This window comes from Mytilus edulis, chromosome 5, assembly GCF_963676685.1.
Source record: "Mytilus edulis chromosome 5, xbMytEdul2.2, whole genome shotgun sequence".
Taxonomy (NCBI): domain Eukaryota; kingdom Metazoa; phylum Mollusca; class Bivalvia; order Mytilida; family Mytilidae; genus Mytilus; species Mytilus edulis.
In genome coordinates, this window is record NC_092348.1 from 45,420,042 (window position 1) to 45,492,130 (window position 72,089).

Genomic DNA, 72,089 nt, shown 5'->3' on the forward strand with positions numbered 1-72,089 from the left:
GACTTTGGTGATGATTTAATTATTTGAAAACAAAATTGGACCTGCTTGCATTGTTAATTCCTGAAGAAAACGAAATATTAGTGAGCCGACCATAGACAGGATAGATATCAGTAACTTTACACCAATATTGATTTCATTTTTCATGATTATTTGAAACAATCTAAGTACTATTCGTAATTGGCATTGTTTACTAATTTTATCTGATAACCAAGTTTGTAAGGTTAATGCTTCATGTTAAAACCGATCAGAACTTATAACATTTTATATAACATATATGTATGTACGACTTAACGAATTTGATATAATTGAAATTTACATTTGTAAGGCAGCAACCATTTGATTTTCTGGGGAGGGGGGGGGGGCTATGGTTTTTTTTGGAAAAAAAAGTTTGTTTCCAGTTTTAGGGGGAAAAAATAATTTGTTTTTGACCCTGAGGAAAAAATAATTTGTTTTTGACCCTGAGGAAAAAAAAATGTTTGTTTCACCCTCAGCTGCCACTATATGTAATGCTAAAATTGAAAGAAAAAAATTGTTTTCGACGTGTCATGAAAAAAATAGATTGTTCTTCGCCGAAGGCGAAAAAAAAAGTTTGCACAGAAAAAAAACCATAGCCCCCCCAGAAAATCAAATGGTTGCTGCCTAAGTACAAAATGCATATTTATCCTGGAACTGTAAAACCTACAAGACTTTCAGTTTACATTCGTAAGAGGATAAGTATAAGAAGATCTAGCAAAACATTACTAACGTTAGAGATGAGTTGTTACGATCAGACAATGTTCAAGTTTCCAGGAAGAGTTTTAATGTATTTCTACGACGTTTCCGTCAGAGTGGAAATATTTTTGTGAGTCGATATTTGTACATGCACAACTTTTGAAGAGAAAATATAGAAAATCCGCTATTTATAGTTATTGCAACTGCTTTTTGCAATTAATAAAGTTAATTTTTCGACTTAAAAGTAATTTTGAATTGTTCATTGTTGTTACGGTTTTAAACACATAAACGGGTTTAAACACGTAAACGTAAAATATTAGGATAAAAGTCGTGTTAACAATTAAAAAAAGATGTACTAGAAGTTTATGTTATAATTTAATCAATTACCTTAAGCTTATGGTAAAAATTAAATTATTTGAACGCCCAAAAAGGCGCAAACCAGGGCCGACCGTGCAAGGGGTGTATAGCCTGTCAAGGTCGTTAAAGACTTCCATTGACGTCGTTATAATTTACACAATCAGTTAACGTGAAATGTTAACGCACCTTTACTTTCAAGTGCACGTAAAAATCCACTTGTGAAATCTGTAGTAAACGCTCGTTTCCTTCCAAGTGCACGTTATTTGAATTTGTGAAATCTGAAGTAAACGCCCGTTTACTACTGACTAAACGGACACTGAGTAAACTCCCGTACAACTGATTCACTGACAGAGTTATCATGAAATATAAATTTATTATACTTCACGATAAAATGCTAGATTTTGATTGGCTTATACGATGGAGATAATTTACTCTTTCCCATGGCTGAGCAGAAGATGTCACCCTCTCGTCCAGACCAATCAAAAATCGATAACTTAAAGGACAATGAACGAACGAACGAACGCACAAAACAGAAAAATTGAATGCCACTCTACTATCGTAGGTGGGGCATAAACAATGAACGAAAAACAAAATTGTATGTCCACCATGCACTTGCACTGCATTATTATTAATACTGTAGAAAAGAATGGTATACAAATGGATGAACATTAAAATACATGTTACTGTAATATATAATATTAATATAATATATAACAACAAACCAGAGCAGTTATTACGATGAGGTTGAATGTCCTGTCATGTATTTATCATCCATGCTCGAACTTGTTTCAGAAAAAAAATCTATTCTGTACTTAACCTCACTTTAAGGTCTGAGACAAGTGCTTCGGTGACCATCCAAGAAATTGCAGTCATCCGATGGTCAGTACTTCAGGACTATGATTTTCCAATATAATCGCATAATAATTAAGCAATAATTTTGCTTTGGTAATCAGAAAAGGATTTTCGTTAGTAATCAAATAATCATAAATTAAAAGTTTGGTAATTATTTCATAGTATAATACTTTATATTTAAAATATTAATAACAAAAAAAAAAGGTTGAACAGTCTGGGTCGTCTCTGACATGTCTTAAACATGTTAATTCGTTTGCTTCTTCTATCATTTTATTAGGAAGCTCTTCTTCATCCTCAGTCATCCATCTCATCAGGTGAAACCAGTATCACTTGCATCTTTTGCTGATGGAAAACTTTTGTGTGCAATTCTAATGTATAAATAATTGTATCTGATCTCAACAATCCATCTCTATTTTTCCTAAGGAAGCAACCATTGGATACTCTGGGGTGGGGCAGGGATATTTACCTGATATGCAATACTCAAAAAGACATCTCCAGAGCTTATCATATGGTTTTAAACTACCCGCCAACAGGCCGGTAGCTCTGGTTGGCTCTTGGCACAAATCCTAGGGCACAGCAAAATATCAAAATATTTGATTCAAACTGGGTGACCTAGGCGGAAACATTGGAACTTACCAAAGAAATATAAATTTTACTCCACCCAACCCTAAACTCTATAATAAGGAGATGTGGTATGATTGCAAATGAATCAACTATCTCCTAAAGTTCAAATGCAGTGAATGTAAACGTTTTATATATAGGAAACCATATAACCTTCCATAATAAATAAATGCCTGATTTAAAACACAATAAATTACTAAAATCAAATATGACAGACATAAAAAAAAAGTCAACTTCTGAACTACATGATCCTGACTTGGAACAGGCACCTGCAGTATGTGGCGGGATTAAACATATTTGTGCGTTCTCAACCCTCTCCTTTACATGGAACAGTTTTTCACAGCACAAATAAGAACAAACTATAACATTCTAGAATGTGTCCATAGTACACGGAATCCCCACTCTCACTATCATTTGCTATATTCAGTGAACAATGAAATTGGGTCAGAATTCTAATTTTGGCATTGTATTTGGCAAAACTTTTAGGAATTTTGGTCCTCAATGCTCTTCAACTTCGTACTTTATAGTTTATTTGGCCTTTTTAACTTTTTTGGATTCGAGCGTCACTGAGTCTTTTGTAGACGAAACGCGCGTCTTGTGTAAATACAAAATATAACCCTGGTATCTATGATGAGTTGATTGACAACCACTGGGTCGATGCCACTGCTGGTTGAGTTTTAATTCCCCGAAGGTATCACCAACCCCGTAGTCGGCACTTCTGTGCTGACATGAATTATCATTGATATTGTCATATTTATAAATTAACAGTTTACACAACTTTTGATTTTTTGAAATACTAAGGGTTTTTTACCTCAGGAATAGATTACCCTATTAGCTGTATTTGGCAAAACCTTTAGGAATTTTTTACTTCGTACTTTATAGTTTATTTGTCCTTTTTAATTTTTTTGGATTCGAACGTCACTGGTAAGTCTTTTGTAAACGAAACGCGCGTCTGGCGTAAATGCAAAATGTAATCCTGGTATCTATGATGAGTTTATGTACACCTAAGAAAACAATTTCATCAATGTTTTACGTGGTTTTATGTAAAGAGAAAGACAACTCTGTTCTCATGAACTGATTTAACACCAACTGAGTCCTAGGTGTGAGTGGAGGAGTATCACTCGATATATATTGGCTTGTTTCTAATTATGTTATTGTCGTCGGTAGCTGTATGTCATATATGTTTATCATTTCATAATTGTGTATGATATAAAGGGGCAACCATTGATAAAAAAAATATATTTTGCACGAGGAAAGGCGGGGGATAGACAGATTTTGAAAATGAAAAGTCTAAACACGTACAAGAAAATGAAAGAATAGTGCCGCTAAAGTACCAAAAGATGAAATGTACTGTTGTTTTCCCCGCTTGACCCTCCTTCCATCGTCTCTATTATTTGTATTTTTCTTCGCTATTCTCGATTCCTTAAAACTTCATCAACAACTTCTAGGCTCCGAAATAATGGCAAAATGATTGAATGCTAATCCCGGTTTGGTGAAATTTGAACTTTCAGAAATTATTTTTTTAATCAATTGATGTTAATAGGCAAAACACATTATCGTCCTGAATGTTTGTATAATACTGGCAGATGGACCATAGTCATCAATTCTTATGGGGTTGTTACTACATTGGGGTAAATGAGGCAAATGCTTGAACGATAGGGCTACATGTAGTATTCTTATCAGATAAGTAGTAACCTCCCTTGTTAATGTACTGTTGTAATCAATCGTATTTTTACAATCTTTATATAATATTACATTGTATTATTTAAATTTGTGATGCATTTTATATTTAGATACAATAATTTTATATTGTACTATACATAAAAACAAAGAAATTTGAAAGTCTTTGATTCATTAACTACTTTTGTTCAAATCAGAAGTCAGGCGGTCTATTCTGTCTACATTAAATGTAAGTCGTAAATACACTGGTGATCAATGGCTATCAAAAAGGAAAGGAAAACATTGTATAACGTAAAACGAGAATTAAATAGAGCAGAATGCAGAAATTGAATGTGTATGACGATTGTTTTCTTGTTTAGAGAAATTGAAAACGAAAAACAAAAACACTCTCGATATTCATTTTGGTTTTTAAGAAATCAAAACCGAAAAATGAAAACACTTTCTTTTTTTGTTTTTTGTTTTTGATATTTGAAAACGAAAAACGAATTGACGCAAATATACACGTACCTTACCTTTGATCTTCTAAAGAATTTCCATTTGAATGTTTAGAATTGAATTATTGCTTTTCTGTTGTAAGCTGTTATATTGACTCACTACATTATGCCTAGAGGCAATTCTTTACAAAGTAGTTTAACTGGACAAAGGGAAAGAAAACTATTAACACTAATACTGTTCAAACACTATTGTCAGCCAGAAGAGGTTTAGATTATACAAAAGCCAGAACACAACAGAAACTACCAAAGATAACTCATTCAGAGTTGTCTAGTGAGTCAATTTTTTTTTATATAATACTAGTATCAGTAAAGTAACTTTTCTAAATATCATTTCCATAGGTGTCCAATTATACAGTTTTTACTAGCTTTAACACATTTTCACAGTCATCTTGTTGTTTTAACCATAAAATATAGAATAAATCCTTCTGAAACACGAATTGCCTTTCTGACGCACTTTTCTTTTATATCGATGCTTCTGGGTCAAAGATTGGTCTATCTGGACTATTAAAATAAAACGTTCCTTGAAAATCTTGAAGGTAGACCGATATAAATAGATAAAAACTTGTTAAGATTAATTTAGACTTGAAGCTATTCATATTGTGTAGTCCAAAACATTTAAAATTATTTTCTGATATACAATGATGTGAAAATTCATGAAAACTACATTTAGTTTATTGCGACATGATCTACATGTATTTAGCATTAGAAGCATTATGTGATTTTAGGAGACAAGCCAAATGAAAACCTTGGCAAATGCTTATGAAATAAATAGTGGCAATGTCAAAATCAATTTGACAGAACATTTTATTTTATTTATCAAAAACCCGTCTTGGTTATAAAGTTATTGTATTGGAAAGTGACTGTAATAAATGTTTCTTTATGGGCAGATTTAACAATGCAATGAATGAAGTTTTTAAATTTGATATATGTCTTTTTGTGCTTCTTTGTTACATATACGTTTGTTTTTATAGTTATTAAGATTAAAACACAATGATGACTGCTCTATCCCTATTTTTGATAATTTTACCTATAATTATTATGTCTGTTTGTTTTGTTCACGCATCTTTTTCAATATAATGAAATTTGATGCGACTCTCATATAAGTGAGAGGTTTAGTTAGATATAAAACCAGGTTTAATCCCCTATTTCCTACATAAGAAAATGCCTGTACCAAGTCGTTTGATGTGTTTGAGCTTTTAATTTTGCCATTTGATTAGTGACTAATTTTTAAATTTTTATCGGAGTTCGATTTTTTTGGGATATTACTTTTTGTATAACTGTCATTTGTTCTTTCGTTGTATTAATTTTCACATGAAAAAAACATTGATTGATTTTTTTTCAGTTTTTGTACTACCATTTACCTGTAAGAATCAATTATGCTACCTTCATCTGTCCAGTTTTTATAAGATAAATGTAGAGGAGGGATATTCTTAAAAATATTGGACAATTAAAGGAAACCTAATATTTTCCGACATGAAAATGATAGTCCAATCACTGAAATAAATGACGGGTACAACAAAAGGATGACGTCACAATGTTTTAAGCACAATCCATATCATGTTGCAAGATTGAATGTATTGCCATATTTGCACGTTGCACAAATATATTATTGTCATTTGACTAAAAAACGTCTTTTGGTAGCCATAACAAATGAATGAATTGAAACTACGATTCCGTAATGAAAAAAAGTTAGCTGTGACGTTATTGAGTTCAATATACCATGACGGACCAATCTACACAATTCTCCGATATATCTGATTAGTTTAACATTAACATTACATAACAAGTTTGACTGAGTGATCACTTAAAATTGACGTGAGCATGACTGATCGGTGACTCTTGACTGATTAAACTTGATGTGATCATGACTGATCGGTGACTCTTTACTCATCCATGAAACCGTTGGTTTCAAGTTCTTAAGATAAAATGACACATTTTGAGGTAGGTGTGTTATATAGTAGTATTGATTTGTATTACGAGTTGTTGTCTACGCGTGTACGCTTACTCCAGTGTTTTTGACACATAATTTAGTGGCAAGATTGAAACATATTATCAGTAAAGTAAATGACGTCATTGCAAAATATAACAGAAAACTGTTCCTCTAACGATATGTTGAATTGTCTGTACCAAAAACGAGTCTTTCACTCTTTATTTCAGTTGACAGCACAGTCGCATTAAACTGGGGTACGTACTGTAATAAATACAGCTCCAAAAATGATTATAATGAATTTTACATGACAAGAAGAATTGGGTTTGTCTAGTCGAACTGCTTCGAAAGTGCTATTTCTTATCAAAAGAGTGTTTTATGCATAAAAATCTGGTTTTATGTTTTTGTACAAAGGCATGTACTGAACATATATTTTGTGACTGGTCTTTCACCTCTTCACATAGAGATAAATTCGGTGTGGTGTAAGTGTTCTCAACATTCAAACCTAACTCTTTTACGTTCCTATTAATAAGAATTATGTGTACATGTAGTTTTAATTAGGCTTTGACAACCTACAGTCGATTGTTAATGTAGACTTTGTATGTGGTAAGTATATATAAAACGAGATATCAATTCGTGGATTCTATTATAAATCTTCTAGGAGTGTACATATGTTGAATAAAACCATTAAAATAATATTATGAATTAAGTTATTTGCCTATTTAAACTATAAAAAAAATCTGAAATTGCAGAGTTTAAAATCATGATTAACATTGTTTGTTGTATTTATCCAAACACACCACGAAGGTAAATGTTCTACGCCTGGATAATTTGCAATTCAATTATATATTGAGAAAGTCGACACTAAAATTTTGAATAAATATTGTTATTTATCGCTATTTTACTAAATTTTCCTTTAATCTTATTGACTGATAATTTATTTTCTCAGCACAGTAGAGTGATATGTAAAATTAGCGCTAGAAACTAAGGGCGCACGTGCCGGTTGTCACTGAAATTAACAACGTCGTCATAGGTAAAATAGCGATACACAGATTATTTGTTGATCCTGTCTGTATTTCAACTATATTTCAGCTTTGATAAGTGTTTTGTTTTACTGTAAATGTTGTTCACTTCTTCGAACTATGCACAACAAAAGTATTTATATTGTAAATAATATTTCGATTCTCCATTTAAATAAAGGCAACAGTAGTATACCGCTGTTCAAAACTCATAAATCCATGGACAAAAAACAAAATCGGGATAACAAACTAAAACCGAGGGAAACGCATTAAATATAAGAGGAGAACAACGACATAACACTTAAATGTAACACACATAGACAAAATCCCACGAGAATAATATATATAACATCAAAACCAAATACATGAATTTGGGATAGACAAGTACCGTGACACGTCTTATCGCAATGTGAATTTACACTCAAAAATAAGAAACTGTATACCTTACAACACAATTATTTTCATTTATCTTAGTATATTATAGTTTATGGCGGCTTTTTGATCAAGTTTTTTTTTTTTTTTAATTGTTTAACATCTCTAAGCGGTATACTACTGTTGCCTTTATTTATTCACCCCTTATTTTATTGATTTTGTATTTCAATTGTATCATAGACCAAATTTAATAAGTGTTAAGGTAAGGGTGATGGTTGGTACCTATTAAAACTTTTAAACCCGCTGCATTTGTTTGCACCTGTTCTCGTTTTTTATATAGATTATGCCGTAGGTTTTTCCGTTTGAATGGTTTTATACTAGTCATCGTAAGGGCCCTTTATAGATTGCTGTTCGGTATGGGCTAAGGTCCCATGTTGGAGACAGTAGTTTGACCTATAATGGTTTACTTTTACAAGTTGTTACTTGGATGGAGAGAACTTTATCATACTTTATTTTTTTAATATCTCGTAGACAAAATCATTTTTATAATATTAACGGTGTCAATATTTTGCACCAAAAGCACATTTTGACATTAAATGTCTAATAAGCGAAGCTTGAGGACAAACTATTCGAAAATCTTATATACCAAAGTGAGTCGTTTGTTAAGTTGTGTGGGATGTATAAGAACTCAGCCATGTCCGGAAAGATTTAGGTAATTAAATCCAATGCCTCATATAGAGAGAGTGCAAGGCTCTCTTTTAGTTAAGAACAATTGCATAAACTCTTTGATGTTGCATAATGCAAGGTACAATGCCTGTCCCTATCTATTATACTTTAAATTTGCAATGTCAGTCCAAATTACCCCGATTTTCAACTCAGACCCTCTGTCATAAAACGTTCATTTTGAATTAATTGTGAATGTATTCTCGCCCTCAACATACATGTGATATGTTTGCTACTGGACATTTAGGAACCATCATTCAATCAATCATTTTCAAAATCCCTTTCGTCATCTATTGTTATGCTGTTTAGCCTATGTAATCGTGAAATCGTTAGAACTATAATAGTTATCCAAATCAATAGAACGATTATCTTAAGGTACATACTATTCGTCTTCGTGTGACTAGCCATTTTGTTTTTATTACGTTAATAATGTAAACAGCAAATTTATTTTTCAATCACATACATGAACATTTTTAAACTCTATGTTGAAAACCCCTGCCTATCGTTTTCAAAGAAATCAATAAATTTGTTTGACTCCCATTTTGAAACAAATTTATTTTCCTAACCCTAAACAAGAAAAAAAAATGGTCTACGCCTAACAAATTAACAGATAATTCTTTTATTCAATTCTATATAATGATTACGAAAATAACGTGACTACATTTTGTTCATTAATGTGAACAATTTACATGTAACCGATGTACAGATGAGAACAAATTTAATGCAAAACCAGTGTGCATTACATGAAACTAATTGTAAGCAGGTTTACAAGTAGGCGACGTATGGTGTGAACATGGCTTTTCTTGTGTACACTATAAGAAACGTTTTTCGTCAAATGTAGTGAATATTCATTGTATATTAATGACAGTCGTGGACCAACAATCTGAAAAAAATAGACAAAAAATAAGTGTCGGTCATAATGGGGTCATTTCCCTTTCCCTGTTGTTAACAAGAATCGAAAAGATGTTGTTCTCCCTTTTTTGTTAAAATGATATTAGGGACAATAACTAAACATCTTTTATTCCTCAAAATAAAAAAGAATAATTTGCAAGTCAAGAAAACACTAATTTAAAGTTTTCTAAAAGGAAAATGGAGGACAAAACTTCATATTTCGATCTCGTTTTGCTGTATCTAACACAAATAAAGAAAACACTTTAGTTTTCGTTTTTGATATATCAAAACGAGAACGAATACAAATATTCAAAGACCAATAAACCCAAATATCTAGCATATATAGATAATGAATTTTTGGTATACACTGAAATATCATGAACAATGCAATGGATAACATGTATTGATCATTATTGCTTAATTCGGTGGGGTGATTATTACCTATATATGATATCCTTGACAAAACGTTTCTATTTTTATTTACAGGTTTAACGACATTTTTCGTTTGCAATGGTAGGTTTTTTTTTTAAAAGTCCAACTACATAGTAAGGATACCTTTTAGCGTTAGTAAGTTACTATAGAAAGTCATAGTTGTCTTATTTGCATGAATAATGTATATTTAGATTAATAGATATTGCCATCAATTTAGATGACTTTAAGTCTAGAGGGTATCAATAGACCAGATGACAGTAATTCGATGCTTACATGATTTATGATATACAATGGTTTAATTGTCTGATGTATAGATCTAGAAATTAATCAGAAATGAAGGTTCCAACTTCCTCAAACAAAGGTAAATATGCTAGATACACTTACTGGAGGTGTTATGAGATGACTGAGGCTAAGCTAAAAAGTGGTGTCATTTTTAATCTGTCCTCCTCATAATTCTGTTGGAGCATTTTCTGCGTAAGAAGCAGGATCATGTATATGAAGTCCGTACAATGTGAACAGGCACGAGCATAACGACTCAACAGGTATATATAAAAACCATAAGATTGGACAGAGGGTATGTTACTGATGAAAAACGGGAAATTGGTAATTGGGAAGTTGAAATCGTCCCGCTTATAAGAGATTTTAGTATTAAGTCGTCCACCTGAGTCAATAAAATTTAGAATTGAAATGGGGAATGTGCCAAAGAGAAAACCCGACCAAAGAGCAGACAACAGCAGAAGGTCACCAACAGGTCTTCAATGCAACGAGAAAGTCCCACACCCGGAGGCATCCTTCAGCTGGCCCCTAAACAAATATATACAAGTTCAGTGATAATGAACGCCATACTAAACTCCAAATCGTACACAAACAACTAAAAGTTAAAATAATACAAGACTAACAAAGACCTGAGGCTCCTGACTTGGGACAGGCGCAAAACTGCGGCGGTGGTTAAACATGTTTGTGAGATCTCACCCCTCCCCCTATACCTCTAGCCAATGCAAAAAAAGTAAACGCATAACAAAACGCACATTAAAATTCAGTTCAAGAGAAGTCCGAGTCTGATGTCAGAAGATGTAACCAAAGAAAATAAACAAAATGACCATTATACATAAATACCATCAGACTACTAGCAGTTAACTGACATGCCAACTCCAGACTTCAATTTAACTGATTGAAAAATTATGTCGTCATCATATGAATATCAGGCACAATCCTCCCCGTGATGGGTTTAGTATCATACCATCATAACATATATGAAAAGAACATAACCCGTGTCATGCCGACAACTGGTTTTTAAATAAATGTGTTTAGTTCCGATGCAAAGACCCTATAAGTGAATCAATATCAACGCCAAAATATGCAATCTTTAATGACCTGACAACAGTATCGTAACTATATCCCTTCTTAATAAGTCTATTTAAAGGTTTTGTTAGCTTTTGAGGTGAATACTGACATTTGTGTGCTTTATAAAAAATATTTCCATAAAATATTGGATGTGAAATACCTGAACGTATAAGAAGTCTGCATGTTGAGCTATATTTACGAATGATGTTCTTATACCGATGAGAAAATTTAGTAAATTTTTTGACTAGTTTGTGATATCGAAAACCCTGGTGTAATAATTTTTCAGTAATACATAAATTTCTCTCGTTAAAATCTAAAACATTGTTACGTACAAGAGCGAATCGTACAAGTTGAGATATAATGGTGAGATAAAGATCAAGGTATTAAGCAGTCCTTCTAGTATCAGTAGTATCCTTAATTTCAAGTTCACTGGGATATCTGAAATATACGTTCTGACTGAACTATTGGTTTTTCAGTGATAGGACATCGTCAATATATCTGACAACAAAATTTTCACAAGGTGCTTTTTCTTTAGTCTTTTAGAAGGTTCTGAATGAATTCTGCTCCGTAATCGTGTCCAATAAAACAGACAACTACGTCTGCCTGCAAACCACGATACAAGTTATATATATATTTACATATATATTTACATAGAACAAGCTACACAATCGAACATTTGATATATTTATTTAAAACAAATACATTAGATACTTTTCAAATTTACAGGTAAAGTGGTTTATGGTTTACAGATCGTGTTTGTTTCATTAGGTCTTCAGACATTTAGCATTGCAGGATGTATATATGTATCGTATTTCGAGAATAATGAAATGTTTAAAGCACTTCAACTAGTGATAATAGCAATACTATGGTTGTGTAGTCTTGTAACATATCTTGCTATTGTGATATGTTGTGGTAAAAGTGAGTATACACTACGTTTTTTATGTCTTTTAAGATACAATAATTGCTTATGTTGTACAGTCATACAAATAAGTATGCATCCCATCCACAATACGTTAATCTATATAAGCCATGCTTTATAAATTGTACCTAATGTTTTAGTTTGTATTAAATTGCTGAAAACAAAATTTAAAATGATTAAATTTCGCTAACATAAAGCCATAGTCATATTATAGGATTTCTAAAAAAACAGAAATAACGTGTGCAGAAAATTCAGTCCCATTCAAGAAGCCGTGAAGTTTCAACGTTATTTAAAATGTTATTGATATTTCATAGAATTGAAAGCAGTGTTATGTCAAAATAACTGAGAAAAGATCATTATTCTCTGTTCTTTTTTTTATTATTTCTGTGACTAAAACGATACTTTATTTTACATTACACATCAAATAGTTTTTTGTTTTTCAACTGGCCTAACACCCAAGTTATAATTTTTTCTTTTTCATTAAAATTGGCACAAATAATCTTCATACATAAACAAACCTAATGTCATTTTAAAAACAAGGGGTCAATGTACTCGTTGTCAAGTTGGATCAGTTTAACAAATTTAAAAAACAGTCGAAAAATGAATCTTTTCTTGATATGTCACCATTTGACTTCGCTTAAAAACCATTTACGTTAGCAACGTCATTACCTCCCCTGTAACTGTATCGTATGCCCTTAAACATATTATAGAATAAATCTAACATAAAAACACATGTTGCAGTAAAGTAATTTGCATCATCTGCATGTAAGGTAAAGAAGAATAATCTGTAACTTACTACTCGCATTTATAGTTCGTATATACTAGAAAAACAAAAGGTGCCCTAGATACACAAAACTGCTTTGAAAATTGAAGTTTCTACAGGGTTTTTAATGAGTTTTTGGGGGTAAAAAGGGTGATATCATATTAGATATTGAAGTTTACTTTATTGATATGATTGATGATCAGTTTTATATCTGTTTTCATTTAATCAAGTTTAGTTGGCTTATGATCCCAGACAAGCTGGATTAGACGGGTGTTGCTAATAGGTGGAAACGGAAAATGGAACGGAATACGAAACGGAAACGGAAAACGGAAACAAAAATAGTTTAATTTTTTTCTTTTGGGTTATTTGTGTTCATAGGCATAATGTATATATTATATCACATGTTAATAAGATGGACAAACAGAAGGATATATTAAAGAAAAAATTCGAAGGCATAAAGAATTGAAATATAAATGACAGGATATGATGAGCCTATTTATTTTACAAGGACATGCATATTGTACGTAATTTAATTGCGCAAACTTTTAGCAATTGTTCCATTATTTAATTCATTTTATATTCTACATTTGCACTTAAGACCATGAATGAACGTCGTCCATGCCCTTCACTAGTCCTTTTGACTTTTATTTTTCTCCAAAAAAGAAAAATAAATATAAGCATCAACAAGATAGTGCCACAGCCACACAACATTTATTTACATAATGCCTGAAAAGATGTACACTCGCCTCGATTCAAACAAGGCTAAAGCCATAGTCATATAATAGGATTTCTAAAAAAAAAAAACCAGAAATAACGTGTGCAGAAAATTCAGTCCCATTCAAGAAGCCGTGAAGTTTCAACATTATTTAAAATAGTGCAGTCGAAAATAGTGTCACTCCTTAAGTATAGTGTTTTAATCATTGCTTCAATTGAAATACTATCATAGCCATGTATTTATATATTTAATCGTTGGACATATATTAATATTTAAAAATTACTCTTATTGATATTTCATAGAATTTAAAGCAGTGTTATGTCAAAATAACTGAGAAAAGATCATTATTCTCTGTTCTTTTTTTTATTATTTCTGTGACGAAAACGATACTTTATTTTACATTACACATCAAATAGTTTTTTGTTTTTCAACTGGCCTTACACCCAAGTAACCGTTATCATTGATATGTAGACTACATAACACAGGAACCAGGACAGTATCTTGATGTACTCTAGAGTCAGTTGAATTTGTTGAATATAGCATAACACTGTAATTGCGGTAGCATAGGAATGAGTCAATCCTACATAGTGCTTTACTTCTTTTATCCACTAAACGTTAAAAGTTGATTTAAGTAGTACATATTGGGCTGTTTCAGAAGCTTTTTCAAAATCTAATATGAATATATCTGTTTGGTGTACTTTATCGATGTATTTTTTGTCCAATCATTGATGACTGTACATAATGTGATATTAACGGAAAGCATGTTGTTTTTTCTATTGGGTCAAACTATATGTTCGAGCATCTTGCAGATAATACAAGTTAGGGGTACATAGTTTAAGGCGACCTGTAGTTGTTAATTTCTGTGTCATTTTGTCTCTTGTTGAGAGTTGTCTCATTGGCAATCATACCAATCTTCTTATTTTTTTTATGTTAGCAGTAGTTTACCAGTATCGAAATGGTGTTAATTCATTTGATATTTGATTTAGTATTGTAAGGCTTATTTGGTCTGGCCCACATACTTCTGATGTATTGTGTCCATATAAAACCTTTAGATAACAAAATTGGTCGGATAGATAAGATCTACAAACAAGTAGGGGTTATAATGGCTTAAAATGGCCCCCGATTCGCAAAAAAATAAAAATGTAAACAGAGGAGATGTTTCTCAATATATTAGTAGATTTCGAGTCATTGTTAATAAAAAGCTGTTTTTGTCGAACAGAACAAGGTTAAATGACATCACAATGGTAGGTGCAAATGACGTCATAATCGGGAAAATAAGCAAAAATACAGAGATTGTGATGTTGTTTGTTTACAAGTTGACCACCGCATCATGCTCACAACAATTTGAAATTTTAACATTATGACAAGTTCAAACTTCAGATAGAACATCTTTTTGGTGCAAGGTCGGTGCAGTGGTTTATTTTATATTTTTCATAGCCAAGAAGAGCAATAAAAAACTGATTGTCTGTAAAATGAGACCTATTCTTCTATAAAAGTTTAATTAATACGTTCTCATGCCAAGATGCATTTTATGTTTTCGCTTATGAATCAGTAACATGCATTTCTATAATTATTTTCGTAAGTATAGAAAAAAAAACCCAAAAGCAATGAACATACATGTATGTTTGACCAATTCATTTCATAGCTGAAGCAAATGTTTCTTCCCATTGTTGAATAAAGGTTAAATAAATGTGAACAATAAAAAGATGCATGGAGCTAGGCAATTTTTGATAGCATTTTTGTTCTTATCTATGTATGCTGGTATATTTGTAACTCTAGGTGTTTTCCTAAAATGAATTGTATATTGTAAAAGTTTTAGATTTTTTTTAATATTTGCCCCAAAAATATTATCCAAAAACCATATAATAGCGTGTTGTCCTTTATTTCTGTTTTTGACCTTCTTACCTACCTTATAATTGATACGTTAATCCAAACAATCGGCATGTAATTTTCAAACATACACAAATCGGCGGTGGTGTATCATGTTAAAAAAAAAATACCAATAAATTATGAAAATTTTAAATGATTTTAGATTAGGTTTTGCAAGGAAATGTGTTTTTGTTTCTATTTATATAGCAAAATTGGATATTTTTTTTACATAAATAAATAGATAAATTGGATACCCTGCACTGCAGACCATGCATTTCAATAGTGTAATTGTCAAGAATCCGTTTGTATTGAAACTCCCTGTCCTAGATTATTGAATTTGTCATTCTGCATTGACAATAATCAATTTATCTTGGTGTAAGTAATACACACTAATTCTCGCTAATGTCCTTGAGTGTATCTGATACATACTATTTTCTCCATCGTACTACTCCCCCGATAATCACTATTTTTTATTAGTAAGTTGTAATCCTTAAACAGGGAGTGAAATGGTGGTCTGACACCTTATAAAGTTATTAAAACAATATGTATTAAATTAGGTTTGAACTTGGAAGGATGAATAGATGTGATTTTGTTTTAAAACAAAATCAAATAGGCAAAACACACTGCATGAAATGATACGTTTACAAAATTTTTTCATGTATTAAATTTTTAGTTTTGAATTTAAGATCTGATTTATGAAGAATTATTTAGTAGTTTATTAAAGTTTCATATTTTGTTAAATTTCTTATTTTCTTAAGTTTAATTTCGATTTATGGATTATTAAATTAGTTATTTATTTGAAAAATAATACCAGTTTAAATTTGTTATTTAAAAGGTTTAAATCTATTTTATCACCGTTAAATTTTTCGTTTAAATATGTAAGACTCAAATCTATGGTGGGTTCCAAATCTATGGCGGATTCCTAATCTATGATAAATATGACGTAATGTCATCCCAAATCTATGGCGAAAATTTTACACTCCTAATCTATGGCAAGTTGTTTTTTAAATTTTCTAATCATGACGTCATGCCATCCCAAATCTATTGCAGATTTTTTACATTCCAAATCTGGTGTCTTCCTCCTATTCCCACTTTTTAAAAATACTATTCCTTCTATTCCCACTTGCAAATAACAATAGATGTTTTGATAAATAATTTGTTTTTATAACAATCAGGGTTAATTAGAATTTCACTTGAGATTTACCTGTATTTTTTTTTTAAAGCATAACATATTTGGTACACTGTTTAGGTATAATACCTTGTTTATTTGTAATATGTTTCTTTTTTCATCAAATAAATACTTAAAAATAGAGAAAAATTATGATAAATAGAATAGAGTTAGATTTGTTTTTAAACTTTTGAATTTGTACTAATTAAAATAAAGAAAAATTATGATAAATAGATTGGAGTCAGATTTATTTTTAAATTTTTGAATTTGTAACTTTAGAAAATTGTCTGCTTTACTAATAAATCATGATATATATAATATTGTAACCAAGTATAATCTTATAGGATCCTTTACTATAGATAATTTAGCTGATCTGTAACAATAACATCTTCATGCCTTATATATCATGTACTGTAGTACGCCGCTAGATTAAAACTGACGTGGAAAGGTAACACATGCCCACCGAAAGCTCTTTTTTTGAGAGCCCAGGTGGTCGTGTGGTCTAGCGGGACGGCTGCAGTGCAGGCGATTTGGTGTCACGATATCACAGTACAATGGGTTCGAATCCCGGCGAGGGAAGAACCAAAAATTTGCGAAAGCAAATTTACAGATCTAACATTGTTGGGTTGATGTTTAGACGAGTTGTATATACATTATGTACACAGCCATGTATCACCATCATTGATGGCGATCCGATGGATACATCTGTTGTAGGGTTGTCACTGACTCAGACGTACTTATGAATATAATTATTTTCTGTGACTGTATCTTACATTAATTTGTAGGATCCTTTACTATAGATAATTTAGCTGATCTGTAACAATAACATCTTCATGCCTTATATATCATGTACTGTAGTACGCCGCTAGATTAAAACTGACGTGGAAAGGTAACACATGCCCACCGAAAGCTCTTTTTTTGAGAGCCCAGGTGGTCGTGTGGTCTAGCGGGACGGCTGCAGTGCAGGCGATTTGGTGTCACGATATCACAGTAGCATGGGTTCGAATCCCGGCGAGGGAAGAACCAAAAATTTGCAAAAGCAAATTTACAGATCTAACATTGTTGGGTTGATGTTTAGACGAGTTGTATATATATATATATATATATATATATATCTTTATTCTCACAAACCAAAGGTATAGAGATAATTATACATATTTCCATACAATTACATAAATAAATAATGTACGAAAGTAGATACATGTAGAGACATTCACAATTGTTTACCCAGAAAAGTTCAATTTGTTATTGATCTCCTTAATAAGTTTACAAAGTTAGTTCAGTTCTGTACATTTTGGGGAATTCGTTAAGTCATAAAACTTCAATGTGTTTGTTCTATTTCTATTGTAAAATGCAATACATTGTTTTCTACAATTATCGAAAGCTGAACAATTAAAAATGTAATGGTATTCATCACCAATGGCATCTGAATTACACAATACACATTTTCTGTTTTCTCTTTCTATGTTTTGCCATCTTCCAGTTTCTATTGGAGATTTCATGTTCAAAGTTCCAAATTTAAGAAATAAGGATATCTGCCGGTCTTTCAAAATAAATATTTCTCAAACTCCAAAGTAACTTTAAATAAACGATAATTTAATGCTTTTGGTGATTCCTGTTGGCTTAAGATGTGGAATAAAAGTATACTTTAAAATATAATTACTTGGACCAATAATCAAAGATATAAAATAATGTGTGAAAACTGTTAACTTTACTTCTTCATTATTTATTTTGTTTTAAAAAAAAATCATACTGATGCAAAAATAACTTATTGCCTGTTCTAATAAAAAAAAAACACTGGTCAATTAACAGTTGATTAAAACATGTTTGTACAGTATAATCCTTTGTTTGCACAAGTTTTCCTTCTATTCCCACATGAAATTTTACCTTTTCTTACCAGATTTATAAAAAGTGGGAATAGAGGGAATGAACCCCAAATCTATGGTAAATTTTGTAAATTCCAAACCTATGGCGGATTTTGTTAATTAAGAGATAACTGTTATAAGATCTATTGCAAATGTTGTGCAAACGGAAAATAATGCAGTACCTTTACACGACCAATGACTTGTAAATAGATTACACAAAAGAGAGTGTATAAACTAGTGAAATGAACGTACTTGTATTTTTGTCCATCTGATAAGTTAAGCCTGTATTTTCATAGTTAGTTTTTATATCGTACTGTAGTGTAAGGTTGGGATCTCGCTAACATGTTCCGCCACATTATGTATGTACGTGACTGTCCCAAGTTAGGAGCCTGTAGTTCTGTGTTTGTCGTTTGTTTATGTGTTACATATTTCTTTGTCTTTTTTTTTTATATAAACAAGGCCGTGAGTTTTTTTGTTTAAATTGTTTTACATTGTTATTTCGGGGCCTTTAATAGCGGACTATGCGGTATTGGCTTTGCTCATTGTTTAAGGCCGTACAGTTACCTATAGCAACTAATTTCTGTGTAATGTTGGTCTCTGGTGGAGAGTTGTCGCATTGGCAATCATACCACTTCTTCCTTTTTTGTATGTTTAGTCTAACTTTTCAGTATGGGCATTGTTCTTTGTTGAAGGCGAAACGGTGATCACCTATAGTTGTTTTAAAAAACAATATTGGTTTTTTTCGTGATTTTTCTGCGTGACCTATAGTTGTTAATGTGGTCTCTTTTGGACAATCATACCACATCTTTTTTTTTATAGTAACCAAATTTTATTACCGGTACAATTGAAAAAGCTTAAGAAAGACTTCATGATCTTGAAATGATGTGTCAAGTAAACATAAGCATTTTATACTCTTTGGATTTTCATGTTTAACCAATACATTTAACCAAATAGTAAGTCATTAAACAACAAGAAAGCAGCTTCTGTTTGTACAAAAAAATAAACACTTTGACTCTTTACGTGCTATTTATTTTCAGCTGATCACATCTTTTTAATTTGATTGCGATTTAAATCAAATTTGTATCCTGTAATTTGATCTGTTACTTTATACACTTTTCCAGCAGTAGAAGCTGAAATTGAGTCTATGACCCCTTTCCTAAAATATCCTGTACTAAAAACTGCGGTGCCTTTATTCATCGCAGGATTTGGCCTGTACATCACATGGTGTCCCTCTTCCGGATAGTAGGCAATGTCTTCCCTCAAACCATCTGAAAACTGCTCTTGATGAAAAGCTGGCAGTGTTTCCCGGTGAATTTGTCTATAGAAATCGGTGAGTCCTGTGTTAAATACCGGTAACTGTTTTTGATTCACATTCTAAAAGAAAATATAGTCCACAAGTATAAACAAAAAGTATATGTTGACTGAGTCACATCAAAATTTAAATAAATAAAAGTACATCTACTAGTAAATATATATAAGAAGATGTGGTATGAGTGACAAGGAGGCAACTCTCCATCAATGTCACAATTTGTAAAATTTAACTTTTATAAATTTACAGGTTTTCACCTAACAGCAATCTATAAATGGCCACAACAAATTACTAGTGTAAAACCATAATTCAAAGATGAAAAACAATGCCGTTTAATGATTTATAGGTTTAAAAAATCCATGCAAAGTGAAGCAGTTTAAAAAAAAGTTAACATACTAGTAATAACCCTACAAAACAAGCTAAAATTCATATTTCACATCTTCATTGCATTGGTTTAGCATTATTAAAAGTTTAATACATGTAAATGTAAACGTGCAGTCGCAACATTTTTAAAGATTTCTATCAAATGCATAAATTTTAATGATATAAGAATAACATTTTAAAAAGCACATCATACAGTTACAAGCCTATTCTATACATCAGCATAATAAGCAACACTCTACTAAGGAACAAAGTGAAAGATATATATAGGACATTTAAAAAAAAATCAAACAAAATCACATACCTGTTGATGAACTTGTACATTTTCTTTATTTTGCTCATTATAAAACTTTCTCTGATACATTTGTTTGTAGTATCATGGACTAACATTTTCTTATAAAAAAGACATATTATTTCGTGTTATTTTGTTCACAATTTATTACTTCATATTTCACTTAACAAATAATACATTAATACACATGTAAAAATATTTGTCTAATCCGTACAGCAACTCATACCACAATATGTGTTTTTCTTTTAAAAAAAAACCCAACATACAATTTAAATCTAATGTGTTATTTTTGTCCTACTTTTTTTGGGCGTGTGTTGAAAATTATAAACAAAGTAATGCACCAGGCTTAACATACATACTTGCAAAATAGCAGTTTGTGAAAATGATGGTTCGGGCACTACAAAATCATCTTCCTGTGTACAATCTGGTGGTAAATTGCCATTTTCTTCATTTACGCCATCGTCTAGAATGTTCATCGCCTCTGCCAAATAAAAACAAAAAATAATTAAAAAATATAAAATTCTAACTTAAATATAGCTAGGCATGTGTTAAATTTGCATTGATTTTTATCACATGTAAAACAAGTAATTGTATTTAATTTTGACAAATAAATTTATAAATTAAATTTTATATGTTAAACTTTATAAGTTTTTTAATTAATGATTGATTGTTTGTTGTCGCTAAACGTCCAGTGGCAAATACTTCATGCATGTACAGGACGATAGTTTTAAGTAAAAAGTTATTCGTATGTTTTAAAACTGACCATGTAAAGTGAGTTCTTCTTCATTATGATGTGTACTGGCGATTTTGTTTCCATCTGAAGCCTCAGTTAAGGATGAGTGTCGTACATCAACAATTACTTCTGGAAGTTCTTCCTCTGACTCATTTTCATCAACATCTAACTCGGCATGCTCTAAAAAGTCTCGTTCTTCTTTAGTAAGAGAAGCATAAGGTACCTGTAAATACAAAGGTGAGTTCAAAAGTAAAGGCTGTTTTTATAATAAGTAAGAATTTTCAATTTCTTTAGTATGAACAAAAACCCGCTGTTTTATTGGTTTGTTTTTATTTCATGGCATTCGACAAGTTATGAATTTTTAAAGAAATCTATATGAATATAATGTAAAAAAACTACCTCAATTGCAAGTTAAAAAAAACCAAAAACTGATTTTCCGTAAAACACGTCTCAGGATAGTTTATTTACACAAACTAGAATGCATATTTTTACAACTTTTAAACGGCACATGACACAGTAACATTAACAAAGCCTACGGCTAAAAATAGTACATTTGCAAACTAAGGCGCTAAAGTGCACATAACACAATCTATAATACTTGAATGCGCATTAACACAGCCAACAGCCAAAGACGGTAAATTGACAGCCTACGGTCTCAGACGGTACATTGATTAGACAGCTAATTGATACAGCCTACTGCAGTAGCCAGTTTATTGACACATACTACGGTCTTATACAATTTATTGACACAGAATAGCCGTAAAATAATAATAAAAAAATACTTCTATTAATGACATAATTACTAAAAGAATTCGGTATAACACAAAGACAAAAACGTTGTGCACGATGTTCCTACAACACGACGTTACACTAAAAATGCGGCGTCAAAGAGGGTTTTTGACTGATTAATTTTTGCAAGTTTTATTCGTTTTTTTTATATGTTGTTGATTGATTCTGGTTCTGTTCTTTTTGTGATATCATTTTATCATAAATTACCTCAGGTTGTGGAAATCGATTTAATAATGTTTACCTTTTAAGTTATTTCACCTAAAAATGCAGTGCATACTGTCGTAAGTAATGTAGGAAGGAAAAATTGGACGGAAGTACATGTATACGGTTTTCCATAAATAATGTGCAAAACATAAGAAGTTTAACTTTCATGGTGCATATCATCTGTTATTGTAAAATTTCTATATCTTAATTCAACCCCAATACAAATATATCTGACACTCTGCAAGTAAATCGAAACATTTTTAACCTTGATTAATTTGAATAGAATTGTATTTTCCTTGGCACATAATTTGTAGAAATACACCCCTTCAATTTCTTGAATCTTGGCTTGAGAATTGTTTTCCAAGTCATCCAACGTTGCTTGCTTAAATTGTTTAACTTCTGATATACATTTTAAAATATAGTAATCTACTCCTGAATTGTCCGTAAAAACGGCTAATATAATCCCGGGTTTTATTAATTCAATGAAACGGTTTTCGTCGCTGTTTTGGATTTGTCTTTCAATTACCTCAATTGCAGGCACAAGTTAATATTGACGAAAATTTCCGGCTTCGCTAGTACATGTAGTACAAAAATTACTTTCAGTTATAACATGAATAGCAGGACAAATTGCAAAGTAAAACATTCCGTGGACTTGTATTAAATCTTTTAATATAATTGGTGAATGCACCTTACTGAAGTGACGACTTTAAATGATCTATTTCGTAGTCCTTCCGCAACATAAATTAAAATTCGTATTTTACATTTAGAGGATTGTCTTGCTGTTTCCAATTTGTCTTTGCAAAAGTTGAATGAAGTTCATGTAATGAGATTTAATTTCCCTTTTCACGATTCTTTTAAATAAATCGATAAAAGCTATAAACTATCAATAAAAATTGGAAAATTTAATTAATAACCTTTGTCGAATCTATGTCCCGGTCGGAGTCTATACATGTAGCAACATACACTATTCTTTTTTATCGGCAGCCATCAACATCTTTTTCCAAATTTCACCAAACGATTTGTTTTAATTATCATAAACATTTAATTGAAACTTTAGCATATGTAACGTCGGAAATTAGCGTTTTTCGGATTTTTCGACGTTTGGACAAAATAGCTACCGTTTTGTAATGTGTTAAAAAAAATTATTTCTTTAAGACCCAAATATGTAGTTAATAAGAAAAGAATTTTGGCATTTTGTACTCTTCGTGTATCTAACTTTTGTTTTGATCAATTATAAATAACTTATTGAAATATCAGTTAAAAAATACACGTTAACTGCTTTGAAAAAATGAAATATCAACTTGGACAAAATGACTACCGCTTGAAAAACGACTGTGTAGAGAAGATTTTATAAAATCTGCAATATTTGAACTCACGAACAATGAGGCAAATATTTGTACTTTTGGTAGATGTTATTATTGGCTTACTCTTTTTATTCATTTTCCGCTATATCTACTTATAAAATTCACTTTCAGTCGTTAAGTTACCGAAAAACGTCGTTGGACATTTTTCTCATTCTTGTTTAATATGCAGCCACCGACTCAAATGAAATTTGGCAAAATAACGGCTTTAACGGAACAAAGAACCGACACATGTCGTTGTCCCTACCAAGTTTCCGGAAGATCAGAGAATAAGAAATAGGATCACTATACATAAGAGTTAAACCAGTTTTTCATAAATGTAACGTTGGACATCCGTTTTTTTCACATAGCTTTGTTATTTTTGTCCTCAAATATACTGGATATTACTTAGTATATGATCAAGAGCTATTAAAACATAATTTAAAACATATATTGATTTTTTTTAATAGTGGTTCGTGTTTGCTAACATTTTCATTTTGTTTTGCGGAGGAAATTTCGAAGATTCTGTTTTAAATCCTAGGGGTTGTAGGAACAGCGTGCGTAACGTTAAACTATTTTATCATATTTTTTTTTAATTTCCAAAATAGTAATTTCAATACATTTAACAAAGTAAAGTAAATACCTGATCATCAAGCGGCACAGCAAAATTTGGTCGAGTAAAAAACAGCTGGTATGGAGTCTGTGGACGTGTGGCCTTGTTTAGCCTGTTATTATATGCATAATAAAACTCAGGAAGTTGATCAGACCAGTTTGAACGTTCTGACATTTTGATTCTGAAATACTCAGTCAGTGTACGATTAAAACGCTCCACTCTGCCCTGACTTTGAGGATGGTATGGTCTACCATGCATTTGGACTGTGTCAAATTGGTCTACAACTTCTTTCAGTTTCGAATTTCGTAATTCTTTTCCATTGTCTGACTGTAAAATGCGTGGAGCTCCATATAAATAAATGTAACTAAGTACCACTTTGCTTATATCAGTAGCACTTTTAGTTTTACATGCTTGACCAAATGCAAATCTTGAAAAACAATCAACAATGTTACATATGTATTGAAATCCTTTATGAGGTGGCATCTTCTTTAGATCGATTTGCCATCTTGAATTTGGATAAGTTGCTGGTATAGGGCGTCTTGTTCTTTCTGTTTTGGGTAAAGATATAGCACTTTTACATTGATCACAATCCACGTAAAGATCGAATAAAAGCTTCACGTTTTCCCTTACAACTGGGAAAATAAATCTTCTTATAGATTCATAAATGCTGTGAGATTTTCTGTGATCTAATGCATGATTCTTTTTAACTAAGTTAATTAAATCCTCCTTTAAAAGACATTTCCTATGAGGAGTAGCCAGGTCAACACTTTTTTATACAAATGATTTGAAGTCAAATCATAGAAATAATTTTCCAAATATTTTCTAACCATTCTAGCGTTCAACTGTTCCTTGCAAAACTTAATTATTTTGCTGACCCCCATTTCGGATTTTCTGCTTTTAATTTGCAGATTGACACTACCTTGCCATAGGCCCTCCAAAACGCTTCTGGATTAGGGTCCTTTGAAACCGGCTTCTTCTTTTCCTTTGCTAATTGAAAACGTTCATCTGGAATGGTATTCATGGGTTCCGACATTTTCAAAATCGGCGGCGGTAGCGACGTCATATGGCGTTATTTGATTGTGACGTTATAAAAAACTCTTTTTCGCGGAAAAATAGGCGATTTTAAAATCTGCCATAGATTTGGAGAAAACAAAACCTGCCATAAATTTGAGACGGCATTACGTCATATTTACCATAGATTAGGAATCCGCCATAGATTTGGAACCCGCCATAGATTTGAGTCCTACAAATATACGTTTATTTTTTTTAACAAACTACTAATATAAGACAATTTAACTGAAATTTAGTTTATACTAATTAACTTTTGTTCCGTTAATTTGAAATTTAATGCAAGTTTTCGTAGCGTGTTTATGTATCTTGTTTTATTTCAATGATCACTTCTTCTTCTAAAGGGTCAACAATACTTCAATACTGTCAGATGAATACATGTTGTACAAAATAAAATGGAGAGTTAATAAGAAGAAAAGACATCTTAACGATCGGGCTTATTATAATTGTCCAAAAAGAAAAGAAGAAAAACTTTCGTTGCAAAAATATTAACAACTTACGTAAAAAAATATTCAAATCTTGAAAATCCCCAAACCTTTAGAGATTGTCAACCAAGTAAAGGTCTTCGTCAGATTGTCATGGACATTCTGGTTATCTTTTTATCTTTCTCAATAACAGAAAATACAAAACACAACAAATAACAAGAGCTTTATAAATAATGGCTAAATTTCATCGTTTGTTTTTATAGTTTTTATAAGAAGTAATTCAGTAGTGATCAGTAATGAAAAGTTTAAACAACATGTATTTATCGAAGTGCATAAACACAAATAGAAGATATTTTTAGAAACAAGCAGTTTTGATTATCCCCCTTATTATAGACTAAATATATTTTGCATTTTGACATATTTCTTCCATTTGATAATATTTATTATAATCATTTATATATATACCAATAGTTATCAAAAGTACCAGGATTATAATTTTATACGCCAGACGCGCGTTTCGTCTACATAAGACTCATCAGTGACGCTCAGATCCAAATAGTTAAAAAGCCAAACAAATACAAAGTTGAAGAGCATTGAGGACCCAAAATTCCAAAAAGTTGTGCCAAATACGGCTAAGTTAATCTACTCCTGGGGTAAGAAAATCCTTAGTTTTTCGAAAAATTCAAAGTTTTGTAAACAGAAAATTTATAAAAATGACAATATAATTGATATTCATGTCAACACCGAAGTGCTGACTACTGGGCTGGTGATACCCTCGGGGACGAAACGTCCACCAGCATTGGCATCGACCCAGTGGTGTAAATAGTTATCAAAAGTACCAAACTATACAGTGCACTTTGCCAGATATTTTTTAAAATATCGTATTACTTTTTGTTAAAATCAATCGGGTCCAGGACCAATCCAGTATATCTTATCATAATCCTTCGTTTTTTAAATCAAATTCCTTTGTGCATACATTTAGAGTAATTAAGAGCTGGTAAACTCAGTGTATGATAAATATTTCCGCTTATGGAATACATTCTTCTGTTGTGTTAATTGTTGTGTATGGTTATGCTTTGTCTAAAAAAAATTGTTATCTCCTGTATTATATATTGCTGCAATTGCCAAAATCCAAATCGCACATATAGATAGCCTTGTCCTGTAGTTTATTTCTGGTGTTTGTGTTTTGTATTTCTTAGATTCTAACACTTCAAGTTCTTATACAAATTCAGATGCAGTGCCATTCTTAAACTTTACATATAGGTAAAGGCATACTTACAAAATGGTATTGAGCTTTGCAAATGAATGATGTGTATTCTTTGGCTTATAGTTTAAGTTTCATCTTAAACATACAGTCTTCAATGTTATTGACAAATTATACATTTTGCACATTTCAATTTGAAATCACAATTATCATTCTACTGTAAATAAACAGAGCAGCAATACATGGCTTTCAAATCTTATACTTTGTAAATATGGATCAGAAAAGTAGGAGGATCAATTTTATTTGTTCAGTAGCTACCAAGTTATTATCATTGAAACTTCCTATTTTTCCTAATGTTATTTATTTAATTAGATATTTCCAAACCAGATATTTAGGTTAAAGTAAAAATAAATCCCCTACATCCCTTTTCCAAAAATAAAAAAAGCAAAGGGAAAAATTCTGCCTTTTCATTATTATTCATTTGCACTATTGTTTTGTAAGTAGATCAGTCATACAGGATTTGTATTGACTTTAAATTGCATTAAATTTGACATAAACAAGAAATTTATTTAAAAATTACATGTAATTAAATTACATAATTATTAAGATTTAATTTATATTTAAAATTCTTTAAATTTAAAATTTATTAGAATTTAATTTATATTGAAAAGATCTTTACATCTGAAATCTATTCAAATTTAAATTATTTTAAAACTTCTATAAATTTGAAATTTATTGAAATTTAATTTACATTAAAAAAAAATCTTTAAATCAGAAATGTATTCAAATTTAATTTGTATAAAAAGTTCTTTAAATTAGAAATATATTCAAATTTAGTCTATATTTAAATTCTTTAAATTTGAAATTTATTTAGATTTAAAAATACCTTTAAACTAGGTTGAAATTTGGGAATTTATTTAGCTTAGTTTAAATCTATATCAAATTAGAAATTTTCCCGCGAAGTAAATGCATAATATTTTTTTGTAATTTGAAATTTAATATGCATAACATATGCATTTAATTTTATATTAAATGCATCATTTCATGCAGTGACAACAAAATGAAATTGAAAAGAATGGGTAGGTTAGAAATAATTTCAAAATTGTTATAAACATGACTTTTTCTTCGAAAAAACACAATATTATTTTTTTAAATTGTTTAATTATACTTAATCTGTTATACAATGTTATACGCCTAAAATCAATACATTTGAATAAAAGACGAGGAAGTAAAACGCTATTAATATACTATGAAACACAGGTGGTACATTTTTATTTTAAAAATATATCTCGACTTTAATTCAATTTTTACAAAAATTGCACCGTACGATCTTTTTACAACCGGGCAAAGAATGAAGTTCAGAGTATTCATCTTTTACGTGTAAAACAATCAACTGAGTGTGAGTTTGGTGGGTGCATTTGAGTAAAAAACTAAGCGTCTTTTCCGAAAATGTCACTCGCATGCTAGTACTAACTTCGACAATGTTTCTATATTGTTTCAATCTGATTAAACTATATTAACTCGCGCAATCGCCCTATATTTGAGAATGAGAATAACGAAACAGAGATATATATCTTAATGAGATTGATGTTGTTTACAAATGTTAGCTGTACAAACCCCTTTATGAAGATAGTCTTTAACTTCATGTCAATTGTCATACTGATAACGGATATCTGTTATCCGAAATATGCATTATTTTGATACTTGTATTTACCGTTTTCTTTTTTATTAGTATTGTTGTTGTTTTCTTCATTCTTTTAGCATGTTTAGGCGTATACACAATTGTATGTGTGTGTATACAGATCTGTAATATCATTTTTCATAACGATCTAACGCCATCGTAAGAAAGACCGTTGACTAAAATCTCGACGTTTTATATATAAATATATGTTACGCAGCACAATTAGAACTTATTAACCAATTTGTCCAATGAGCTGCAATATTTTGTTTTATCTGCATCTGATTTCAACAAGATAGAGGCAAGCCATATGAAGTAAATTTGTCTAGGTGTAATACCATAAATTCGGTTATTTTGGTTGTAGCTTTATTTTGGTTTATTTGGTGCCTCCAATGAAAGTGCCATAATTAAACGCACGAAAATAAAGCAAACACTACAAATTGTAACGCCAAAAGCACTTAATTAGTTGTACATGCAGTACAAAAGCACTTCATTAACATATACTGCAATAGAGATGATTAAAATGTATTTCATATGATATTTGTAAAAATAAATAATTCATTTAAAAAGTGATTTTAATGTTTACGATTTTATTTCATAATTCCTTTCAGCTTGGAATCACGATATACGGAGTTATTTCCAATTGCATCTGTATTCGATCCCTCAATTAAGTTAACTGTGTGATGTTTCTAGTTGAGATATTCAATGATATTTTGTCAATAAACGGGAATAAGATAAATTTGCCGCGGTTGCTCACTGACTGTTGTTCCAAAATAAAACGTATCATTTGGACGAAGCACAAAAATTATACACACCAAAATAAAACATATGTCTTTTGAGTGAAAACCGCCAAAATATCCTGACGCCAAAATTTCCGAATTTATGGTACCACCAAATCATAGTACGTTACACCCACTTTCATTCGTAAAAGGGTAGAAAATAAAATTTCTCTTCATGTTGACAGTTGTGGGAAATTAGCCCAGTATTTAATTGTAGAAAAAAAAAAATATTTGTTTGAATGCACCAATCTTTTTTTTAGCTCACCTGGCCCAAACGGGCCAGGTGAGCTGTTCTAATCACTTGGCGTCCGTTGTCCGTCGTCACCGTCGTCTTCGTCCTTCGTCGCCCGTTAACTTCTCCTCTGAAACTACTGGGCCGCATAAAACCAAACTTTGTCTAAATCATCCTTATGGTGTATAGATTACAAAATGTATCCGATGACCTATGATTAAAATAGAACATGGGGTAAAATGCAGTTTTTGTCAAGCCTGCGACTTTTGTCGCAGAAAGCTCGACATAGGGATTGTCATCCGAAGGCGGTGGCGGCGAACGCTGCGGCGGCGTTAACTAACTTCTTAAAAGCTTTAAAATTTAGAAGGTGGAAGACCTGGATGCATCATACTTTGTATAAAGATGCCTTATATTACGAGGTCTCCGTCTGTCACATGTCCATTGTCTTTGATTTCATTTTTATGGTTCTGTGACTACTTGAAAACTACTTGAGATTTTTTGTAATGTTAATTTCTCTCTTATGAATAATAGGATAACTATTTTTGGTATGTGCGTCCATATCTCAGATACAATAAGCAATAGGTCTAGTATATTTGGTGTATATTGAAGGATTGTAAGATGCACATGTCCAACTGGCAGGTGTCATCTGACCTTGACCTAATGTCCATGGTTCAGTGATTATAGTTTAGTTTTTGTGATTTGGCATTTTTTTCTTATACTGCATGTAATAGGTCTGCTATATTTGGTGTATGGACTGATTGTAAAATGCACATGAACAACTGGCAGGTGTCATCTGACCTTGACCTCATTTTCATGGTTCAGTAGTCAAAGTTAAGTTTTTGAATGTTTTTTCTTTCTTACACTATATGCAATAGGTCAAATATATTAAGTATTTAGAAATATTTTATGAAGTACATGTCAGTCTCGCAGGTTTATTTGACCTTGATCTTATTTTCACGGTTCATTGCTCAGTTTTTTTGTCTGTTTTTCTTAAACTATAAGCAATAGGTCAACTATATTTGTTGTATGGAAGGATTGTAAGCTGTATGTGTCTGTTTGGCAGGTATCATCTGCCCCTGACCTCTAGTAGTGGTTTATTGGTCAATGTTAAGTTTTCATGGTTAAGTTTGTATCTTATATACTATAAGCAATAGGTCAATTATATTTAATGCATATATTGATTGTAAGGTGTACATGTCTGCCTGACATGAGTCATCTGACCTTGACCTCGTTTTCATGGTTCATTTGTCAATGTTTAGTTTTCTTTGTTAAATCTGTTTCGTAGAAACTGTAAGCAATAGGTCTAGTATATTTAGTGTATTGAATGATTTTAAGGTGTACATGTAAATCTCGTTTGGTTTATCTGACCCTGACCTTATTTTCTTAGAGTATGTAAAGTTTATGTGATAGTTTAAGTAAAGCTTTATATTTAGGACTATCAACATACTATCAATGGTGAGTAAAGAAGGCGAGACTTTTCAGCGTGTGCACCACTCTTGTTGGCTTTTATCCCTGAAACTAAAACATTTAGAGCAAATCTTACTTGGAGTTAAACTGTTTATCAGGTTAAGATATATCTGGCCTACAATATTTAAATGAATCTGACAACCCGTAGGTAGTTCCTAAGTTGGTAATTTTAAGGAAATTTTGTAGTTTTTGGTAATTATATTGAATATCATAATAGATAGAGATAAACTGTAAACAACAAAATTGTTTAGTAAAGTGAGCTATACAAATAAGTCAAACATAACCAAATTTGTCGATTGACCTCTTAAAGAGTAATTGACCTTTAAAGTCAATTTTTCACAATTTTTCGTAATTTTTTGTAATGTTTTAAAAAAATCCTCTTAAACTACAAATTAATCACAGTTTGCCTAAATCATTCTTATGATATTTAGTTTTAAACTGTATCCGATGACCCCGACCATTAACCAAGATGGCCACCATGGCTAAAAATAGAACATAGGGGAGATGTAAAATGCAGTTTTTGGCTTATATCTCTGGAACTAAAGAATGTAGTGCAAATATGAAAAGGAGTAAAATTGTTCATCATGTTAAGATCTATGTGCCCTGAAATTTTGAGACGCATCAAAAATCCCCTGGTTGGGTTTCTGCTCCTGAATTGGTAAATTTAGGAAATTTTGCAGTTTTTGTTTGATATCTTAAATATTATAATAGATGGAGATGAACTGTAAACAGCAAAATTTTTCTGTAAAGTAAGCTCTACAAATAAGGCAACATGTCAAAATTGTAAATTGACCCCTTCCAGATTTATTGCCCTTAAAGTCAAATAAAACAAATGTTTTCACTAAAATTACAGGCTAAGTTCATCATAGATAAAGATAATTGTAATCAGCAAGAATGTTCAGTAAAGTAAGAGATAATTGTAAACAGCAAATATATTCAGTAAAGTAAGATCTACAAAAAAGTTACCATCAACAAAATAGAGAATTTTTTCATGAATTCTATTCTCGTCTTATCATAGTGTGTGTCCTTTGTTTAATATGCATTTAGACCAATGTGAGCGACACAGGCTCTTTAGAACCTCCAGTTTTATTTGCTGTTCTATAAAAGATTTCGAAAACTTCATGTGACATGGTTACTAAAACTTGTAAACAGAATAAAAGGGTTAACATTTGATTGGTTTTCTTCAATTTACGGTTATTATCTTATATGCAATGAAATGTTATGTAAAATTTTCACTATAGTACTGAATAGAATAAAACATTACTCATGTCAATAATTTATTTATCTGAAACAAAAATAAAGTTTGCACATTGTTTTTGAAAAATGCCGATTTAACAAAGGGGACCCGGAAATCATTTTTGGTATTACTCATGTTACTCCTCTAGCGACATATGTCGTTTTATTTCCTAGCACATTGTAAATATTTCTAATATTATAAACGTATTTCTAAGCAAAACGGAAGTAGGGCATTCTTGAAGGTTTGTTGGCATGATACGGATTATTCTTTTCTGATATATTTATATGATGATATGATTCTTAATCCCTAAAGGGAGAGGTTATGCTTGATTTTCATATAATGAACACATAATGTTTCAATCGGTTTAAATGAGGTCTGGAGCTGGCATGTCAGTAACTGCTGGTAGTCCTTTGTTAATCTATGTATAATTGTAATTTTGCTTTCCAGTTTTTTTTTTGTTACCTATTCTGACCTCGAACTCGGGCTTCTTTTAAACTGAGTTTTACTGTGCTTATACTGTGTGTTTGTTTATTCTACATTGGCTAGAGGTATAGAGCGAGGGTTGAGATTTCACAAAACATGTTTAACCCCGCCACATTTTTGAGCTTATTCCAAGTCAGGAGCTTCTGGCCTTTGTAAATCTTGTATATTTTCTAATTTTAGTTCATTTATGTTTTAGAGTTTAGTATGACGTCTATTTTCACTGAACTAGTACACATTTTTTTAAGGGGCAAGCTGAGGCCAACCTCCGGGATTGTCTCGCTGCATTGAAGACCTGTTGGTGGCCTTCAGTTGTTATCTGCTTTATGTTCGGGTTGTTGTCTCTCTGACATATTCCCCATTTCCATGCATTCTCAATATTAAATATTATGATAAGATACATTTTCAACTAAAAGGTAGTTACAGGGTTTGATAAGTTACATGTGGTGTGATTATCAATTAAATATCACTGAACCCACGTACATCTTTTTTTTTTACAGAAGAGTATATACATAAAGAATTTGGTGAGGATGTTACAAGTTTTAAACTATCGGATTATAAGATATCGTTTTCAAATAATGTCAAAAAAAATACGGTCACCATCCAACTAAAGGCAGACGCAGGTGCTTATATGACTCTTTTAAACAGAACATTTGACATAAAATCATTATTCGATAGGGATGAACGTGATAACTTCAATAGATTTAAGCTGGTGACTGACGAAAACGGTATCGTGATAATTTACAACAGAAGGAAGGTAACAATAATTCCGACAGATACAAGACATATACATGGCTTAATGGAATGTTTCAACATTAATATACATAATGTGGCGAATGGTGAGTTTTGTTATTCCAAATATGAATGCTTAAGGTAAAACACGGCCATCGAAAGCTTTATTATTCTGAAGCCCAGGTGGTCGAGTGGTCTAGCGGGACGGCTACAGTGCTACATTTATGTCAATAACAAGAAAGTGATAATATTTTTTATGAATGTTTTTGTTATTGTCTAAAAATTTAGTACTTGTCATATCCCAGGATATAGATTCTTAGACAAAAAAGTGAAGAAATTTCAATTTGAAATTGCTAAATTTGTTGTCACATCAAAATATTTGTCAATATTTTCCATTTTGCTAGATTATTATACGCAATCAAAATTCTGTTTTCTTTTTTCTAAGAATAAATAGTTTTACAGATATTTAGAGCTTTATAAGTTTACAGTTACTGATATTTGTGTCGATATTTAACTTGTTTTCTTTTTTTTTTGTATAACTGTTCTTGTACTTGCCTGATAATGGAGTACTGTTTATACCTCAGGATGGATTGTTGGACACAAAAGCGAAGACATTTAAGTTTGAAATTGTAAAAAAAAGTCATATGAAAAAGAGAGCTTATATTTTTCATTTTGTTAAAATATTAAACAAAGGCGTTTCAATTTTGTTCTTTGTGTCCCTTAGGGACGACATCAAAGCTTAATGTAGGATAAAAAGACTTAATTCATATAGCGTTTTCACTGCCCCCCTCTTAACTTAATTTGGGAAAAAAAATGATTGGCCAATAAGGGCATATGCTTTTATCAGAGTATATTTTTTGTATCATGGGTCCTATTTTTCTCCAACAATGTATGTTTGTTCTGTATATTCACTTGGACATCACTTTTAACAAATATTGGAAAAAAGTTATAAGTTTTCTTACCGAACTAGTACACATTTTGTTTAGGGGCCATCTGAGGATCACCTCCGGGTGTGGGGTTTTCTCGCTACGTTGACGACCCATTGGTGGCCTTCGGCTGTTGTCTGCTCTTTGGTCGGGTTGTTGTCTCTTATTCCACTCTCAATTTTATGTATTCTACTATGCATTACTGTTAAGTTATAACTTTATAAACACTGCAGTCAGCCTCGATTCTGTATTTTTCATCTGCACACTATTGGCATGGATAATTATTGTGGGTTTATGGTTTTGATCGTTTTTGTTTCTTTCCTCAATTTAATGTATACATGTAACAGTTCATTGTTTCATATACAAATAGCTTTCAAACTAAATAATGGTCCTAAATAATTTTCTACCATCTCAAAAAATTCTATATAACTTTTAAATTTTTATTTAGATTTATATTTTAGTTACCATTTTAATAAATAAATAATTAACACAGTTCAAAGACAGTTGTATAGTTTGTTTCAGAATGCCACCATGCCGTGTGGACCAAAACAATCTCTGTTGATCTGTATATGGGTTTCATATCATTTAAAATTCACGATCAATAAAGCGTCAGAACGATGTCAATACTATGATTAATTTCACCCCAATACGTTGGGCCAGACATTATCTTTCCAGTGCGATTTGATGACTTTTTTTTTTGGTTAAAAAGTCCGAACATATGTTAGGGTCGAACTTAAATTCATATTTTTTTCAATCAGAAAATCAATGTCAGATACACAATCCTTGCAGTGATTTGTAGCCACCCACCACCCTCCGCCTTCCCCCAAACTATTTGAATTAAGTTTTGTTTATCCTACATTGATCTTCTGGTATTTTCCCTTAGGATGAATAGTTTTACACAAATTGAGAACTATATAAGTCTATGGTTACTTATATTTATGTCGATAACACTAAAACGTGACAATATTTCTGTTTTTTATTAATGTTCATGCGCTATCTGATATTTGGGTACTTGTGTTACCTGATGATGAATTGTTAGATATAAAAGTGAAGAAATTTAAGTTCAAAATTAAAAAACGTGTTTTTTCTTCATAAAAAGTGACAACATTTTGCATTTTGTTAGAATATAATACAATGCATTAATATATTGTTATTTGTGTTCCTAAGGAAATAGATAGATTTGCACAAATTCAGAGCTCTATAAGTCTACAGTTACTTATATTCATGTCGCTAACAATAACAAGTGACTTTTATTGCTAGGTCTTTCCACTTTTTCGTGAAGGACCTTTTGCTTTTGTTCTGATTGTTAGGTCTTTATACCTTTTGATTTTGTTCTGATTATTTTTGTTTCTTCCGCCTAATTTTTGTTCTTGCACAGTATTATTTTTTAACAAGATGCCGCTTACACATTTAGTATATGATATCGAACAGTTAATGCGCTTTTGAAACTGACCTATTAAACAGAACACTTACTCTTGTAAGACTTTTCTCCCCAAACACTGTTTTTATTGTATCCACTACTCCTTCGCAACAATAAAAGATAAGACAAATCTATTTTACCAAATTGTTTGCTTTTATCTTCAGGATGTTGAGTTTGGTTTTCACCGACGCGTTCCGGAGACTCCATATTTCCCCTTATGCATTCCATATATGTGAATTGCATGTGTAACTGGTGAATAATTAGTAATTAAGACCTTTTACTATTGGATTTGAAGTCTTTGCCCCCCCCCCCCCCCCCACCCCCATCCTTAAAGAAATAAGGGCAAGATCAAACGACAAGGTCATATTCAAATTTTAATTGTGCTTATTCTCCCTTCTTTTCATTAGCCTAACTAGATATTGACATCATAATTTAATTAAATTGACATTTGCGACATGTCGTCACTCATAAATTTTGGTTGGAAGGTTGTGTAGACATTAAATGGGAGTTTTCTCCCCTCTTATGTGTAGAATTACGCATAAAGTAATATAACTCACTTACCAAACACATTAAAGGCCTAGGTTTTTTTATTTGAGGTCCTTGGTTTCTGATCTTGAAAAGGATGTCAAGGTCATAGGTATGTTTGACGTACTAGATTTTGACCTTTGCTTAAATTCATATTCAAACATCATATAGCCATAGGACTTCGTGCATTATATATAATTAGGAAACAAGCCATATTTCTATGAAAAAGCAAACTGGCAGAGAACATGTAAAAACCGAAAGTTCCTAACTTTGTCCTTAATTCATGTAAAGTATATAAAACAATATATTTTTGGAATCAGTGTCAATTAAACTGTCAGATACATGTAAAAAGTAAAATCACACAAATACTGAACTCCGAACAAAATTCAAAACGGAAAGTCCTCAATCAAATAGCAAAATTTAAAAAAAACACATCAAACGAATGGACCACAACTGTCATATACCGCTATGTACCGAAAACGCGGTCATTTAGAGCGTGGTTGAATTTATGTAAACTGTTGTAGGATGAATTTTTGTAAAAGATTTTATGACTGGAGAATTAAGGAAAGGTATCAAAAGTCATAGGTACTTGGGGACAGGACAATATTTTTTAGCCCTTCATCTTAAAGTCCGTTATTTTTTTGTTTTCTGTTAAGTTCAATTATCTTTGCGGTTTTCTGTATATACCATAAATAAAAGAGGGACGAAAGATACCAAAGGGACAGTCAAACTCATAAATCTAAAATAATCTGACAACGCCATGGCTAAAAATGAAAAAAGACAAACAGACAAACAATAGTACACATGACACAATATAGAAAACTAAAGAATAAACAACACGAACCCCACCAAAAACTAGGGGTGATCTCAGGTGCTCCGGAAGGGTAGGCAGATCTTGCTCCACATGTGGCACCCGTCGTGTTGGTTATGTGTATTTGCTTTTTTTTATTTTATTAAGTTTAATCCACTGCGTAGTCCAATTACTAATGACGTCTTGAAAGGCTTTTTAAATTTTTTTTCTTTGATGCTTAAACAAATTTATTAAAACAGCCTTTCAAGTCGTCTTTATTATTTGGACTATCCACGGCGGTAAAAAATAATAGTAAATATAGACTGTCTATATAATATTTCAGAATCGGCCGTGTATAGTAAACTTAAAATTGATAGTAAATAGCAAATACACTTTATTAATAGTATATGAATGATCAAAATATATAGAAAAACACGAAAATAATTGTCCTTTCCCCTAGTATTTTAAAAACAGTTTTCAACGGAAGTCTATGACTTAAAAGTTCGTCCGATGACGGAAACAATATCAGGGCGTCTTTTTTTTCGATTTCTCCAAAAAAACAAAACTGAATAATCATAAGCGAGGATGACAAGGGCGACTATACATGGTACATATAGGACACAGAGGCATGATGATTAATTTATTGTGAAAGGAAGAGAAGTGACACACGAAATGGTGTCTTCTCATTTAATATTATAGATTGGAAAGCGAGCAGCAATAGTATTATCGAGTGAATAAGTACAATAGTTTCTTAATCATTTCTAAGTTTGGCGACGTTCGATTAGGAGAGATATGTCAAAAATCATATATCTATACTTAAGCACTGATTACTGAACTGATGATTCCCTCTGATATTTAGATCAATAGTAGAGTAATTGACCATAGCTTGTGCTAGAAAAAAGTTACATTGATGTAAATTAAGTGCGACGTGCTTTAATGAATTTACCTTCATCAGGAACGCCCCACTACAATCAATCGAAAACCTAAGAATGCATAACTACTTGCAAAATCATTAAGTTAGACGAACCTGACAGAAATACAATTCAATATAAACTCGTTTCCTTGTACACCCAAATATATAGTAAAAAGTACAAAACGTGTATTTCATTAGTTGTTCTTTGTGTGTAATAACTCGGCATAAACAAAATATATGTGCATGTTGCATCCAAATTCAGCTTCAGAACAAATAAATGTCAAGGTTAACGAAGATAACAACATTTGAGAACAAGCTGAAAAGATTACAACCTTTTGGGTGTATCTAAATTATCATGAAGCGTATATTTTATTACATATATTTATAAAAATATTGAATCAAGCTTTTATTTAAGTTTCAGGATCATTTCCTCAAATAGGATGTCCTGCAAAATGGATTTTTTGGTTCCGCCAAGGTATTTCGATTCTTACTACTTTATATGACTTTACTAATAACGATTAATAATACTATATGGGGACATTAAGTGCAATAATAGAAAATGTCTTTTTAAATTCCACTAAACATCACATGGGTTTCAAGGTTTATATTCTCTGTCTGTCAATCAACATGCTTGTTAAAAGTATAAACATGGGTCAAAGTGTGTATTTTGAATGAATTCCTAGCTGTTATTACTAGACAAAACAGTATCCTAGTCATAGGAACAGGTGCAGGAAACATTTTGATGGACCTGGTTTTAATGGTTTCGTATTCAGATTTCATTATTACACTGGGCAATATTCCATGGGCGGAGATCAACAGTGGATGAATTTAATGATTTTCATCATTTCTTTCCTTTCCAGTTTAAAAAAAAAAAAACAGAAGCTTATTTTATACAAAACTACAGAGCTTTGAACTTATGGTTTTCATATTTTAGATTTTTTATCCATTAGTATTTTAATTCGAGTCTAAATCAACTTTTTTTTTCAAACATAGGATTTTGCTATTTTTTTCTATGATTAAACTTTATCTATAACCTAATTATATAGAAATATAAAAAACATATGGATTCACCGTTCAGTTAAGCTTACAATCTGCCTCCGAAAGAAGCATGCATTTTTGTTAATGTCCTTTTTTCAGTTGAACTAATAGGAGAAATATTGGTAATATCAAAATAACAAAAGAACTAAATTACAGAAATCGCTTACATTTTACAATTATTTACTTTACTAGAACACACATGTGATATCACGGGTCCGTGACTGAATTAAAGTATATAACTACGCGCAAGCCTTATTTTAGTATTAGTATTGACATCTGATAAAGTCATGCCGATTATAAGATACACAGTTTTCTCTGCTTTCAAATCTTTCTGTTTGAACCCGTCGAACTGGAACTTATCAATTATTGGTAATATTAATTATTTGGAAAACATAAGGTCCGAGAATGGAGTATTTTTTAATCAACAGCATTGTCATATATTAGTTATAAATAAAGTTGAATTCTTTGATTCGCTGTTTTACGTCATGCCCGCTAACAAATTGAAAACTGTACCTATACGCATTATTTTTAGTCCAGATTATTAGTATTCGTTTTGTTATCCTAGAAAGTCTTACTGATTAAAATACTACAATAGGTAACAATTTGAAAATTAAGTAGTGTCAACCCTGTGATTATGACCCGTGTGTATAGCATATTAATCATGAATACACCGTTTGGTGGTGCGCCTGTCAGAAGCGGAACGTACAGATAAGGTAACAGGTGAATATACTATTGGTATCGGTATCGGACTCGACCCGAAACTTCCTAATTATTGGCAATATTAATAACGTGGAAAACAAAAGGGCCAGGAGTGGTGTATTTTTTAATCTACACCTGTGTACTATATTAGTTATATATAAAGTTGAATTCTTTGATTCGTCGCTTTTACGTGATGACGGCTGACAAATTGGACCACGTAATTTAAGTATTATAGATGTACAGCTTGTTGAAAAACAATAATAAACATATAGGTCACCGATGAGATTAAAAAGATAATTCAACTTTAACGTAAAAAAATTACATTTTTGCACCAAAGGGTGATAATTTGGAGCTTTTCTATGGAACGCCACAGCTGTCTTGTGTGGAACTCTGATATTACTTTATGTTGTTTTGTCTTTACTTTATATGGTTTTGACATTACGTAATGATGTTTTAATATAACGCAATATGGAATAGTCATTACTTAATGATATATCGATATTACACGATATGGTTTCTTATTGACTTGATATAGGTTTGTCATTACTCAATATGGTTTTGTCATTACTCGATGTGGTTTCAACATTATTTAGTATGGTTGTGTCATTTGTCAATGTGGTTTTAACATTAGTTGATGTGTATGTGACTTAACGTAATGTAGTTGTTTCATTACATGATGTGGTTTTGTTAATTCCTAATGATGATTTGTCTATTCTTTATATGATTTTAACATTACATAATGATGTTTCAAAATTTGACGATTTTACACTACTTGATGTGTTTGTTTCATTATTTGATGTGGTCTTGTCATTCTTTGATTTGGTCCTGTCATTCTTTGATGTGGTTATCCTATTACTTGATGAGGTAAAACCACGTGACCAATGTTAAATGTGCCTTGAATGCGAGACCTTGAATGCGTGTGGCTATCCACTTTCTAATAAGTGTTCAAATTAAAGTTCGGGTTACTGTTTGAGTTAGTTTTCAAATTCAAGTCATGCTTAGAATTAAAGTTTTGTTAACATTGAGTTTCGAGTTGGACTTCGAGTTTCAGTCACATCTAAAGGCAGAGTTCTAGTTACAACTTTGAATTTGTGTCACTACTTGAGGTAGAGTTTGAGTAACATTCGAATTTAAGTCTCATTTATATTAATTAAGATTTCGAGATGAAATTCGAGCTATTGTATCAGTCTTTTTGAGTTCGTAATAAAATTTTCTTTATCGGAACAAGGGCTTTTGGTCAAACTTCCGAAAAGATGGCTCCGGGATATGCGTACTAAATAAACAATGTTGCAGTATAGGAGTTGAAATAAAGTTAGATGTGGTGTGATTGCCAATTAAGAATAAGAAATCATATATAGGCAATCGTACAGCCTTCAACACTCCGTAAAGTCAGCTACAATAGGCCACCATGCACTATGTGAAAAAAAATCAAACGAAAAATAAATCGGTCTAAAAATAAGAAAATATGACACATATGTATACAACGACAACAATTGAACTTCATGCTCCTGACTTTGAGCAGGTACATATAGAAAGTGCAAGCGGCGGAATTTAACATGTAAGTGTGCGAACATCGGACTGTAACAGTAGTGTAACAGCACGACACGAGAAAAAAAATGTAAACTGGACAAAGTGATACCTCCGCACTCCACTCATTAAACCGCTTATACCCCAAAAAAGACGAAGTTCAATTTTTCTCCCAAAAGAGGAAAAATAATAAAAAGAAAAATCCCTGACCACATGGACACCTTCAATACATGTACAAACAGCTAGCAGAGTGATAAATTCCTAGAATTCGAACTGTAGGAGGAGTTATCTAGAAACGCCCTAAGTTTAACTTTCTCAGAAAAGATCACATATTAATAAAAATTAAACCCTGACCACATGCAGCACACCTTCAATATATGTACAGATAAAACTTCATAGGATTCAAACTGTTGGAGGAAGTTATGCGGAATAACTATATACCCATAATGGGACAGAAAGACGGACGGACGGATAGAGGTTAAACACTATGCCCCCAACTTTCAGTTGCGGTAAAGTTGCGGTGGCTTAAAAAACAGTTTCAATTGGCTGACTCAATAGATCGGTATGACTGGGTAATTTAAATCAACGGGGTGTTCTCTGCTCAACGTGTGGCACCCGTCGTGTTATTTGCGAAATTACAAACCGAGTGATTTGGTTTTATTTGGAAGTTTACATTCGATTAAAAGATGAAGGTATTTTGGTTACGACAACTGGAACATGTTCGTTGTCACATGTGAAACAGATACCCCAAAAAGTTTTGAATTAGTGCGATGTAGATCAGCGAATTCAATTGATTAAAAGTTAAAGATAGATATTCTTATATATGTTCAAATGCATTAACGCTAAAAAAATAATCGGAGAATTCTTATTTTATAGAACTGATGCTTTGTCGCTTAGTCCGAGCCCCCTCCGGGCCCTCCCCCTGCCCCGGTGTTGCTGTGACTTAAGTGTGAGTTGCATGATTTGAAGTGTCTCATTTCTTTCCAAAAAAATATGAGTCTCTTGATTTGTGTCGAGCCTGCAACATCAATGTAGCGACAGTGAGACACAACAACGTCATCGAAAGTGGCGTCATTTCGGGACTGTTTATAGCTTACTATGGGGTATGGGATTTGCTCATTAATAGTTGAAAATCCAAACAGTTTTGTTTTAGTTAAATAAAACCGAATAAAACTGTTTTGACATGATAAATTTATTACCTCCATGTTTGAAACTTTGTATAGGAGTTTTCCTCAATATCATGAAAAAGCATCTACAGAAAAACTTGTTTTTGATTTTTTTTGACCGATGAATGTACAACTTATCAACATTACACTTTTACACTGAAAGCAGCAATATTAAGCGAGACACAGCGTTCCATGGGCTATTTTACAAATGTATTATAATACTGCTTCTATTTGAGAACTTCAGATCAAATAACAGGACCAAGTGGTTTTGGGATATCCCAAATTCCCAATTGTGTCCTAAATACTGTAAAATATTTTGGATTTGTTTTTGTTTTATTGCCTACCGTTTCTCTTTTTCATACCAAATAACTCTAAACAACCACTCGAACTTTAATTTGATCTTTAACTTTGGTGATTATCATCCAAAGCACATTAAACAAACGACATATTGAAATCTGTTAAAAAATAGATTTTTTTTTCACATAGTACAGTGTGGCCTTTTGTAGCTGACTATACGGAGTGTTGAAGGCTGAACAGCTGCCCATATATGATTTCTTACACCCACTGCCTTTAAACTCTGGTGGATAGTTTTCTCATTGGCAATCACACCACATCTAACTTTATTTCAACTCCTTTGTTGCGTTTTGTATACTGCAACATTGTTTATTTAGTACGCATATCCCGCAGCCCTCTTTTCCAAAATATAGAAAATTTAATTACGAACTCAAAAAGACATATATAATAGCTCGAATTCCATCTCGAAATCTTAATCAATCTAAATGAGACTTAAATTCGAATCTTCCTCAAACTCTACCTCAAGAAGTAACTCAAATTCAAAGTTGTAACTAGAACTCTGCCTTTAAATGTGGCTCAAACTCGAAGTCCAACTCGAAACTCAATGTTAACAGAACTTTAATTCTAAGCATGACTTGAATTCGAAAACTAACTCAAAGTCTAATTCCAACAGTAACCCGATCTTTAATTTGAACATTAATTAGATGGATGGCCAAACGCATTCAAGGGCTCGCATTGAAAGTACGTTTAACATAAAAATCTATCTAAAAAAAGAATAGGTTTTTCCGAATTGGTCACGTGGTTTTACCTCATCAAATAATGGGATAACTATATCAAAGAATGACAGGACCACATCAAAGAATGACAAGACCACATCAAATAATGAAACAAACATATCAAGTAGTGTAAAATTTTGAAACATCATTATGTAATGTTAAAATCATATAAAGAATAGACAAATCATCATTACGAAATAACAAAACCACATCATGAAATGAAACAACTACATTACGTTAATTCACATACACATCAACTAATGTTAAAACCACATTGACAAATGAAACAACCATATTAAATAATGTTGAAACCACATCGAGTAATGACAAAACCATATTGAGTAATGACAAACCTATATCAAGTCAATACGAAACCATATCGTGTAATATCAAAATATCATTAAGTAATGACTATTCCATATTGAGTTATATTAAAACATCATTACGTAATGTCCAAACCATATTAAGGAAAGACAAAACAACATAAAGTAATATCAGAGTTACACATACGACAGTTGTGGCGTTTCATACTTTTTCATTGATATAAACAATTTTAAAGTCATCTATGGCCAAACAAAATCGATTTTTCTGGGTGATTTTTGTACAATATTATAAAGTCATAACTAGAAGTGTAATAAATAAAATTTGTAATGAAAAAAAAATGTTTAATATTTTGCTGAATTTTTTGTACCTTCGAGCCTCCTTAAGTGATAAAGATGGTGTTTGATGCCATCCGGTTTGATAGAATTCCTTTTTTGAATTTACGTTGGATTTCGGTTTAATTCGTTAATACTTTTTTAAAGGACCAGATTGATTTTTGTATGTATTTACGCAATGTTTTATAGTTTGTATCCTGTTATGTACAACTGTACAATCTCTTTCCAAAATTTTGTCAGAGTATTATAAAATTAGGCACATATGGACACCTTTACGATCCTCACAAATAACAACAGTTTTATAAGAATACACACACATGTTCGTATGTATTATAAGGATTTTGGCCTAAATTCAAGTACATGAAAATCAAAACTATTTTTCCTTTGGTTCATTGTTTACATAAGTATTATATGGTGCTTCTCTTTCTAGTAAGTCTTGTTACTGTTTGTTTTGGAAAATAACTTGTTTACGTCATCATAAAAGTAACATGTATTAAGCAAAAAATAAAATGGATATTTGTTTAAATTGTTAGCTTGTTAACACATGCATTGTAAAATTATTGTTGATCCTTGGTATTCAGGTAGGTTCACGAATGAAACAAACTAATTGCACATTAATAAAAGAATGCGCTAGTTAACCGTATGCACATTTGTTTAACACTAGCTCAACAAGGTTACAATTCTCGTAAACAGACAGAAGGTCAAAGGCCGAAACAGGAAAGCAGTCACAAACATAAAAGGAATTAGTTAGTTCACAGTTTATGATCTTGTTTTTAAGCATTAATAAATGAAGATGTATATCATACAAATGATAAACGTTTTGGCACTAGACAAGTACTAGAGTGAAACCTGTCCAAACCGAATACCCACGGGACTTTGCGTTTTGTTCGGTTTTCACAGGTGTTCGGATTGTAAACAGAAGTCGACACCAAAATAATTTGGCATTTACTGACAAGGGATAATAGGTGACACAACAGACGACAGTTTATTTGTGTGTTGATTTAGATGTTAATGTAAAAATAAAAGAAGATGAAGATAGACGTTTTGCTACATTTTTGTTTATAAATTAACCGCCACTCCGTCAATCATGCTCGTTTTAGGGAGATGTCCGACGTGGAGCGATTTTCCTTTTTATAATTTTTTCTAATCCGTTAATTCACTGACCAAGTCAGATTCATAGTCACTGTCAAATGACGATTCCGTAGTTGAATCGGGAACGTCATTGTACACATGAGTTCTCGGACTAAACTGGTCACCCGCTGATTGATACTTCGGCACACGGTAACAGTGAAACAACAGCAGGAGTCCAGTATATTCTCGGTATTTATCGTTGCTAAATAGCTAACGGAAGTCGTCGGGAGCATTCGAATCAAATATATAGGGCCTCTTTAAAAGCAATCCAGCAATCAAAATCCATTGACCTTGTTGTGTTGTACGACTTCTTAATCCAGTGAAAGGCTTTAAAACTAATATTCAATTAAACAGTTTGCATGTAGCTACAGAATGGCAGTTACGATTTTTTGGCCGTAATTACATGTATTTGAGTAAAGTGCATTTAATTCATCTGAGAGAAAGATCCTTTCTTGTCATTATCGGCGATGGAGGTAGCTGACCAGTTTAACGTTTCTTTACCAAAAAATCACTTTATACATGGACACAGACATGCTAATTAATTTGTAATAACAACTGACAAGTTCATTAAACCTCAAATACCCTTGGGGATACTCTGCCATCCTGTGTTTGTTTAATTAAATCATGCAAATAATTATTAATATTTTATTGTTTTGATTGGTATTGATCGATTTTGACAGGTAATTTTTAGATACAAATTTACTATCGAGCCTTCAAAAAGCGTTCGGAGTTCGGTATTGACAGGATTCGGTTTTTCCAGGTTAGATGAACGTTAACTCATAGGAAAATTTTGTAGGACTTTGAATTTTGTTCGGTTTAAACTGGAATTCGGTTTTATCAGGGTTCGGTTTACCCAGGTTTCACTGTATAACATTTTTATTTGACAGACTTCTAAACAACTATTTGATCAATATACAAATGTTGACAATACATGATTTTTATAATGCTGTTAAATGAAATACAAAAATATTCATTCAGGATAAACAAAAAATATCTCAAAACTGTTGGTCCAGTGACTTTTTTTGATTACGTTTCGTTTTTGACTTTTCCTCGTCTGACTGTCTGTCCAATATTCACGATTCCGACTATCTTCTTACATGTACATGGCCAAGCAGTGATTCACTACTCAGACATTAAATGATTTGAATCGTTCAGGAATAAAAAAAATAATAAACAGTATCGATGTATGTTGGTCGAAAGAAACATCATAACTAAACATTCATGGTTAGTGTACACAAACAATCTATTTGAATGAGATTCAAGAATGATTTTAGATTTTAGGAGACACCGTTGAATATAGCGGCTTGTATATAATAAATGGATAATATTCAGAGGAATGTAGGAGCTATAATTTATTTTATGGACATAAATGACATTATTATATGTAAATACTAAATTCTTTGCTCAGTTGCTATTTATGAAAGAAGAGGTAATCTTATGAGTTAGTGGCACATACAGGATTTCCTCATTGCATTCAACCAATGTTGTGGATGTTCTAGGGGCCGACAACAGACAGGACTGTGATTTAATTGTTGAAAAAAGACAGCTGTAGAATTCGAAAGAAGTTGATCATACAAGTGAGAAGTTTAGTTAGCTTTTAAACAAGGTTTTGGTGGGGTTCGTGTTGCTCAGTCTTTAGTTATATTTGTTGTGTTTTGTAGTCTTTTTCGTTTCCTGCTATGTCGTTGTAAGTTAATTTTTGACTTGTAAGTTTGAATGTCCTTTTGCATTCTTTCGTCTCTTTTTTTCCGGGAGTTACATATTTACTTTGTTTAAAACATAGTAATGCGTTGCCTACAAATCTGGTTAGTTGTTATTGTTAAGCGCTATAACATTAAATAGTTTATATTGAATTAATTTTCAATTATGAAAAAAACAGAAGACAGAACTAATGGACTTGATTTGTAAAAAATAAAAACAATTATTTCAGAGCTATCATAATGTTTCGACTGTTTCATAGAGCTCCTGATATAGACCCCGTTTTATGTCATCCATGTTTCTCTTGTTTAAGATTGTTGTTCGTCTTGTTTTCTTTTTTTATGTCAATAATTTGTTACATGTAGATATAGCGATGATATTAAATAGTGGAGTGGCGAATGTTGAAAAAGTCGCTTAGTTAACGAGAATAAATTAACTAAATACCTCATGAAATTTTAACGTCTTAAATTGTCTATCGATTATTCAGCTTCAGAAAAATATCAAGTATGGTACAAATGGTACAAACAGCCTCAACCGACGTTACCAAACTTGCAACGAAAACCCAACTGCTGATTTGATAGACAAATCTCAAACATCTTCTAAAAATATTTTGTGAACGAAATACAGTTACTCTTTAACCTCATACAATATTAGGGCGTCTTAAAGTAGTCCTATATGTAAAACACAATGCATCTTAAAATGGTTAAAAATAGTACCAAAAAAACATCGTTTTTTATCTAGCATTATTTGCAAGTGCAGTATAGGTGTGTTTTAAAGGTACAACAGTAAAACCGCCGTATAATACTTCAATCGACCCGATTTACTTTTTCAAGTTAATTCGTAAGAAGATAAATATTTGGCTAAATATCTGCTTTTTATCAGGATTTTGAGTCCGGATATTTGTTACATATTAACCGACACTGTTGTGGATTCTAGTCATAGGCTCACAATAGACAATTAAGTGAAGGTCATTTGAAGTCATTAGCAAGCTGATTTGTTCATTTTAGATTTTCTTAAGCCTTGTGATTTGTTCATGTTGTTTGGTATTGTTGTTTATTTGCTTATTTGTTTATGTTGTTTTTAATTGAGAAAGTGAATGTCATTGTAGGGTTCGTTTGGTTTTCAGGTGTGTTTGGTTTGTTTTGTATTTTAGTAAATGGTCAATTTCACAATCTCGTTAATACTGGCTCTGCCCGATGCCTATATAAGGCGAGTTGTAGTTGGTGTTGACATATGCGTTATCTGCGATTCTATTGTTGATAAAATATTACTTATATCAACAGAATATGGACGTATAATGTCTGGTAAATGCTGTAGCAAAGAGACGTGATGATTTGTTCGTTTTTTAAATGAATTATGTAATAATACAAGAACTGTATCAAACTTAATTAGGTATTATAGGTCGTGCATGTAATAAAAGCTGAACAAGTAAGTAGAACTTGAAATCAGTAGCACATTTTTTCGGGGAATAAAAAGGAAGCACCAGATATAAAACCCTATTTATCAAATGCTTTGTCGTCCGAAAATAATTCTCATCCTCTCAATCCATCAAAGTGCATTTTTTGCAAGAAAGTATCTAATAAAAAGGGGATATTATTACATACCATTGCATTTGTTAAAGGGTTAGCCAATCTAAAAGATGCTGCTGTTAGAGCATGTGACGCTGAAATGATGTATCAATTAAAGCAAGAGAATTTGCTCAATACTGCAGATTATAATATGGCATGTTTGACCACATACTTGACATATATAACAAAATCTACTGACAAAAATGCGTATGATTTATAGAAAGATACCTTATTCCTGCCAACAGGTTTTTTGTTTTGTTACAATACTTACAACCTTAGGCGTTACTGTTTGATGTGAACTTTATAAAAAATGATCGGTGACGGATGTTTGACTGATCGATGAGTGATCAGTGATCGGTGATCCATTGGATCCGTCAGATAATTCAAACAACCTATGTGAGAGTTACCGTGACAACTGTCATCGATCGATTAGTAAATCAAATTTATGCACGGATCGGACGGATACGTATATATTTAAAATTCTTATGTAAACCAAACTCAACGGTGTTAACAATCGATGAACGCGGACCTATTCGAAGACACCTTATTTACTTTTTATAGTTTAGAAAAGGTTTTTTTTAATAAAATTAAAAGAATGTCAGAAAATCATATTAAAATTTTGTTCGCATTGTTGAGAACTACCAAAATTAATCTTCTTTTTATTCAAAATGATATTATTTTATTTGAAATCAGCTATCTCAAACTGAGACTACTAACACTTTATAGTAGTCTCAGTTTCAAACAACTCGAGATCAGTCTTTTAATTAGAATTTAGATATAATAAGAATTAAAATACTTAAACTTTTATTTTTGTACGCGCTGCCTAAAATGCAAATATTTTTTCTCATATTGGAAAATATTGTAACTTAAAATGCAATCAGTAGTTGTAAATGCCTTTTTATGACTTATTTTGTATAAAATGTGAATATTTGAAGGATAAGTATCTGTTTACCATTGATTTATTTACTTTATATAGTTTAGGATAGGTAGTTTTTCATAAAATTTGAAGAATGTCAGAGAAATGATGCTTAAATTTTATTCGTATTATTTAAAATAACCAAAATTATTCTTCTTTTTATTAAAAATGATATAATTTTATTTGAAATCAGTTATTTTTTGCACCTCTATACAAGTCTTTTAATTAGAATTTAGATATAATAAGATTTAAAATACTTTAACTTTTTTTTTTGTGGAATAAGAATGCAGATATTACTTTATTTTGATACAAATTATTAACCGCCATATGATTTCAGTACTTTTTGTAAATCAGGATTGGCTGTTTTCATAAAATATGCTTTCTTTTAGGAAAAAGATACTAAATTTTCGTACATGTTGTCTAAAATGCAAATATTTCTTCATTGTACTGAAATTATTGACCGCCATTGGATTTTTGTACTTTTTATAGTTTAGAATAGGTTGTTTTTTCATAGAATTAAATGAATGTCAGAAAAATTATACTAAAATTGTGTTCTCAATTGTTTAAAATTACCAAAACTATTCTTGATTTTATTGAAAATGATACTATTTTATTTGAAATCAGTTATTTTAAACATCTCACGATGTAAGAGATATAATAAGAATTAAACTACTTAAATTTTATTTTTGTAGATTAAGAATGCAGTTATTGCTTAATTTTTATAGAAATTTTTAACCGCTTCAGTACTTTTTGTTCATCAGGATTGGTTAATCTTCTAAATTCTTTTTCGCATTCTTCTAATTAGAATTGAGATATAATGAGAATTAAGATACTTAAACTTTTTTTTTTTGTGGAATAAAAAGCAGTTATTGCTTTTTTGTGATACAAATTATTAACCGCCATATGATTTCAGTACTTTTTGTTCATCAGGATTGGTTGTTCTAATAAATTATGTTTACTTTAAGGAAAAAGATATTACATTTTTGTACGTGTTGCCTAAATTTCAAAAATTTCTTCTCATATTTGAAAATATTGTAACTTTAATTTCAATGAGTTGTTATTAATACATTTCAAATGTAGGTACTTTATAAAATTGTGTATAATTCAAGAATACATCTGCTTAAAGTTTTGTTTTTGTTGAACAAACATGAAATTATTTTTCATTTTTATGGAATATATTGACGCCTTTGGATTTTTGTACTTTTTATTGTTTAGTACTGGTTATTTTTTAATGAGGCAAAAAAGACTATCAGTAAAATATAATGTAATGTTGTTTGCATTGTTCAAAATTATTTATATTTCTTGTTAAAAAAACAGCATTTTTTGTAATTTGTTATTTTAAAGGCTTCGATTGTGAAAAGTTATAGAAAGGCCGTGATTGTGATATACTACAGATGATAAGGAATGAAGGATACAAAAATTTAAAATATTGAAAATAATAGACTAACATTTTCAACAACTGATCCTTTCATTTCGTTTTCCCGAGTATTTTTTGAAAATAATAAAATCAAAATCGCGATATATAGACACTGTTTTAGAACTCGCCAGGTCTGAAAATATTATAACCTAAATAAAAACGGAAAATACCATTCTTTAATGATACTAATTTAAGTTAGATTTTATCTGTACATTTCTTTTCATTTCAATTCATTAAAATTTGCTAAATAATTAATAAAAAGTATCAGTTGTACTCGAATGTTCGTATTTCACGGGTCGCCATTTTAAATAAATTAAACGAAACTAAGATTCCGTAATTTGTATTAGTTTATCATGTGACGTATTAAAGTTCAATCCGTCAGCACGGTCGATCGGTACTATCCGTCCGATCAGTCCGATCAGTCAATTACTTTTACTATAAGTAAGATTGACTGATCGGTGACTGATCGATGACCGCTGATTGATCGCTATAACAGTGACGCCTAATGTTGCAAGTACTGTATCAATTTGACAAATTGAATGTACCACTTTTTTAAAATGCTTTATACCAGATAAAATAAGTTATTCCTCTAATTTCAAGGTTAAACTTGAGAAGCACTACAGGGCTGCCATTGTGTTCTCTGCTCAACAAGGACAAGGTTAATCTAGCATTGTTTTTGCTATAATACTAGCAATATTTCTGTTGGGAACGCTTTGAAAGCTGCAAATAACGTCATTGGAGAATTATAATTGGCAACTTGAAGGATAACAGACGATTAATACCAGTTAATGTCATTGTTTCGTCTTTTGACTCAGTTGTCACCGGTATTCTGCCTTTCGTTCATGTTTTGAGTGGGTATGATTCCACTTTAAGTTTTTTTGATTGGCATCGGTAAAAAGTCAATATTCAACCTCCTCAGGACGACACCGAGCCGCTCAATTAGTCTTGTAGCATTAACATAGAATTATATTGATAGTTACTGCTAGGGTGTTTGTTACTGCTTTATACGACTCAAAATACGAATTTAAGAAATCGCACAACAATCTAAATTTGCTGTGACATCAGTTGACCCTAAATAGAGATACAAGTCGTATAAAGCTTCCTGCATGTGAATCAGTATTTTAACGACACATACTACGTGCTATGAGGCAATGGAAAATTTTGTTGTCGGCAAATTTGGTCAACCCAAAAAATGGCTTACTATGTGTCATTGGTTGGATGATTGTGCAAAATCACAAGCTGGACCAATTTTCTTTGAGGGACAAATGCAATCAGACATTCTACAAGATCTTATTTGTTCGTATAAGGAGAAACATTCTGCATGGAAGCATGCGTTTCCAAGGAGCAGGGTCTCTCTTGCACTGATTTATGCTTTGGCAAAATATCAAGGCCGAAATAGCTGATGACACAGATGCATGATCATGAAAATTGTTTTATGATATATTTAGTAACTTTATTTTGATTTTTTTCTACGTTTCGTTTTGTACGGAAACGGTCTTTGATATTTTTCATAAAACACGTTGTCATTAATTGCAGTAATGTCGACTAAACTTTGTTAAACTTGCATTATCTGAAAAGATATCATTTATTGAGACAGTTGAAATTCATTTCAAAAAACTTAAACGAATTGAAACATAACTGAAAATTTGGTTTGATTTATCAACAATGCATTTTGGATACTCTTTTAAAAATTTATATTCTAAAGTATTCCAGAATTGCTATTTGTCGAGGTCAACTATAAAGGTATTCTGCTTCTGTTATTCAAAAGTTTTATTACACGTGTTTCCTTACCAAAGTTGAATAAAATGTTGTTATGACGTCATTTGCAAATATCGAACAAAATCTAGTATGAATAGTGGTATTGATACATACTACTACTTATATAATTGATTTCATGGGTTATTGATTTTGAAAATATAAATGGTTTGTTTCTCCAGATAAAAAAAAGGATTTTTTTAAGTTATGACATTTGACCTTGATTTACGGCAAGATGTACCAGCTTTTATATTTACGACCCATATTTTCAAAAAGTACACGGTTTCAGCTTTCCAATGAGCTTTAAAAATGCCATGAGGTATTTAAGTAATTTAAATTTCTGAAATTGCCCTCTCCGGCGCTCCACTAATATTCACGAAGGAGCACATTATTAATAGTTGTTATAATGATCTACTGTGTTCTTAATAGGTGACAGTTTTTTTGAAATGGAAAAAGAACCAGGTAAGTTGAAAACTCATTTTCAAGATATTATAATAACCATGAAGTACAATGTATTTTTTGACATGACATTGTCTTGTCAATGAATTTGTGTTGTATATCATCGATTATTCCAAAGGTGTTTCCGTGAAAAGTTGTAGTTTAGACTATGCAGATCTGTAGCTAAGTTAACTAATTTATTATTTGTATACTGCAAATTTAGATGTGGAAGTAACCGATTACCGATTAAGGCGGAAAAATGGCAAGACTTGTAACAGAACGACATATTTTGTCATCCTTGCGACTCAAGTGATATATATTGGTGACGAAGATACATGACTTGTAAAACTTTGGATGTAGAGAGAAAGAAACGTTTACCGGAATATTGCTGTAAAAATCCAAATACATATAAATTCAATGGTTTATTTAATTTGGACAGTACTATCATTTCAGAATACATATGACAAATTACACGTTTGTTTACAAATGTGAATGTTTATGTATAAACATATTTGCAAATGAGGATATTTTCTATGTAACTAAGACATGTTTAATTTAAGTTAATTTATGTACATGTAAATCGGAGTGTAGTATGACGTCCTTAATCATTAAACTAGTACGCGGTTTTTTTAAGGGGCCAACTGTGGCACGCCTCTGGGTGTGGTACATCGTGTTTTCCGGCTGCGTTGAAGACCAATTTGTGAACTTCGGCTGTTTTCTGCTCTTTGGTCAGGTTGTTGTCTCTTTAACACATTCCCTATTATTGACCTTATGGCTTTATCATGTGCCACATTGGAGTAGTAATAAATTAAATCATTTCAAAGACAATAACTCGTGTAAGATGTCATTTGATTGTTTCTGACCAATGTTTCATGTATCATATCATGTATCATATCGTCATCACAATGAGCGAAACACTTTGACACTAGTTCTCTCATATATATCTTTAAAAGAGGTCGAGCAGATCATAAAACAAGTAAAAGTCAAAACACAGAATATGCCTGTGATCTATGACCCTGAACTCAAATCAAAATAACTTAGGTCTCCATAAACTACCATCCTTGTTATACTAAAGGAGGAACGACAGCCTAGGTGTCGTATGCAAAACGGTTATGTCACGTGGTACGATTTTAGTATCTTCTCTGCAATTTTAAATATTGCAAAGGATCGATACGTACGTGTTTTAAAAATCAATTATGCTCTTCTGCATTCATTAAAAATCTTGCAAAACAATTTTATACCACAAGAAAAGAGCATGCGGGAGAAGAAGAACATAATAATTAGAATAAAACCAACAGGTTTCCACGGAAAAGTTGAAAGACCTAATAATTAAAAGCGAATTTTAAGAGAACAATTGAAAAAGTCTTGCCAAATCAATTTTCTAAATGATTGATAAAGACTACACCCGGTGTTCTAAAAGAAGTTATTTCATATCTGTTAAGAATTAGCTGTTCTTATTGGATAAAAAGGGGCCACATGACATTCTTTATTCGTCAGTAATAAATTCCATCCGTCATCAACAGAACAAAACGGACCAGAAAACCTGTCGTTAACGGACTTTTACATGTTAAAGACCGATGGGGCGTGGTTTCTCTGTTAATGACTGATGGGGCGTAGTTTCTCTGTTGTGATAGATGTCCCTTTAGTTTTCTTGTTTTTAATTTTATATTTAAGTTGTTGAATTGTTTGCCATGTGTTTTCGTAAATTATAAAATTATAGAAAACTTTATTTAGTATTCATATACTGAAAAATTTCACTGAAATGGATGGCAGTGACGTATAGCTACATGTATTGCTTCGACATGTCGTCTCTCTTTGCTGTAGAAATCGTACAAAAACTGAGTTTGCTTTGAACATTTTGAATTATGAGAAATTGTAAAAACATGTTTCCTCAATGGAATAAACATAATAGTTATTGAAAAACTGGTCTTATCGTGATACATGGACTGCCCGCAGGACACTCGTCTAAATCTATGATTAGACCCCAATAACTCGTCTAAATCTATGATTAGACGCCAATAATACATAACAGTTATTGAAAAACTGGTGATTATCGTGATACATGGACTGCTTGAAGGACAGTGGCATTCACTGCGACAGCGATAATGACCTCGCTTACGGCTCAGTCATTAACACTGTCTTAGTTAATACCACTGTCCTGTGGGCAGGCCAGATATCACGATAATGACCAGTCTTTCAATAATTATTATGTAATTATTGGCGTCTAATCATAGATTTTTTCGTAATATTTCAATAAATATATGGTCCATATATACTTTTATCTGAAGTAAGGAAGATATTTTGTACATCCGGTACAGAAAATGACTTCAAGTCTCATTAGTTAGCTTTATGCACACTGACTCCAACAATAGATATAGGAAGATGTGGTGTGAGTGCCAATGAGACAACTCTCCATACAAATAACAATTTAAAAAGTAAACCATTATAGGTTAAAGTACGGCCTTCAACACGAAGCCTTGGCTCACACCGAACAACAAGCTATAAAGGGCCCCAAAATTACTAGTGTAAAACCATTCAAACGGGAAAACCAACGGTCTAATCTATATAAACAAAACGAGAAACGAGAAACACGTATATATTACATAAACAAACGACAACTACTGTACATCAGATTCCTAACAATGTATGGTTTCCTAATACCTTTGTCTGTAATAAGGGATACATTTCGCTATTTACGTTTTATAAAAGGTCACTTCCGGTCTTAAACGGTAGGTTAATGTATGCCTATTTAAAAAATGAATGGTTGCTAGGTATTTTTGAAATAAATGCAAACATTACTATTTCCGGTTAACTCAAGGTCACTTCCCAAGTCATATGTCACTTTACATTTAGCAATAGACCCTATGGCTTTATCATGTGCCACATTGGAGTAGTAATCAATTAAACATTTCTGAGACAATAACTTTATAAGATGTCATTGGATTGTTACTGACCAAATGTATCATGTATCATATCTTCATCACAATGAGCGAAACATTTTGACTAGTTTTTCATATATATCTTTAAAAGTGGTCGAGGAGATCCTAAAACAATTAAAAGAAAAAATTCACAATATGTCTACGGGCTTGACCTCAAACCAAAATACTTTAGGTCTCTATCAACTACCATTCATGCTATACTAGAGGAGGGACGACAGACTAGGTGCCGTATGCAAAATATTCATGTCACGTGGCACGATTTAAGCATCCGCATGGCAATTTTAAATATTATAAAAGATCGATTTGTACATGTTTAAAAATCATTTTTTTTAACAACATAATTAAATATTTATTTCAAATATTGGCTTGTTACAATATCCTTCAAGAGTCCAAGCTCCTCCTGATGTTCCCTGTTACAATCCACTTATCACTCAGGGTAGTGAAAAGTTGTAAAATACATATTACATTTGTATAGCAAATATATATTAAATAATATCACCTAGTATGACTATTCATATGTTTTCTAATAGTTTACTTTTTATATGTAAACATACTCTTCTTTGAAAAATTGAGAAAACATTGGCATTTTTTGTCTTTTGATCAGATATGTAATAGGATTTGTAAATTGAAAAACCAACAATTGTTAAAAAATAGTTAGAGTCAAAATATTCTTCGTCAGAAGTTTTATATCCAAATACCAAGTGTCTTAGTTTTGTCTTAAACGTTAGTTTACTGTTCTTTAAAACATCATCTATTTTAAAGTTTTAAATACGGCCACAGCATAAAGAAGTGATCATAATCCTCTTCTTGTGTACAAAAATTACAAGAACTATTGTTTACAATTTTTCACCTGCATAAAAGTTTCTTTGTAGGTAGAATATGTTGTAGTAATTTCCATCTCAAAATGTTAAGTTTATTTTCTTTTAAATATATGAATAAAAAATTATTTAAATTGTTTTGATATAACACATCATCTATATTAAATATACGCAGCCATTTTTTAAGTTTTTTTTTATTATAGCACAGTTTGCACTTATTTCAAAAATACCTAACAACTATACATATCTTAAATAGGCATATATAAACCTACCGTTTAAGAACGTAAGTGACCGTTTATAAAACGGAAGTAGCGGAATGTATTCCTTATTAAAGGCAAAAGTATATAGAAACCATACCATATTAGAATCAGTGCATAATGCTGTTAAATGAGACTGGAAGAGGCATTTTCTCTACTGGATACACACATTATCTCCCTTATTTCAGATAAAAGTATATATTGACCGTATATTGTTTGAATCATTACGAAAGAATCTATGATTAGACGCCAATAACTTCTTTTAGTACACCGGATGTAGTCTTTATCAATCATTTAAAAATTAATTTGGAAAGACTTTTTAAATCTATTCTAATTGATAACTATATAAGACAATTACATTATTTATTAAGTTTGATTTTTTTTTAATTATGAAAAGTTGTTTCGTTGACTCTTACCCAATAAAATCCTTCCTGATAAAATATATATTAAATGTACAAAATGTTTTATAGTATATTAAGATGCCTTTGATTACACGTACTAGTTGTTATTTATACTGTATTATTTATTTTTATTTTATTTAATTACTGACAATGGGGACTGCCAAATTGAGAGCAAAATTTATTGACTCAGATTCAATGTTTCTTAAACAATGGTTTGAAATCGCTGGTTTACACCAAACATCAAAATGCATGCATATATCTATTCAGCTTCACTTTAGAATCAGAGTCAACTCGCACTGAATCGATCACGTGGTATTTCTTCCCCACCTGTCCATTGCGACGTGCAGCTAGATCGGGCCGGTAAGCCAGGCTACGTTGACAATTGATTGTAGATTTTTCCCCCTCTAAAACTTAAAATAAGCTGTATTGGCATATAACTCATTTCCCTTATTTAGTTGAGACTTAGGGTCATTTGATTTGAGGTCATTGCTTTATGACCTCGACATTCTATATTTTGACATTTGCCATAGATAACTATTTATACATGATAAATCCATGAGATCTTATGAATAAATTTCGTAGACATATGACCTTGAAAATATCAACCAGAAGAAGAAATGTATCTGCCTTATGTAAGACAAAATTATATGGCAATTTAATATTTTTAGAATCAGCGTAAATTAAGCTTTGTTTTGACACCTTAAGTGACTCTGACTGAACCGAAAGTGGCTTATTATCTTCCTTATTTTAAGTGATGTAAAAGTGCCTTAAACATTACATTTCCAAAATCAGTGTGTGATAAGATATCATTTACGAGCGGTCATACTGTTTTTTTTCAATTATGTTTTTACTGCGAGACGTTTTTTTTCAAATTGTCAGTGGTTGGCAAAACTACTATTATTGACCTGCTTGGATAGGATTGCTACGCATGATTCCGACCACAAATGTAGGCATGTTATACACCATTGTAAAGATAAATCAATTTAGATTTACGATATAACAAAGTGTTAGTGGCGTTGACAGCCTAGAAAGCGGCATATAACGGAATTTCGTCACCGCCTGACATTTTTCTGAAATGCAAGTTAAGTACCTTGTGTTATATTAAGGTAAATAGGGGGGGGGAATTTGAGACAAGTGCCTGTGCACCTAACCATGGCCATGGGCGAGAACGAATTATTGACACCGTAAGAAAAACAACGTCTTAATCAAATAATTCTCAGGATCTCTAGAAAAAGTGCACAAAAATTGTAATCCCCCATTTTCTACATAAGAAAATGTCTGTATTAAGCCAGGAATATGATAGTTGTTATCCATTTGTTTTGATTTGTTTGAGATTTAATTTAATTTTGCTCAGGGACTCTCAGTTTTTTTTTTTTATTTTCCTTGGCGTTCGGTATTTTTGTGAATTTACTTTTAAAACAACTCGGGAGTCATGTTTACCTGCGTCACTGAAGAAATAGCATGGTTAACCACTAGAGTCCATCCGACCATCCGTCCATCCGTCAAAAAGACGTGTAAAAAATTTACTCATAGTTTCCCTGGTCTATATATTGAAGGAAATATTTTTAGATTTGATCTACAGCATAATAATTATGAGTTGCATGCAGTGTGTCAGCAATTTCTAAATCTGCCGTGCGGTCACTGCCTGTTGCTGAAATCGGTTGAAATTTTACAAGACTCAATGCATAAGGAAAATTCCGTCAAAGATATTTATTGAGGAAGTTTGGGGTTTTTTTTCGTATATTTTTTATTTTTATACCAAAAAACGTGGACAAAAATGTTTGTCAAATTCAGACAAAATGACAGATAATAAAAATATACCGAACGGCAAGTAAAATGCCATATTGATTCAATAGTTCGTATGTGCCAATATACCTAAGACAGTGGTGGAAACGTGCCGCTCAAGTTTACACCAATCTATGTTAAAAATGTATAACGGTGCACGGATAAATCATTTCTTGAATTACCAGACACACAGAATCGAAAGACATACCATTTTTATATCATGATGAGGGTATCTTTAGAATTGAATGGTTAGGTCATTGGTGTTATTTTGGGCCATTTTTTGAAATTTTGTAATTTCCTCATTCCTACAAAGACGGGCACTGAAGCACCCAACCTCTGCATCCCCTCATTTTCTTAAGATAAAAAAAAGGAACATGTATATTCTAGCATAAACATTGAGTATTGTTATCATGCTCCTTAGTTACTCTCTCTTTCTTTAGACTATGTCTTGTTGAAATTGACTTTTAATTGTCCCAACCTAGCCAACGACAATACCATTTTTTTTTTATGTCTCGTGTAAAACCATTTATATATATACATTACTTCAAATATTTCTAAAACCACTATTGTTAGCGAGGGAAAAACTTAATAGGAATTGGAATTTGTTTCGGAACGACGGTTTATAGGTAATCTTTAAGAAAACCTTAAATATAAATGTTACCTAAAAGAGTAACATTTTGTTTTCTAAACCAAACACTGTTTAGGCCGTAAACTTCTCATTTGCTATTCTTGTCCAATATTTTAAGCAAAATACTAAAAATGTATAATTTAGGCCAACTGTATATTAAACGACAAGAGCTTATAGTATGCATGTGGTTCAGGCCACTCTTATGTAATATCCATCCGGGTGAAAATGTCGAAGAAACAATCTATGTGTTTTCAGGACGACAAATGAATCTATATAATTATGTTACTGTTGTATTTTTTGTCTTAAAAGTTAGAAGTCCGTTACGATGTTTGTAAATTCATATGAATGAAATCAAATTGTATTGTTTTGACTTTTTTTTCAGAAAAATTGAAAAATGGTATCCTTTTTCTTTGTACTTCTATATTTCCATTTGCTTGGTTGTTGTTTTGTTTGCTGTTTGTGAAACGATGTGCTAACATGGTTCGCTCTAGATGGTCGACAATATATCAACAAGTAAGTCAAATCTCCTAAAAAAGAGGGAACATTATGCTAATTATATTTAATCGTATTGATTAGTTTTCTTTAAGACCTTTCTTCAACAACATAGACAATAACTGTCATTTGGTCGAAGCAGGCTCTTGTTGAGCTTTATGTGTTGAAGTGCAATCGCTTAATACATATACTAGATCCCACGTTGTGTTCTTAAATGATCACGTTTATTGATATATCTTAAAAATTAAATACACAAAAAGAGTTCAAAAAGCAGCATTGTCTAGCGCTATCGATCATCTTTGGACTTTTCACGACTATGAAAGTCGTTATGGGGAACATACTATTATAATGACGCAACGTTGTTGTTCATGAAACTGTTAAGTATTTAGCTTGGAGTCAAACAAAAAGTTGAATTTTCCTCCCGCACAAATGTCTAAATGTTCGCTCAACGGAATTTGTCTGTACTGGGGATGCCGTATTTGCTGTTTATGGATCCTAACCCGTTCGCACAGACAGACTTTACTGTATCTGTTGTACCCTTTATCTATAGTTCGATAGGATAGTTGCGTTCAACATAGTCATCAAACCTTGAATTATTCAGTGAGAGAAAAAACGTCATACATCTTTCCAAATTGCGTGCCAAACATGGTTTAATTTTGTAAATTTTAGTCGTCCGCCATTGCAATATTTGTACAGAGTAGGGATCGGAGTCGGCAAACGGACCAGCTATGATTGAAATCAGGATTTTTACGATAAATACTACGGACGCATGAATGGCACATCTGACGGAAGAATATTGATCCCAAAAAGAAAGAGAAAACGCATTCCACACGCATTCACATACTTTTGGTTAGATCATCTTGATTAATCAGTATATTTCCATGTAGATAATTGTTTCAATCTATTTATTAAACTTGCTCAACTTTAGGATTATTATTCTAATATTATTTTATTATATGCCAGCTTACCTTTATAAATTTGTACTAAAAAGTATATCTTTTTTAACATGTTTAATGAGAAAAACTGAATATGTGTAGCTTACTTGTTTATTTATGTGCCCTATTTGGTATGGTGAACGTGCAAAGTCAACGCGCAAAGTGCCCTTTTGGTAAAAAAATTTCAATGCCCTTTTTAAGTTCTAGATAAAACACTAAAACATCATATTTATAGCGGAAAGTGAAGTTAAAGGATAATGCTTACTTCCTTTTATTCTTTCTTAGAGGGACCAACCTGAAAATCAAAGGATACATCTGAATAAAACAACAGGTGATGTGGTTCATCAACAATCGCCTATGGATTGATTTCTCATCAAGCCTAGTTGTCTGAGTGGACAATGCAGTGGAAATAGCACAACTAGATTACCACGATGTCACAGAAACAGGGGTTCAAATCCCGCTGAGGGAAGAACAAACATTTGCTAAAAGCAAATTTAAGATCTTACAATGTTCGGCTACTCTTCAACTGATGTATTTATTAATTGTATTTTAAGCCCTATATATTCACAGGTTATTTGATGGCGACAATCTGTCTTAAAATTGTTTCAGATATAGACTTATAGTATATGTCAACAGTGTTAGAATTAGATTTATATGACGACAAATTTTTGTCTCTCAACGGGATTTGAACTCACACCCTCTGATCAGACTTGGGGTTATTGTAATTGTAATCATAATCAGCTGTAATTGATTACAATTTTTCAAGTAATCATTGTAATCATTAATCAGCCAAACATCTGATCACATGTAATGTAATGTAATCAATTACTTTTCAAAATACCCTGTAATCCTGATAACTCTTAGAAATGAAACTTTTTGTTATTCGTATCTAATACATATGTAACATATATTGGTTTACTATATACATGTATATAAAGCATGGTGATTGGTTTGTATACTTCATTAAAAAAATAAAGTGTTATAGTATTGAAAAGTCAGCATTGTCCAAAAAAAATTTGTGTACCTGTTGTTTCGTATTTTACTTAAATATTATAAATGAACTTAGTTTTATCTTCCAGTTAACGTTACATACGGTCTGCAGTTAAAGTTTTTAAAACATTTATTAGATTCATAAAGTGTTCTAGATCTCTACAAATCTTTGACAGAAGCTTCTTACATATAAAAGGATAGTATCGAGAGGAATATTTTTACAATTGTTTTCCTCATTTTTCTTGAGCCTGCGATTAACAGCAAAAGTAGGCGAGACACTGGGTTCAGTGGAACCCTTACACATTTTTTATAATTGTAAACAACATGTGACAACAAATTTATGGGTGTTATTTACATTTCTAAATTCCACCTCCATGTTCTGTTCACGATTCAATACTTACTCCGACATTTGACAATTACTAAATCCATAGTTTTACTTTGAAATTGTAGTTTCAAAAATCAATTAGTTTGTAATTTCTGTTTGAACGCTATTTACCTACAGTAATGTTTAAAAACTGTTTTAGAACTTTATAAGTACAATACAAAGAATTTTAACTGCATGATTAGAACATACAATTAAAAAAATACTTTTTTTTTGCTTTTGTACACTCGTTTTAGTGTTTTTTCAGAGCACATTAGAGCAACCCTTACTTTTATTCGGTTTCAGATTCGCTACGTTTTCTGTACTTATATATACTTGTTTGTTTGGTGTTGTTTTTTTTTGGGGGGGGGGGAGCTTTTTTCTCGTTAATCAGGTTTCACCATGGCGTGATGATCCCTAATGGTATTTTTCAATGTCACAAACCATAAAGAAACATTCGGACAATTTGATATTAACAAAATATTTGCTATTGTCATTTATTCTTGCTTTTGTTTTTGTGTTTTGTTTTTTGTTTTTTGTTTGTTGTTTGTGTTTTTTGTTTGTTTGTTTATTGATTTATTTTCCATAAATAAGATGAATGAGTAAATAGAATATATCTAGAAGCGAAAGCGTACCAAAAACGAAACGTCGAACAAACATTTGGAATAAAATCGATTTCAAAATGATTTCATGAATAAAGCATACACACATTGATCCTATACACAATAAGACTATTCGCTATTACACGACCGACACTCGGCTAACCGAGCGATTATTCGGTTAATCTATATTGAGTATGCGGCTATATCGGCGGTTGGTCTGTTAATCGGGTTGGCTAAAGTCTGTTAATCAGGTGTTATCGAGAAAATCATTGAAAGTTCAGCATGTTTCATTGTAAAACTTTCTAAATATATTTTCATCATAAGAAGTATTCATGTCTAACAAAGCAATTCAATGTATTGAATTTAGTGGTGTAATTATTATTTTTCTAGCTTCGATGTACGATCTATAAAATGAAAAGGCGGGTTACTCATCAATACATTTATACACATTTTACACACATAAAATGTACACATTGGTTAAATTTACTTGCATTCAATATTTAGAACATCGAAAAAAGAAAGGCATTATGTTTGTTAATCATATTGATATCATTGTGTGAAAAATCTACACGAAAATCTGTATTTTGGTGACATAAATCAATCTTTATTTAAAACCTGGTCTGTTAATGGGTCGGATGTATAAAACCCGGTCTGTTAATTGGTCTGTTAAGAGTTATGAAAGGCAATAAAGGTATAATTTTATTGCTATATGGGGTATTATCGGATCAAATGAGTAGACTCAAGACGAGCGGCTAAAATATACGAAAACAACACATGAGCAATGAAACATAACATATATACGGAAACAACACATGAAATTGTAAATTGATAAAAATGGTTTCAAAAAATGTAATATTAAAGTATATGTTGATTCTATTTAATTGTCATGAATGACACAAATTTGTCATCTACATTGGTAACCAGTATATAAATCAGAGATACATGTCGTAATGTAACTAAACATCAGTAAGTAAAATATATTGGGATGACAAAATATAAAAAATAAAGAAAGAAGAAGGAGTAAAATAAATAAAATGTAGAAAAAAATGACATAAAAATTAAAAGAATACAGAAATAAACAATACCCCCAATCCGGACTCTCATGGTATACACGAGAATCTGGATGGAAACGCAGAATATAGAATAATATATAAGGACAGTAGAATGATACATTGGTAAATACGAGAGAAAAATAATACTTGTTTAAGAATACACACATGAAACACCGATGGCTGTTGAAACAGTAACGGATTGCGATGTACTTATATTAGTGACACATTCTAGAAGTTAACATGCGGACAACTATGGTGGCAGGTTAATGCCATTTTGCGTTTTAGCGTTTTCGCCTTACATATTCTATATGGCAAAATTGCAAATTTGAAAACGCGAAAACGCGAAACCGATTTCTCGTTTTCGACTTCGCGTTTTCGCCTTTTCGACTTCGAGATTTCGCCTTTTCGTGATTTCGCCTTTTCGTGATTTCGCCTTTTCGCGATTTCGCGTTTTCGCCCTATAAAATATAAAAGGCGAAATCGCGAAAACGCGAAATGGACTTAACCAGCCACCATAGACAACTGTAGTTCTCCTCTGCACTTATGTAGAAAGGAAAATTAATTGAAACTTGAAATAACCAAATGTAGCTGCATTCGCTCCTTTCCGTTTACTTCTTTAGAGTGATTTGTAAACAACATATGATTAAGTAATAGAAGAAAAGAACTAATTGGATGATGCTGACAAATTAGGGTTTAACATCCAGTGACAAATATCATGTTCATATGTGAACGAGAACACGTTAAATGTACCCTGTGTTGCATTAGAAAGACACTTTCAGTCGGAATTGAGAACGTGCTACTTCGAACAGACACAAAAATTAAGGCTGATTGGAAACGTCAATAAAAAAATTCATGCATATTCCAGAGGCCAATCCATATCACGCTATATTGATGTGACACACCCTTCAATAAAATGCAAAGAAAGTCAAAATACAAATACTCTTTCTAGGATACTGTAACACCGTATTGGCATTTTTGTTTACTCAGGAACATCTCATTCTTAAATTTTTCAAGGGGAAAATATAAAGGTAGCAAAATTATTGTCGTGGCTAAATAGCTCTTTACAGACACAATTTCAATTGTCCAACCCATTAACAGACTTTATTCCACCAGAACCTGGTATTATTCACGTTATTTTACAATTATGAAATATTTACTAATGTCAATTTATTTTTTAGAACCACAGTACTATTTTTTGTCCTTTAAAATATATCTAAATTTGTTTGTTTCACGTTTTATTAAAAAAATTGCTATGCGTTTAAGCATAAATACTACATACTTGCGCGACGCCTTTTTGTTTTACTGAAAACTGCGCAGACAAAGAAATGTTTTTACAAGTGCAAAATGTTCTATGATAGATATCATTTTGTCAGACACTTTTCTTTTTTTGATTTGGTTCTTATAACATGCCAAAAATCTGTACATTTAATAGAGTTTAACATTAAATTAAGCGTTTTACTCTTAACAGACGTATAACCAACTCGATTAACAGACCAATCGCCCATATAGCCGCATACTCAATATAGATTAACCGACCATTCTCTCGGTTAGCCGAGTGTCGGCAGTGTATTACCAGTCCCAAGTTTTCTGTTTACATCATGCATTCAGTTTAAACTTTATCATTAGTGATACATGTTTGTTTTGTGAATATATTTTTACTTGATAAATTATTACGATTTAATTTATAGTCGATCGAATTTTTAATATAAAAACTCTTTTTTTTTCTTTGGTTTAAGCACTCATGGTACAGCTTTAAAACAAAACTTTCTTTGTATCTAACAGCATGGCGTCAGGATAGAATCACCCTAGTATGAACTACAACGAGCAATATTCGGACATAATCTGTTAAATGCTGTCATAAATTATTTAACAATGAAACAGTAAAAGGCAGAAACAGTGTAATATTTCAACAGAGAATTTGCACAAAATTATTTTTTAGTTCAATTTATAAATAATTCCATTTGATTAAGGACAGAAATAATAATAGTTCAGCCATGCCAGTATTGCAGTACTTAACATTTAGAAACATAAATGGGTTGGTTTTGATTTTATTTCAGACAAAGATCTGGTAAAATGTCTGACCATAGAATATGAAACTTAATTGTGGTTTATATTAATCAAATATATCTATAAAACCTTTCATAACTGAGTATGTTTGTGTTCTTTTCAGTTATGCCACTAGATTTCTTTATAAAGTAGGATGCATTTCAATTTTTAAAAGTATCTTTAAAGTGAATTGTGTTGTATTATAGTATTAATGAATGGATGTTTTTATAATGGCCCTGTTATATATCCAAGGTCTGTAATAATGGTCGAGAAAGTCTATAATGACCCGAGGCAACGCTGGGGCCACAACAGACACCCAAGGCCATTATTATAACAGGGCCATTATAAAAACACCCATTTCTTAATACATTTATTAACCAACTGAACAAAAGTGTATGTGTTGCTGCCAACTTGATGTACTATCTAACTCTTTTAATGAAAGTTTAGTTTGAAATAAATAATTTGTACTTGATAAAGCTTTAAACAGGGCCATTACAGAAAAAAACCAGGGCCATTACCGAAAAAAACAGGGCCATTATAGAAAAACAGGGCCATTACAGAAAAAAAACAGGGCCATTAGGCATTACAGAAAATATGTAATTTTTAATAAACAGTCATTTCTGGCAATTATATACTTAGTTGGTTAATAAAATAGTATAATGAACATCCTAAATGAAAAACCTAAAACAGGAACCACGTCCCTTCAGATTGGTGTTTCACAGGACAGCATTCGTTAAACGTTGCTTGTTTATTGACGTTCTGGTTTTTTTTAATCCCTTCATAAATGTAAGAGGGCATATTTAATTTCTTCCTTTTTTTCACAAACACAAAACTGTAATTGAGTTTGAGAAATTTTTTATTTATTTCAACTAACCACTTTCCGACAAAATTATGATAAAATGTTCTTCATGATCTCTTTGTTCAGAGGTTTTATAAAATCGTATCATCAATACAAATTATTTAATGCCTTTCTAAGAAAAAATAATAGTTGATATGAATATGTCAATGCAAACCATTAGGTTATTCGTATGATTGACAATAGGGATGTTATCCTTTAATACATTACATTGGAAGTTTTATTTCTTGTACATAAACAGAAATATCGATTGATGTATAAAAATCTTAATGAATATATTATGTAAAACATTAGACTACTTAAATGTGATGACCAAAGTTATCCATGTATAATCGTAATATTGATTTTGAAAATATGCTTTAGATCATAATGAAAAGTAAAATCACAAAAATACTGAACTTCAATTGGGAAAGTCCATAATCACATGGCAAAATCAAATAACAAAACGCATCAAAAACGAATGGACAAGAACTGTCATATTCCTGACTTGGTACAGGCATTTTCAAATGTAGAAAATAGTGGATTAAACCTGGTTCTATAGCGCTAACCCTCTCACTTTAATGACAGTCTCATCAAATTCCGATATTTTTACATTGATGCGTTAAATAAACAGACACAATAAATAAAATAGTCAAAATATGGGTACATCAGTCATCATTGTTTAACAATTTTAAAAGGAATAATTTAACAGAACACAAAAACATCTACTATCTACGAACACATTTATTGATTTGAGTGTCTGACGTCAGAAAATTTTATACGTCACATAAATTTGTCGTTCAATGTGCGTACAAACAATTTTAAAATTTTCATGGGAATGTTAGCATACAGGGTTAAAATATCAAAAGTATGTAAGAATAAATTTAAGAAATAGACCGAGATTTAAACTAGTCCAAAAGTTATATATAGAATTTATAAGAATCCAAAAATAGTTAATTTCACTACGCGATTGAATGATTTTGACGTTTGTGGTTCAACGTATATTGTAATTCATAATAGAAATATATCATAATGACATATAATAGAACAATATCATATTGACGGGATCTTTTAAAGTACAGAGTCACATTTATTTAATTATTGATAATGAAAAAAATATTAAATAAGTTAAAGAGTTTAGTAACATTCAACTACAAGTTGACATAAAATAAAGGCAATCTATTTCCAGTTTCTATCGACAAGATCTATCAATGTGTAAGCAAGAATTATTGTTTGAGAATACCTATAAGTAACTATGATCATATTAGTTACTGATTTACCCTTAAAGATAAATATGACAAGTGACTGTATCAGTACTTAGCGCAAAACTTCATACTCTAGGAAACTTTCATTTTTAAGTCGACATGAATAATTTTTAAGTTATATAGTTCTTTCCATAAAACAAAAGAACGTTCACTACAAAGAGTTTAAGAGGAAATGTGATATAAGAAATTCTGATGAAAAGGTTATTTTGTTATTCATCAAAGTAAGCTTTATTAAGAGCATTTATTACATAAAGAATATTCACTGTACCATGGTTGGCGGACATATAATCTATGCCTTGGATGGGAAAATCCTAAATATTTCGAATAATTCATACTTTTGCAATCAGCATATTAATAGAAAGGACCCTATCATTGATACGCATGTCAACACCGAAGTGCTGCCTACTAGGCTGTTGATACACTCGGGGACGAAACGTTCATCAACAGTGGTGTTGTGTAAATAATTATCAAAAACCTTAACATCAACAAAATAAACAGATCAAATACTTGATTAGGTCAGGATCAGTCAGGAACGTATATGTATGCCATTATAACTATAATTGGAACATCAACACAATATCACATTTGTTCGACTTTTAAATGCTAAACTATTTTTTTTATTCGAGGTTTATCATCTAAATTGACAAATAATTATGTTAACCCCTCAAACACATTACAGATTAACCTAAGTTGTTGGTAAACGTTTAGTCCTGGTAACCACAAGATATGTATGCATGTTTATTTCTTCCTTTACAATGCTAAATCTGTCAAAGGTCTGTTAAATGAATAATTGTTATTCACAAATTACATATGTGACCCTTAGATGTGTCACGTGGACAGTTAATCATGTTGAAACAAATATATGAATACATTCCAACCCACTTATTACATGGGCAGAATTTGTCAAAAAAGGAAAACAAACATCTATATATGTTCGCTATCCATCTGCTAGAACATATACCAGTGTGTTACATTTACATCCCTTAATAACAGGCAAATGTATACTTCTACCACCTTCCTGTTACTTAGACATTTTGGATCAAATACCATCGTTGCATGTTTATATTAACCATCTTTCTGTTACAATGATATTTTTGTCATAAAGAATAGATACACATATACAATTACTAACTGTTACTTGAAAATGTATTGTCAGTAAAAGAAAATACTTTCCATTAATAAGTTGTAAGATTTTCGTTGTATACATATACCACCCCCCTGTAACATAGACTTTTGTGTAGCATAGAAAAGATACAGTTATACGTATGCCACCCGCTTTTTTTAAAAACAAGATGGATTGCAGCTATGAATTTAAACTGCAGGTGATAAAAAAAATTCACAAAACATGTGTGAACATCATGCAAAAACGAAATTATAAATATATCGTGCGCTTTAATCCTAGTTGGTATTGTTTTGGTCAATTTGGTGCTAATAGAAAGTTCTCAACGGACTAAAACTACACATTCAATGTCACCAACTTTGCGACTTGAATATGAGTTCCACAACATACATTTGTAATTTGGGATTGCTGCTTGATACAAAACACATATTATGAAACACATTATTTATTGGTTTATGACTATTAAGATACTAAAGGGATATCTAAACTGGACAAAAATAAAACTATTGACAAAAAAATAACCAAAAAAAAAACAACTAAACGACAAGAGTAAAAAGTACATAACACAATATTCAGCATAAAGGACTAAAGTCGAAGCACAAATACTGGGATGATCGTAGATGTTCCATCAGGATTATCAGATCATGTTCGTCTACCGGCACTTGCCATGTCTTTCATTTAATTACAAACGATGTGATAAGTCTAATTCGATTAACTCGATTAATTTACATAGAAAAACGCTTTTGTCATGTATCTATTTCAAGTGATTTAATCCTATATTAAAAAAAAACATTTTATTGACATATTAATTGTAAATCATCTGATCAGATATGATTTGTGACAAAATTAATAACACAAAATAACACAAGCATGTTTTAAAAACAAGAAAATAGCATAAAATGTATATTTAAACAAGATGAAAATTGTATATATAATAATATAGTTTGAATTACAATAACCATTCCCCTACTCGAAACACTAACAACTGTTTTGTAAAGGAAACATAGTTTCTACCTTAGTTTTGGTTGATGGTCAGAAAATAAATTCCAATTGTTAACTATCTTCCAAATCCTTTAATGTTATATGACTTTTTTTCTCCAATTAATTAATTATTATTAATGTGTCTCCCTTTTTTACAGCCGGCACATTATAGATATAAGAAATTGTTGTATGAGTGCCAATGAGACAACTCTCCATTCAAGTCAAAATTTGTAAAAGTAAACCGTTATAGGTCAAAGTATGGTTTTCAACACGGACAATTGGCTTACATTGAGCATCAAGGTCTAAAGGGCCTCCCAAAAAACGGTAGAACCATTCAAACAGGAATACTAATGGTCTAATCTAATCTATATAAAAAAATGTGAAACGAAAAACACTTAGGGACTACATCAAAAAGCGACACACACTGACCATCAGGTACCTGACTTAGGACAGTTCAAATGCAACGGGATTAAATGTTTCAATAAGTACCAACCTTCACCATTACCTGAAACAATAGTCTTACATCTTTGATAACTATTTACATCACTACATAAAAGACACACTATGAAATAGCAATTGAAATAGCTTAACTCAATCAAAGACATATTAACAAAAGCAAGTGAATATACACTGAACAAATAAACGTGACCAATGACACCATTTTAATACAATATAGATTTAATAAGGGGCGAGATGTTATACACTATCAGATAGACGGAAGCATAGGTGGCCGAGGGATCTAAGTAGTTACTACTGTCATCACTAGCTAGTCAACATTAATGTTGTGAGTTCGAACTCCGCTCGTGCGGTAGGACTTCACTCCAATCTTAATTGACTAGTATTGTCAGTGTCCTATCGAAGGTCAATGGTTTTCTCGGGCACTCCGGCTTCCTCCACCAATAAAAACGGGCCGCCACGAAATAGCCTAAATACGGTGCTTAAATGTGGCGTTAAAACACCAAAAATCAAATCAATCTATCCAATAACGACTCGACTAACGATTTCGACAGTCATGTTGACCTTGTCGTTCAGGTAGTTTTTGCTATTAAGAATTTCTACCGATTTATTATAATAATTCAATATAATAGGCAAAGATGGAAAGTGGTGAAATTCGTCATATAAGGACACTAACCTTACTAGAAATCATTTGACCGTTTTGACGTGAAAGGAAATAAGGTAGAGCTCGAAACACCAATGATATATTGTTGTTAATCAAAACTGTCAGACAACTTTCTAAAATGTGT

The 72,089-nt window shown here is 31.6% G+C and overlaps 1 protein-coding gene across 1 annotated transcript; it reads right to left on the bottom strand.

Annotated features, from left to right (window-relative positions):
- Positions 1-19,637: 19,637 nt before the first annotated feature.
- Positions 19,638-25,150, bottom strand: LOC139523774 (uncharacterized). Its single transcript, XM_071318024.1, has 4 exons — positions 24,414-25,150; positions 21,468-21,660; positions 21,064-21,185; positions 19,638-20,096 (listed from the first exon to the last, which is right to left on the bottom strand). The coding sequence occupies exons 1-4, from the start codon at positions 24,864-24,866 to the stop codon at positions 19,764-19,766; spliced, it is 1,101 nt and encodes a 366-aa protein (XP_071174125.1). The 5' UTR covers positions 24,867-25,150; the 3' UTR covers positions 19,638-19,763.
- Between the last annotated feature and the right edge of the window lie 46,939 nt (positions 25,151-72,089).

Bases quoted from the DNA above. Each gene is read 5' to 3' on its own strand.
- LOC139523774 (XM_071318024.1), bottom strand. From the start codon at position 24,866: ATGCCACCTCATAAAGGATTTCAATACATATGTAACATTGTTGATTGT. The intron at 21,661-24,413 runs GTATTTACTTTA...TTGTATTTACAG, and splicing joins CTGTGCCGCTTGATGATCAG to GTACCTTATGCTTCTCTTAC. The intron at 21,186-21,467 runs GTCAGTTTTAAA...TTTATTTGGCAG, and splicing joins AGAAGAACTCACTTTACATG to AGGCGATGAACATTCTAGAC.